Source organism: Lolium rigidum, chromosome 6 (genome assembly GCF_022539505.1).
Source record: "Lolium rigidum isolate FL_2022 chromosome 6, APGP_CSIRO_Lrig_0.1, whole genome shotgun sequence".
Classification (NCBI taxonomy): domain Eukaryota; kingdom Viridiplantae; phylum Streptophyta; class Magnoliopsida; order Poales; family Poaceae; genus Lolium; species Lolium rigidum.
Genome location: NC_061513.1, coordinates 327982059 through 328054147, shown reverse-complemented (window position 1 = coordinate 328054147; position 72089 = coordinate 327982059). Strand labels below are relative to the sequence as shown.

Genomic DNA, 72089 nt, shown 5'->3' with positions numbered 1-72089 from the left:
CTCTTATTAAGTTGCTTGTTGTGCGATAACCATGTTTCTGGGGACGCCATCAACTATTCTTTGTTGAATATCATGTGAGTTGCTATGCATGTCCGTCTTGTCTGAAGTAAGGGAGATCTACCACTTTAATGGTTAGAGCATGCATATTGTTAGAGAAGAACATTGGGCCGCTAACTAAAGCCATGAATCATGGTGGAAGTTTCAGTTTTGGATATATATCCTCAATCTCATATGAGAATACTAATTGTTGCTACATGCTTATGCATTAAAGAGGAGTCCATTATCTCGTTGTCCATGTTGTCCCGGTATGGATGTCTAAGTTGAGAATAATCAAAAGCGAGAAATCCAAAATGCGAGCTTTCTCCTTAGACCTTTGTACAGGCGGCATGGAGGTACCCCTTTGTGACACTTGGTTAAAACATGTGTATTGCGATGATCCCGTAGTCCAAGCTAATTAGGACAAGGTGCGGGCACTATTAGTATACTATGCATGAGGCTTGCAACTTGTAAAATATAATTTACATAATACATGTGCTTTATTACTACCGTTGACAAAATTGTTTCTTGTTTTCAAAATAAAAGCTCTAGCACAAATATAGAAATCGATGCTTTTCCTCTGCGAAGGACCTTTCTTTTACTTTTATGTTGAGTCAGTTCACCTATTTCTCTCCACCTCAAGAAGCAAACACTTGTGTGAACTGTGCATTGATTCCTACATACTTGCATATTGCACTTGTTATATTACTCTATGTTGACAATTATCCATGAGATATACATGTTATAAGTTGAAAGCAACCGCTGAAACTTAATCTTCCTTTGTGTTGCTTCAATACCTTTACTTTGATTTATTGCTTTATGAGTTAACTCTTATGCAAGACTTATTGATGCTTGTCTTTAAGTACTATTCATGAAAAGTCTTTGCTTTATGATTCAGTTGTTTACTCATGTCATTACCATTGTTTTGATCGCTGCATTCATTACATATGCTTACAATAGTATGATCAAGGTTATGATGGCATGTCACTCCAGAAATTATCTTTGTTATCGCTTACTGCTCGGGACGAGCAGAGAACTAAGCTTAGGGATGCCGATACGTCTCCGACGTATCGATAATTTCTTATGTTCCATGCCACATTATTGATGATATCTACATGTTTTATACACATTATATGTCGTATTTATGCATTTTCCGGCACTAACCTATTAACGAGATGCCGAAGAGCCGCTTGTCGTTTTCTGCTGTTTTTGGTTTCGTAAATCCTACAAAGGAAATATTCTCGGAATTGGACGAAATCAACGCCTGTGGGCCTATTTTGCCACGAAGCTTCCGGAAGACCGAGGAGAAGACGAAGTGGGGCCACGGGGCGCCGCCACACTAGGGCGGCGCGGCCCGGGAGGGGCCCGCGCGGCCCGTCGTGTGGGGCCCCCGTGACCCCTCCGACTCCGCCCTTCCGCCTACTTAAGGTCTTCGTCGCGAAACCCCCAGTACCGAGAGCCACGATACGGAAAACCTTACTGAGACGCCGCCGCTGCCAATCCCATCTCGGGGGATTCTGGAGATCACCTCCGACACCCTGCCGGAGAGGGGATTCATCTCTCGGAGGACTCTTCACCGCCATGGTCGCCTCCGGAGTGATGAGTGAGTAGTTCACCCATGGACTATGGGTCCATAGCAGTAGCTAGATGGTTGTCTTCTCCTCATGTGCTTCATTGTCGGATCTTGTGAGCTGCCTAACATGATCAAGATCATCTATCCGTAATTCTATATGTTGTGTTTGTCGGGATCCGATGGATAGAGAATACTATGTTATGTTGATTATCAATCTATTACCTATGTGTTGTTTATGATCTTGCATGCTCTCCGTTATTAGTAGAGGCTCTGGCCAAGTTTTTGCTAGTAACTCCAAGAGGGGGTATTTATGCTCGATAGTGGGTTCATGTCTCCGTGAATCTGGGGGAGTGACAGAAACCTCTAAGGTTATGGATGTATTGTTGCCACTAGGGATAAAACATTGATGCTATGTCCGAGGATGTAGTTATTGATTACATTACACACCATACTTAATGCAATTGTCTGTTGTTATGCAACTTAATACTGGAAGGGGTTCGGATGATAACTCGAAGGTGGACTTTTTAGGCATAGATGCATGTTGGATAGCGGTCTATGTACTTTGTCGTAATGCCCAATTAAATCTCACAATATTCATCATGTCATGTATGTGCATTGTTATGCCCTCTCTATTTGTCAATTGCCCGACTGTAATTTGTTCACCCAACATGCTATCTTATGGGAGAGACACCTCTAGTGAACTGTGGACCCCGGTCCATTCTTTACATCTGAAATACAAATCTGCTGCTATTGTTCTTTACTGTTTTTTGCAAACAATCATCATCCACACTATACATCTAATCCTTTGTTACAGCAAGCCGGTGAGATTGACAACCTCACTGTTTCGTTGGGGCAAAGTACTTTAGTTGTGTTGTGCAGGTTCCACGTTGGCGCCGGAATCCCTGGTGTTGCGCCGCACTACATCCCGCCGCCATCAACGTTCAACGTGCTTCTTGGCTCCTCCTGGTTCGACAAACCTTGGTTTCTTTCTGAGGGAAAACTTGCTACTGTGTGCATCATACCTTCCTCTTGGGGTTCCCAACGGACGTGTGCTGTACACGCCATCAACCGCCATTGCATACCCTAGCTAGGGAGGGTTCTGAAGCTCTTCTCGTCACCCTATTGCAGGGGAAATCATCGCCGGAGGCATCCACATCTCCATGCCCGCCTCCGAAGTGATGCGTAAGTAGTTCTTCCCTGGACTATGGGTCCATAGCAGTAGCTAGATGGTTATCTTCTCCAATTTTTGCCTCATGTTTAGATCTTGTGAGCTGCCCTTTATGATCAAGATCATCTTTATGTAATTATACATGTTGTGTTTGCTGGGATCCGATGAATATTGTATACTATGTTGAGGTCGATTATATATTCATGTCATATGTTATATGTGATCTTGCATGCTCTCCGTTGCTAGTAGATACTCTGGCCAAGTAGATGCTTGTGACTCCAAGAGGGGGCATTTATGCTGGATAGTAGGTTCATGCCTCTAGTTTTCTCGGAAGAGTGACAATAACTTCTAAGATTGTAGATGTGTTGTTGCTACTAGGGAGAAAACGATAATGTTTTATACACGTTTAATTCTATTGTTTACTTTACACACATTGCTTAATGCGATAATCTATTGCTTGCAACTTAATACTGGAAGGGATTCAGATGATAACCGGAAGTTGGATTATTATTCATAGACGCAGCTTGGATTACGGTCTATGTGTTATGTTGGAATTCCCAAACGAATCTTATACTAATTATCTTGTCATGTATGGTCGATATTCTGTCAATTGACCTGCTGTAATTTTTTCATCCAGCATGTTATTTATCTTTATGGAGAGACACCTCTAGTGAACTGTGGATCCCAGTCCTTTCCTTTACACTGATAAATTCATCAACCGCAATCCTGCTCTGTTTACTTACTGTAAGCTCTATTCTCTTTAATTATTGCAAACATCTTTTTCCACTCGATACGTCTAATCCTTTGTGTTCAGCAAACCGGTGATTTTGACAACCTCACTGTAAGTTGGGGCAAAGTATTGTGGTTGTGTTGTGTGGAGGTTCTACGTTGTTGCCGACGCCGGTAGTGCGCCCTACCACTAGTCGGATAGCAACACGTTCGTAAGTCACACCTCTCTCCTACTCGGTCGATTAAACCTTAGTTTCTTACCGAGGGAAAACTTGTTGTTGTGCTCATCACACCTTCCTCTTGGGGTTTCCCAACCTCTTCCACAACAACCGCCACCAAGATTGTCCAGCGCCATCACCGGAGCAACATCACGGACCCATCACAGCATTTTCTTAATTTGACAACTACAATTGCATCCTAATATAATCGACTCGTTGAGTTGGCGGCTTAATGGAAACCCGAGAATTTACAAAAATTGATTAACTTTGTGAAGAGAAGTGTCATGGTGATTTAAGATCCAACAAACATGGTTGATTCACAAGTACACTACATGCCTTCACACACGGCTGAAATGTCCCGTCAAACACGGTTTACGACACCATCACTGGGTGATGGCTATGAAAATATCCATAATTCTCCATGTTTAACACACATTTTAAGTCAAGGAAATGACTAAAAATCTCACTATCCTTGTTGGTATTGACTAATTATTGGAAAGATATGCAATCTTTTGTCCTAATCTGTGTTGTGCAGAAAATCACAATTTTGAGGTGAAATTAGGAGAAATTATGGAAGAATATCATGTTGCCTACACAACAATGCAAGTTTGGGTCGAATCGATGGTTCCAGAGAGTTTAACGACCTGCGGTACGGGAGAAGCCCGCTCGTACCGTCCACCCGTACCATGTTGCATCGGCTCCGCAATGTCAAACGCAACAACTTTTGTGAATCGACCTATATATTTCGGACTCTACCCACCGCGTAGAGAGCCGCCATTCTCGGATTTAATCACAACACACCCAAAAATAGATCCACAACTTCACGATCGCCATTGTTTATCCTCTCCAAAGCCATAGCCATAGCTATCATCTTGTACTTGAGATCTCCTTGTGATTTGGCGACCATTGTAAGAATATTTGATTTCAATCTAAGTATTTTGCATAATGTTTTCTATTCTTGATCTTATTGTTATGAATGAGCAGGTCCTCATAGCCTGCGGGTTGAGTTGAAACCTCCCAGCGATTATGTGCATCTATTACATGGGAATATTGTGTGCTGATTCAATAGAAACTATATATTATTTCTTGTCTCAATCCATGGACTTGTAGGTACCAAGATCCCGGGGACCGATAAAGGTGAGAGGTGAGATGAGCTCGGCGACCTCATGGGAAACCTAGTGACAACAACATGAGCACGGTCTTCATTCAAGGATCCACTTGGGAGTAATAGCGACATCACCATATTTAAGGCTTTGATCTGTACTTTACTTAATAATTTTATAACCCGGTACTTCGTGGTATAATAAATGGATCAAAATACTATTGATATGCATGTGACTCGCATGGGTTTTTTTGTTTATGGATGTGCTGCCAACAATCATATCTATATTAGATTATATCCCACATGAATGTGCTTATTATTATATTTATACAATCGCACCAGTGCCTCCGGTGAAGGGGAAATCAACACCACCATCATCACCACTCTTCCTTGACGTAAGGGGATGCATTTCCATCAACATATCCACCAGCACCACCGTCTTTGAGATCAACTTCATCACCCTCATAGTTTGTGTTTCATTGATCCCCAGATATTGTTTGGTGGAGGGTTGGAAGGGACCGAATGACAGAAATTGTTTTCCAATACTTTGAATTAGAGGGTTTTATGTCGGGGACCCATGAACTAATTTAATTGATGGGGCATTTATGTCTTAATGATTCATATACTTGCTCATGAAAATGGCTCTAGGACCCATCATAAGGGGTGTATTTTCTCATATATATGGCTGCACCTAATTTAGGCTTCGCCTCTAAGAGAATGAAACTTGAAAATATATTTACCTAATTTAGAAGTCTAAATATAATGCTAGTAAATCCATGCCGCCCTCAGGACCACTTGTCACATATAAGTTCACACACACTAAGCTTGTCCTCTTTCTGCATAGAGGATTGGGCTTTCTCTCATTGAGATCATTTACTTATTGTCATTTACTTTCAGTACTTTATTTCATTGCAAACTATACACCTAAAACACCAAAACTATTGCATCCTTTTTAATGTTTGCTTGTCAAAATTGCTAACCAATACGTTCAACTCCTCGTGGGTGCAACAACCTTTTTTATTGAAAAGTACTACAATTGATATCTTGCACTTGGGAGTCATCAGGACACTTTTCTGGCGCCGTTGCCGGGGAGTGTAGCGTTTTGTGTAAGTGGTATCGTAAGGAATTTTTTATTGTTTTTACTTTTTACTATTTTCCTCATCATGGATCTCTCATGACGTGAAGCTGCGCGCTTAACTCTATATGAATATGTTTGATCTGTCAAATATAAGGTTGAGAAACCCCCTGAACTGAAAGTGGTGTATCAAATTCCTATTGGTATTGCCAAAACAGCTATAAAACTAACCATTTCCGGGGATAAAAAGTCAAACTGTTATGGGACATCAAGAAACTTTACTGTCACAAGCGATTAATACTCGAACCAGTGTATGTGTTCAAGTCGGATGGCACACATTTGTTTCGCCAAACTTGATGCTTTTTTGCATACACCAGTGGCATTTTATCTATGAAATAACAAGTAATAACCCATATTTAGCCAGCAATCCGTAACTTAGCATTGCATGCAAATACATTTGTAAAACTCATTGCTATTTGACTGTACATTTCATACACCACGTGTATGTATTTTTATATAGATTCAGTTTTTAGATATACAAATGAGACCATGCCCTGCACTTTTTCTTCGGCACATGGATTTTGAGGCACACATCGTCTCATAGACATCCCCGCACGTGGTCTTCGAGGAGAGAATTAAAGGAGGTGTACACAACACGATGATTGTGGCCTACTCTTTGCGCCAATTTGTGATAGTACCTGCACCAATAATTGCTCCAACCATCATCCATTCTTGCTTTCAATGGAGCTCCTCCAAATAATAAAGATCCAACAAAAAATCCAAAGTCTTTCGGTCAGTGTCAATAGATGGGATGGAGTCGGACGACACTTCATGGGAGAGAGGGAAGGCCGAGGAGGTGTCGGGCGCATCGGGATCAAGCGGCGAGAGGAAGGGGCTCTTGTTTACCCGTGATCATCTAGGAGGCACAATTGCATTCACCCCTTCCACCTCTGTTGGTGCTAGATAGGGAGTGCCGATGTGGTCAGTTTGCTCGAGTAAGGACACTCATCGGGGACCATGGAGTGGCGGCAGGGCACATCATTTGTAAATGTGGGTTTTTTGGGAATTGTCGCCGCCACTCGTTGTATTTATACATGCGCTGGGGAAGGCAAGAAAGTGGCAAAACAATAGGAACAACAGGCAGGAAGATGAAACCTTACTGAACCATGTTCATAGTTCACACTGAACACTGAACGCACACGTTTACTGAACCATGTTCATAATACATAGACTGTAATCCAACTGCGTCTATGAGTAATAATCCACCTTCAGGTTAGCATCCGCACCCCTTCTAGTATAAAGTTGCAAGCAACATACTATCACATTAAGCAATGTGTGTAATGTAAACAATAGAGTTACCCTTGGATAAAACATTGTTGGGTTATCCCTAGTAGCAACAACACATCTACAACCTTAGAAGTTATAAAGTCACTCTCCTAGGAAACTAGAGGCATGCACCTACTATCGAGCATAAATACCCCTCTTGGAGTCACAAGTATCCACTTGGCCAGAGTTGCTACTAGCAATGGAGAGCATGCAAGAACAAAAATAACATATGAAATGAATATATAATCAATCTTAACATAGTACACAATATTCATCGGATCCTGCAAACCAAACATAGAGGATTACATAAAGATGATCTTGATCATGTAGGGCAGCTCACAAGATCGATACATGAAGCACAAGGTGTAGAAGACAACAATCTAGCTACTGCTATGGACCCATAGTCCAGGGATTAACTACTCACGCATCACTTCGAAGGCGGGCATGGCGATGTAGATGCCTCCGGCGATGATTTCCCCCTTCGGCAGGGTGCCCGGAAGAGCTTCAGAACCCCCCGAGATGGGTTCGGCGATAGCGGCCGCGGCGGAACTTTTCCTGGAAGGAGGCTCAGGTATCCAAGGTTTTCCCGAGAAGATGTATAAATAGGCGGAGGATTCAGGTCGTTCGGGCACCTATGGGCCCCACACCTGCCCTAGGCGCGGGCCAGCCCTAGGTCGTGCCTAGGGGTGGTGTGGGCGCCTCGGTGCACCTCTTCGTCCCCCTCCGAACTTCTTCTTGGTTTCGGTAAAATATTGACTTCGGCTTTTGTTTCGTCCAATTCCAAGAATATTTCTTGTACAAATTTTACGAAATACAAAAACAGCAAAAAATAGGTAACTCGTCATCGTGGCATCTTGTTAATAGGTTAGTGCCGGAAATCGTGTAAAAGTGCAACAAAGTGTAAACAGAACACATATGAACTGGTGGAAAAAGCGTGGAGCATAAAAAATTATAGATACGTTTGAGACGTATCAGTGATTAACACCATGTTTAGCACTTGTGAGTAGTTCCCCATGTTCTTGAGGCAACGATTCTATATGATGTGCAACGAGTATTACATCATGTTTTTATTTTTTATTTTGTCCTGTGATGGTTTTATACGAACGTCAACCGGATATTATTTCACATATATGGGCTCATAGGGATGCACTTTAATGCAATGATGAGGGTTGGAAGGGACGGAATGATAGAAATTGTTTTCCAATAATTTGAATTAGAGGGTTTTATGTCGGGGAACCATGAACTAATTGCTATGATGGGGCATTTATGTTTTCATGATTCATATACTTGCTCATGAAAATGGCTCTAGGACCCATCATAAGGGGCGTATTTTCTCATATCTATAGCTGCACCTAATTTAGGCTATGGCCCTAAGGGAATGAAACTTTAAAAGATATTTACCATGTTGTGTAGAAGTCTAAATGCTAGTAAATCATTGCCACCCTCGGGACCACTTGTCACATATTAGTTCACACACACCGAGCTTGCCCTCTTCTCGCATATAGGATTGGGCTTTCTTTCATTGAGATCATTTACTTATTTCTATTTACTTTCAGTACTTTATTTCATTGCAAACTAACCACATAAAACACCAAAACTATTGCATCCTTTTTAATGTTTACTTGTCAAAATTGCTAACCAATACCTTCAGCTCCTCGTGGGTTCGACAACTTTTTTTATTGAAAAGTACTAAAATTGATATCCTGCACTTGGGAGCCATCAAGACACTTTTCTAGCGTAGTTACCGGGGAGCGTAGCGCTATTGGTAAATGGTTTCGTAATGACGTTTTTATTGTTTTTTGCTTTTCACTATTTCGCTCGTCGTGGATCTCTCAAGACGTGAAGATACACGCTTAACTCTATATGAATATGTATGATTTGTTAAGGATAAGGTCGAGAAACCCCCTGAACCGAAAGTGGTGTATCAAATTCCTATTGGTATTGCCAAAAGAGCTATGGAACTAACCATTTCAGGGGATAAAAGTCAAACTATTATGGGACATCAACAATTTTACTGTCACAAATGACTAAGATTGAACCAGGTGTATGTGTTCAACTCAGATGGCACACATTTTTTTTGCCAAATTTTATGCTTTTTTGCATACATCGGTGGCATTTTATCTATGCAATAACAAGTAACAACCCAGATGTGCTAGCAACCCGCAACTTAACATTGCATGCAAATACATTTGTAAAACTCATTGCTATTTGATTGTACATTTCATACACCGCATGTATGTATTTTTATATAGAATCAATTTTAAGATATACAAATGAGACCATGCCCCGCACTTTTTCTTTGGCACATGGATTTTGAGGCAAACATCGTCGCATGTGGTCTTCGGGGAGAGAATTAAAGGAGGTGTACACAACACGATGATTGTGGCCTACTCTTCGCGGCATATTTGTGATTGAATCTGCACCAACAATGGCTCCAACCATCTTCCATTCTTGCTTCCGTTGGAGCTCCTCCCGATAGTAAAGATCCAACAAAAAATCGAAAGTCTTTCAGTAAGTGTCTATAGATGGGATGGAGTCATACGACACTTCATGGGAGAGAGGGAAGGCGAAGGAGGTGTTGGGCGCATCGGGACCAAGCGGCGAGAGGAAGGGGCTCTTGTTTACACATGATCATCTAGGCACTATTGCATGCACCCCTTCCACCTCTGTTGGTGCTAGCTAGGGAGTGCCGATGTGGTCAGTTTGCTCGAGTAAGGACTCTCATCGGGGACCATGAAGTGGCGGCAGGGCACATCGTTTGTAAATATGGGTTTTTCGGAACTGTCGCCGCCACTCATAGTATTTATACATACGCTGGGGAAGGCAAGAAAGTTGCAAAACGATAAGAACAACAAGCATGAAGATGAAACATTACTGAACCATGTTCATAGTTCACATTGAACACACACATTTACTAAAACCTAAATGCGTGTAGTATATCTTACATGGTTGTATTATACAAATCGTGTGTGATTTCCTCGATTCCATGGATCACCCGCATCCGATTCTTTCCATGATCAAAAGTGGTCTTTTGCAAAGCACATGGATCAGCCCATCCGTGTGAGATTGGAGAGGGGGCTGAAAAAGCCCGGTATGTACTAGTGTCTCAAACAATGAAGTATGGATTAACGACTCGGATTGAAATTAAAATAGCTACATGCATGATTCCCATCCAATTGTATGTTTCATCTCTTATTTTCCTGGCAAATTAAGGCCTGTAACATGAACATCGAAATTAATCAAACACACAACAATGGAGACATGCTCATACATATACAACTTTAAAATTTTATTTTCTCCTTGTCTCCAGCAAGCTAGATTGCCCTTAGATTATGGCGTTCTTCTTGTTCATCACCTCCTGAATCATAGTCCCGAGAGTCTCGATTTTCATTGGTTTGTCCACAAACACATCGGCACCAGCACTCATGAATGCCTCCATGGCATTCTCATCAGTCGACACCCCAACAATCATCACATCAGTTTCTCCCAGAGCACGGATCTTCTTAACTGCCTATCAGGTACAAGATGTTTTTCTAAGGTGACCAGTAATATTCAGGCAAAAAGATACATATTATTCATACGTAAATAAATAAATGGGAAACTAGTTAAAATACCTCAGGTCCAGACATTATGGGCATGTTCTTATCACACAAAACAATGTCAAACTTCTTCCCTTCAAGGAAAAAATCCAGGAGCTTCTTTCCCATTATTAGCCACAACAATCTCGCAGCTTAAACATGCGTAACATCGCAGAGAGAACGAAGGCACAAACTCGAATGTCCTCAACAATCAATGCCTTCACGGGAGATCCCTGGGCGTTGGATACCATGTTCGCACCAACGAACTGCAAACAGAGCAAAGATATTAGCTATTTCGTATTTATGCCTAATGTTTGCAGACGATTGTTACCGATATTTGAAAGAAGAATAAATAATTAAACCATAATATCAATTAATAAATCATAGATTATGAGAAATAATGATTACAAATAATCTGTTTCGTTAAAGTATGACAAATTTATTTTTGCAAAATCATGCACAATAAACTCAAATCATGAGATTTATATATTGAATGATGTACACATTGTTATTATTTAATCCGGATCTACTAATTTATCATAAGGTTCGTCACAACAAGAAAAAATTAAGCTTACATATACGGGGATAAAAGAGCATAAAAATAGATGGAAAACACACACAAACAATAATGTACTTGGGCTAACAATTATTGTAAAGATTGTGCTACACATGGATAATTCCCCATGTTATTTACTTCAACAAGTAGCACCCAAACAACATGAAGATAACCACAACATAAAAAAATAATAACATGAAAATGGCTGCCAAAAACAGCAAAAACTATGTGATGCAAAGATACAAATGCACTAGGTCCATCAAACACATGTATGGAAACTCAAAGCCTGGAGGGACCGAAAATACTACATGATGATACAAAACAAGGCCTAAAAAGAAAGAATAGTGACCTTAAAACTAGCTAAATATCTTGGTCGAGAAGGATGTAGCTCTCTTGATGCTTGAAGCTTTGGGGTTGTGTCCCTTGAATTCACTCTATGCAAGGTATTTATAAGGAACCCAGGGGAGGCGTGTCCCCAAAGCTCCCGATCTCCACCATCCATTCATGAAACTATGGGTTCACAATTTCACATATGCAAATATCTGCACCGCCGCACACCAACATACAAAATTGGGAGATCAATACGGATATATTGTTTGTAGTATTGTGATTAATGTTCCATATATATCCATCTTCTATAGATTGGAAGGAACCGATTTTTACAAGAGGATATGTGTGCCAAAAGATATATATGGCTTCAAGGATTGCCGATTATAGCCGCTAGTTCACAATATCTATCTATATCAATGGGGCGGCATATCTAGATACCACAACAGTGGTCACAATTCATTTATTTATTTCCATTAACAACACCAGGTTCATCTCGTATTAGGTGATATAGTGGCGATTATTTTAATTATGGCGGGAAAATCATATAATGAACTTGGCCAAGATAGACATCAGCGTTTAATGAAGATTATTTATATCCGGTACATTGCTGCATCGATACATCTCAAACGTATCTATAATTTTTGATGCTCCATGCTTGTTTTACACCAATTCATATATGTTTTGCTCAAACTTCGTTGCACTTTTATACATTTTCCGGCACTAACCTATTAACAAGATGCCACAGTGTCAGTCCCTGTTTTCTGCTGTTTTTGTATTTCAGAAAAGTTGTACAGGAAATATTCTCGGAATTGGATGAAACAAAAGCCGAAGTCAATATTTTACCGTAACGAAGACATAGTTCAGAGGGGAGTCGAAGGGGGCAGCAGGGCGGCAACGCAAACCCTAGGCGTGGCCTAGCCCCGGCCCGCACCTAGGGGTGGTGTGGGCCACCCCGGCCTCTACCGACATCTCCTCTCCTCCTATTTATTCACGATCTCGGAAAACCCTGGATACGCGAGCCTCCATCCACGAAAAGTTCCATCGTGGCCGCCATTGCATACCCTAGCTAGGGAGGGTTCCGAAGCTCTTCTCGTCACCCCGTTGCGGTGGAAATCATCGCCGGAGGCATCTACATCGCCATGCCCGCCTCCGAAGTGATGCGTAAGTAGTTCATCCCTGGACTATGGGTCCATAGCAGAGACTGGATGGTTATCTTCTCCAATTTGTGCCTCATGTTTAGATCTTGTGAGTTGCCCTTTATGATCAAGATCATCTTTATGTAATTATACATGTTGTGTTTGCTGGGATCCGATGAATATTGTATACTATGTTGAGGTCGATTATATATTCATGTCATATGTTATATGTGATCTTGCATGCTCTCCGTTGCTAGTAGATACTCTGGCCAAGTAGATGCTTGTGACTCCAAGAGGGAGCATTTATGTTGGATAGTAGGTTCATGCCTCTAGTTTTCTGGAAGAGTGACAATAACTTCTAAGATTGTAGATGTGTTGTTGCTACTAGGGAGAAAACGGCAATGTTTTATCCACGTTTAATTCTATTGTTTACTTTACACACATTTCTTAATGCGATAATCTATTGCTTGCAACTTAATACTCGGAAGGGATTCGGACGATAACCGGAAGTTGGATTATTATTCATAGACGCAGTTGGATTACGGTCTATGTGTTATGTTGGAATTCCCAAACGAATCTTATACTAATTATCTTGTCATGTATGGTCGATATTCTGTCAATTGACCTCGCTGTAATTTTTTCACCCAAAGATGTTATTTATCTTTATGGAGAGACACCTCTAGTGAACTGTGGATCCCAGTCCTTTCATTTACACTGATAAATTCATCAACCGCAATCCTGCTTTGTTTACTTACTATAAGCTCTATTCTCTTTAATTATTGCAAACATCTTTTTCCACTCGATATGTCTAATCCTTTGTGTTCATCAAACCAGGTGATTTTGACAACCTCGTCTGTAAGTTGGGGCAAAGTATTGTGGTTGTGTTGTGTGGAGGTTCCACGCTGTTGCTGACGCCGGCAGTGCGCCCTACCACTAGTCAGATAGCAACACGTTCAGAAGTCACACCTCTCTCCTACTGGTCGATTAAACCTTAGTTTCTTATTGAGGGAAAACTTGCTGTTGTGCTCATCACACCTAACTCTTGGGGTTTCCCAACCTCTTCCACAAAAACCGCCACCAAGATTGTCTAGTGCCATCACCGCAGCAACATCACGGATCCATCACAGATTTTCATAATTTGACAACTACAATTGCATCCTAATATAATAGACTCGTTGAGTTGTCGGCTTAATGGAAACCTGAGAATTTACAAAAACTGAATAACTTTGTGAAGAGAAGTGTCATGGTGATTTAAGATCCAACAAACATGGTTGATTCACAAGTACACTACATGCCTTCACACACGGCTGAAATGTCCCGTCAAACACGGTTTACCCAACCATCACTTGGGTGAGGGCTATGAAAATATCCATAATTCTCCATGTTTAACTCACATTTTAAGTCAAGGAAATGACTAAAAATCTCACTATCCTTGCTGGTAGTGACTAATTATTGGAAAGATATGCAATCTTTTGTCCTAATCTGTGTTGTGCAGAAAATTACAATTTTGAGGTGAAATTAGGAGAAATTATGGAAGAATATCACGTTGCCTACACAACAATGCAAGTTTGGGTCGAATAGATGGTTCCAAAGAGTTTAATGACCTGCGGTACGGAGAAGCCCGCTCGTACCGTCCACCCGTATCATGTTGTATCGGCTCCGCAAGGTCAAACGCAACAACTTTTGTGAATCGACCTATATATTTCGGACTCTACCCACCGCGTAGAGAGCCGCTATTCTCGGATTGCATCACAACACACCCAAAAATAGAACCACAACTTCACCATCGCCATTATTCATCCTCTCCAAAGCCATAGCCATAGCCATCATCTTGTACTTAAGATCTCCTTGTGATTTGGCGACCATTGTAAGAATATTTGATTTAAATCTAAGTATTTTGCATAATGCTTTCTATTCTTGATCTTATTGTTATGAATGAGCAGTCCTCATAGCCTGCGGGTTGAGTTGAAACCTCCCAACGATTATGTGCATCTATTACATGGGAATATTGTGTGCTGATTCAATAGAAACTATATATTATTTCTTGTCTCAATCCATGGACCAGGTACCCAAGATCCCAGGGACTGATAAAGGTGAGAGGTGAGATGAACTGGCGACCTCATGGGAAACCTAGTGACAAAAACATGAGCACGGTCTTCATTCAAGGATCCACTTGGGAGTAATAGCGACATCACCATATTTAAGGATTTGATCTCGTACTTTACTTAATAATTTTATAACCCGGTACTTCGTGGTATAATAGTTGGATCAAAATACTATTGATATGCATGTGACTCGCATGGGTTTTTGTGTTTATGGATGTGTTGCCTAAAATCATATCTATGTTAGATTATATCCCACATGAATGTGCTTATTATTATATTTATTCAATCGCACCGGTGCCTCCGGTGAAGGGGAAATCAACACCACCATCATCACCACTCTTCCTTGACGTAAGGGGAGGCATTTCCATCAACATATCCACCAGCACCACCGTCTTTGAGATCAACTTCATCACCCTCATAGTTTGTGTTTCATTGATCCCCAGATATTGCTTTAAAGGCTAGTTGCATGTTTGTGATTGGTACTTTGTATTTATTTGGTGGAGAGACTATATTTTAAGATTGTGTTGTAATCCATTATGCCTTTGATCGACACCATGTTTAGCACTTGTGTGTAGTTCCCCATGTTCTTGAGGGAATAGGATTACCTGGCTATCATTCTATATGATGTGCCATGAGTATTACGTCAAGTTTTTATCTTTTATGTTGTCCTATGATGGTTTTATATGAACGTTGACTGGATATTATTTCACCTATATGGGCTCATAGGGATGCACTTTAATGCAACGATGATGGTTGGAAGAGACGGAATGACAGAAACCGTTTTCCAATACTTTGAATTAGAGGGTTTTATGTCGGGGACCCATGAACTAATTTAATTGATGGGGCATTTATGTCTTAATGATTCATATACTTTCTCATGAAAATGGCTCTACTACCCATCATAAGGGGTGTATTTTCTCATATCTATGGCTGCACCTAATTTAGGCTATGCCCCTAAGGGAATGAAACTTGAAAACATATTTACCTAATTTAGAAGTCTAAATATAATGCTAGTAAATCCATGCCGCCCTCAGGACCACTTGTCACATATAAGTTCACACACACTGAGCTTGTCCTCTTTCTGCATAGAGGATTGGGATTTCTATCATTGAGATCATTTACTTATTGTTATTTACTTTCAGTACTTTATTTCATTGCAAACTATACACCTAAAACACCAAAACTATTGCATCCTTTTTAATGTTTACTTGTCAAAATTGCTAACCAATACCTTTAGCTCCTCGTGGATTCAACAAACTTTTTTATTGAAAAGTACTACAATTGATATCTTGCACTTGGGAGCCATCAGAACACTTTTCTGGCGCTGTTGCCGGGGACTGTAGCGCCATGTGTAAGTGGTACCGTAAGGATTTTTTATTGTTTTTACTTTTTACTATTTGCCTCATCATGGATCTCTCAAGACGTGAAGCTACACGCTTAACTCTATATGAATATGTATGATCTGTCAAATATAAGGTTGAGAAACCCCCTGAACTGAAAGTGGTGTATAAAATTCCTATTGGTATTGCCAAAACATCTATAAAACTAACCATTTCCGGGGATAAAAAGTCAAACTGTTATGGGACATCAACAAATTTTACTGTCGCAAACGATTAATACTGAACTATGTGTATGTGTTCAAGTCAGATGGCACACGTTTGTTTCGCCAAACTTGATGCTTTTTTTGCATACAGTAGTGCCATTTTATGTATGAAATAACAAGTAATAACCCATATTTAGCCAGCAATCCGTAACTTAATATTGCATGCAAATACATTTGTAAAACTCATTGCAATTTGACTGTACATTTCATACACCACATGTATGTATTTTTATATAGATTCAATTTTTAGATATACAAATGAGACCATGCCCTGCACTTTTTCTTTGGCACATGGATTTTGAGGCAAACATCGTGTCATAGACATCCCCGCACGTGGTCTTCGAGGAGAGAATTAAAGGAGGTGTACACAACACGATGATTGTGGCCTACTCTTTGCGCCACATTTGTGATAGTACCTGCACCAATAATTGCTCCAATCATCATCCATTCTTGCTTTCTATGGAGCTTGATGGCGCGTGATGCACACGTCCGTTGGGAACCCCAAGAGGAAGGTGTGATGCGCACAGCAGCAAGTTTTCCCTCAGAAAGAAAGCAAGGTTATCGAACCAGTAGGAGATGAAGGCCACGTGAAGGTTGTTGGTGGAGGAGTGTAGTGCGGCGCAACACCAGGGATTCCGGCGCCAACGTGGAACCTGCACAACACAATCAAAATACTTTGCCCCAACTTAAAAGTGAGGTTGTCAATCTCACCGGCTTGCTGTAAACAAAGGATTAAACGTACGGTGTGGAGAATGATGTTTGCTTGCGAGGAACAACAGAGAACAGAGATTGCAGTAGACTGTATTTCAGATGTAAAAGAATGGACCGGGGTCCACAGTTCAGTAGTGGTGTCTCTCCAATAAGATAAATAGCATGTTGGGTGAACAAATTACAGTTGGGCAATTGACAAATAGAGAGAGCATAACAATGCACATACATATCATGATGACTAATATGAGATTTACTTAGGGCATTACGACAAATAACATAGACCGCTATCCAAACATGCATCTATGCCTAAAAGTCCACCTTCGGGTTAGCATCCGCACCCCTTCCAAGTATTAAGTTGCAAACAACGTGACAATTGCATTAAGTACCGTGCGTAATGTAATCAACACAAATATCCTTAGACAAAGCATTGATGTTTTATCCCTAGTGGCAACAAGCACATCCATAACCTTAGAACTTTCCGTCACCGTCCCGCATTCAATGGAGGCATGAACCCACTATCGAGCATAAATACTCCCTCTTGGAGTTACAAGTATCAACTTGGCCGAGCCTCTACTAGCAACGGAGAGCATGCAAGATCATAAACAACACATATATGATAGATCAATAATCAACTTGGCATAGTATTCCATATTCATCGGATCCCAACAAACACAACATGTAGCATTACAAATACACGATCTTGATCATGATAGGCAGCTCACAAGATCTAAACATGATAGCACAAGAGGAGAAGACAACCATCTAGCTACTTCTATGGACCCATAGTCCAAGGATGAAGTACTCACGCATCAATCCGGAGGCGGGCATGGTGATGTAGAGCTCTCCGGTGATGATTCCCCTCTCCGGCAGGGTGCCGGAGGCGATCTCCTGAATCCCCCGAGATGGGATTGGCGGCGACGGCGTCACGAGTAACTTTTCTCGTATCGTGGCTCTCGGTACTAGGTGTTCCGCGACAGAGAGAATAAATAGGCGAAGGGGCGCAGTCGAGGGGCGGCCGAGGGGCCCACCCCATAGGGCGGCGCGGCCAAGGGTGGGGCCGCGCCCCCTAGGGTGTGGCCGCCTCGCGTCCCTCTTTGTCTCCTCTTTGGACTTCGGAAGGCTGCGTGGAAAATAAGACCGTGGGCTTTTGTTTCGTCCAATTCCGAGAATATTTCCGTGTAAGATTTCTGAAACCAAAAACAGCGCAAAACGAGAACCGGCGCTTCGGCATCTCGTTAATAGGTTAGTGCCGAAAAATGCATCAAAATGATGTAAAGTGTATATAAAACATGTGAGTATTGTCATAAAACTAGCATGGAACATAAGAAAATATAGATACTTATGAGACGTATCAAGCATCCCCAAGCTTAGTTCCTACTCGCCCTCGAATAGGTAAAAGATAACAAGGATAATTTCTGAAGTGACATGCTACCATCATAATCTTGATCAATACTGTTGTAAAGCATATGAGATGAATGAAGTGATTCAAAGCAATGGTAAAGATAATGACTAAACAACTGAATCATATAGCAAAGACTTTTCATGAATAGTACTTTCAAGACAAGCATCAATAAGTCTTGCATAAGAGTTAACTCATAAAGCAATAGATTCTTAATAGAAGGTTTTGAAGCAACACAAAGGAAGATATAAGTTTCAGCAAGTTGCTTTCAACTTCAACATGTATATCCCATCGAAAATTGTCAACACAAAGTAATATGATGAATGCAAATAAGCAAGTATGTAAGAATCAATGCACACACGCTTGACACAAGTGTTTGCTTCTAAGATAGAAAGAAGTAGGTAAACCGACTCAACATAAAGTAAAAGAAAGGCCCTTCGCAGAGGGAAGCAGGTATTACTCATGTACTAGAGCTTTTTATTTTGAAAACATGGAAACAATTTTGTCAACGGTAGTAATAATTCATATGTGTTATGCATAAAACATCCTATAAGTTGCAAGCCTCATGCATCGAATACCAATAGTGCTCGCACCTTGTCCTAATTAGCTCGGATTTCCATGGATTATCATTGCATTACATATGTTTCAACCAAGTGTCACAAAGGGGTACCTCTATGCCACCTCGTACAAAGGTCCAAGGAGATAGATCGCATTTGATTTCTCGTTTTTGATAAATCTCAACTTGAGGACATCCATACCGGGACAACATAGAAAACAGATAATGGACTCCTCTTTAATGCTTAAGCATTCAACAACAGATAATATTCTCATAAGAGATTGAGGATTAATATATGTCCAAACAGAAACTTCCACCATGATACATGGCTTTGGTTGGCGGCCCAATGTTCTTCTCTAACAATATGCATACTCAAACCATTTAATCATGACAAATGACCCTTACTTCAGACAAGACGAACATGCATAGCAACTCACATGATATTCAACAAAGGTGTAACAGTTGATGGTGTCCCCATAAACATGGTTACCGCTCAACAAGCAACTTATAAGAAATAAGATACATAAGCAACATATTCAATACCACAATAGTTTTTAAGCTATTTTCCCATGAGCTATGTATTGCAAAGACAAGGAATGAAATTTTTAAAGGTAGCACGTAAGCAATTTACTTGGAATGGCAGAGAAATACCACGTAGTAGGTAGTTATGGTGGACACAAATGGCATAAGTTTTGGCTCAAGGTTTTGGATGCACGAGAAGCATTCCCTCTTAGTACAAGGCTTTGGCTTAGCAAGGTTATTTGAAGCAAACACAAGTATGAACCGGTACAGCAAAACTTACATAAGAACATATTGCAAGCATTATAAGACTCTACACTGTCTCCTTGTTGTTCAAACACTTTTACCAGAAAATATCTAGACTTTAGAGAGACCAATCATGCAAACCAAATTTCAACAAGCTCTATGGTAGTTCTTCATTAATAGGTTCAAACTACATGATGCAAGAGCTTAAACATGATCTATTTGAGAACTCAAAACAATTGCCAAGTATCAAATTATTCAAGACCATATACCAATTACCACATGAAGCATTTTCTATTTCCAACCAAATAGCAATGAACGAAGCGGTTTTCAACCTTCGCCATGAACATTGAAAGTAAAGCTAAGAACACCGGTGTTCATATGAAACAGCGGAGCGTGTCTTTCTCCCACACAAGGAATGCTAGGATCCGAATTTATTCAAACAAAAACAAAAATAAAAGCATACAGACGCTCCAAGTAAAGCAAATAAGATGTGACGGAATAAAAATATAGTTTCACTAGAGGTGACCTGATAAGTTGTCGATGAAGAAGGGGATGCCTTGGGCATCCCCAAGCTTAGATGCTTGAGTCTTCTTGAAATATGCAGGGATGAACCACGGGGCATCCCCAAGCTTAGACTTTTCACTCTTCTTGATCATATTATATCATCCTCCTCTCTTGACCCTTGAAAACTTCCTCCACACCAAACTCAAAACAAACTCATTAGAGGGTTAGTGCATAATCAAAAATTCACATGTTCAGAGAGGACACAATCATTCCTAACACTTCGGACATTGCCCAAGGCTACTGAAAGTTAATGGAGCAAAGAAATCCACTCAACACAGTAAAAGAGGCAATGTGAAATAAAAGGCAGAATCTGTCAAAACAGAACAATCCGTAAAGATGAATTTTTTAGAGGCACTTAACATGCTCAGATGAAGAAGCTCAAATTGAATGAAAGTTGCGTACATATCTGAGGATTACTCATGAAGTTTCGCAGATTTTTCTGAGTTTCCTACAGAGAGATCTACTCAAATTCGTGACAGCTAGAAATCTGTTTCTGCAGAGAAATCTAAATCTAGTATCAACCTTACTATCAAAGACTTTACTTGGCACAACAATGCAATAAAGTAAAGATAAGGAGAGGTTGCTACAGTAGTAACAACTTCCAAGGCACAAATATAAAACAAATATTGCAGAAATAAAATAATGGGTGTCTCCCATATGCGCTTTTCTTTAACGCCTTTCAGCTAGGCGCAGAAAGTGTAATTCAAGTATCATCTAGAGATGAAGCATCAACATCTTGATTTTCCTTAAAAACATGGATAGCACAAGTTTCTAAGACAGCAATTCTTTCATTAATTCCTCCTAGAGATTTATCAAGTTTATCAGTGTTATCAAGTAATATTCCCAATTTAGTCTCAACACATGGAAGATTTTTCTCTATGGCCTCCAACTTTTTCATGACATCTTCAAGAGAGATTTCAATTTTAGCTTCATTAACAGGTGGTATTCCAACTAGACTCTCAATAATGCAACTAGCTTCTAAAGCAGGAGTGCCTAGGAAATTACCTCCCGCAAGAGTATCAAGAACATACCTATTCCAGCTAGAGATACCAACATAAAATTCCTAAGGAGGATAATAGTGGAGTTTTTCTTAGTGCACCTATGATGAGCATCACTAATTCTATACCAAGCATCTTTAAAACTTTCTCCCCCTTGTTGCTTAAACGAACGAACTTCAACTTCAGGATTACCCATTTTAGCAATAATAAAAATAAAAAAACTAAGCAAAACCGAATTAAGTAAAGTAAACAAGTAACTAATTTTTTTTGTATTTTTGATATAAAGAAAGCAAACAAAACAGAAAATAAAATAAAATAAAGTAAAGCAAGACAATAAACAAAGTAAAGAGATTGGATGTGAGAGACTCCCCTTGCAGCGTGTCTTGATCGCGCCGACAACGGCGCCGAAAACAGTCTTGATGGCGTGTGATGCACACGTCCGTTGGGAACCCCAAGAGGAAGGTGTGATGCGCACGATGGCAAGTTTTCCTCGTAAAGAAACCAAGGTTATGTAACCAGTAGGAGATGAAGGCCACGTGAAGGTTGTTGGTGGAGGAGCGTAATGCGGCGCAACACCGTGGATTCCGGCGCCAACGTGGAACCTGCACAACACAATCAAAATACTTTGCCCCAACTTAACAGTGAGGTTGTCAATCTCACCGGCTTGCTGTAAACAAAGGATTAAACGTATGGTGTGGAGAATGATGTTTGCTTGCGAGGAACAATAGAGAACAGAGATTGCAGTAGATTGTATTTCAGATGTAAAAGAATGGACCGGGGTCCACAGTTTAGTAGTGGTGTCTCTCCAATAAGATAAATAGCATGTTGGGTGAACAAATTACAGTTGGGCAATTGACAAATAGAGAGAGCATAACAATGCACATACATATCATGATGACTAATATGAGATTTACTTAGGGCATTACGACAAATAACATAGACCGCTATCCAAGATGCATCTATGCCTAAAAGTCCACCTTCGGGTTAGCATCCGCACCCTTCCAGTATTAAGTTGCAAACAACAGACAATTGCATTAAGTATGCGTGCGTAATGCAATCAACACAAATATCCTTAGACAAAGCATTGATGTTTTATCCCTAGTGGCAACAACATATTGATACGTCTCAAACGTATCTATAATTTCTTATGTTCCATGCTACTTTTATGATGATACTCACATGTTTTATACACACTTTATGTCATTATTATGCATTTTCCGGCACTAACCTATTGACGAGATGCCGAAGAGCCAGTTGCTGTTTTCTGCTGTTTTGGTTTCAGAAATCCTACAAAGGAAATATTCTCGGAATCGGACGAAATCAACGCCCAGGGTCTTATTTTTCCACGAAGCTTCCAGAAGACCGAAGGGGATACGAAGTGGGGCCACGAGGGCCCGTACCCATAGGGCGGCGCGGCCAGCATTGGGCCTACGCCGCCCTATGGTCTGGCCCCCTCGTCAGCCCACCGATGCTGCCCTTCCGCCTACTTATAGCCTTCGTCGCGAAAACCCCAGTACCGAGAGCCACGATACGGAAAACCTTCCAGAGACGCCGCCGCCAATCCCATCTCGGGGGATTCAGGAGATCGCCTCCGGCACCCTGCCGGAGAGGGAATCATCTCCTGGAGGACTCTTCATCACCATGATCGCCTCCGGATTGATGTGTGAGTAGTTTACCCTCGGACTATGGGTCCGTAGCGGTAGCTAGATGGTTGTCTTCTCCTCATTGTGCTATCATGTTAGATCTTGTGAGCTGCCTATCATGATCAAGATCATCTATTTGTAATGCTACATGTTGTGTTTGTTGGGATCCGATGAATATGGAATACTATGTCAAGTTGATTATCAATCTATCATATATGTGTTGTTTATGTTCTTGCATGCTCTCCGTTGCTAGTAGAGGCTCGGCCAAGTTGATACTTGTAACTCCAAGAGGGAGTATTTATGCTCGATAGTGGGTTCATGCCTCCATTGAATCCGGGACAGTGACAGAAAGTTCTAAAGTTGTGGATGTGTTGTTGCCACTAGGGATAAAACATCAATGCTTTGTCTAAGGATATTTGTGTTGATTACATTACGCACCATACTTAATGCAATTGTCTGTTGTTTGCAACTTAATACTGGAATGGGTTCGGATGATAACCTGAAGGTGGACTTTTTAGGCATAGATGCATGCTGGATAGCGGTCTATGTACTTTGTCGTAATGCCCTGATTAAATCTCATAGTAGTCATCGTGATATGTATATGCATTGTTATGCCCTCTCTATTTGTCAATTGCCCAACTGTAATATGTTCACCCAACATGCTATTTATCTTATGGGAGAGACACCACTAGTGAACTGTGGACCCCGGTCCATTCTTTTACATCTGAAATACAATCTACTGCAATACTTGTTCTTTACTGTTCTTCACAAACAAACATCATCTTCCACACTATACTTTAATCCTTTGTTTACAGCAAGCCGGTGAGATTGACAACCTCATTGTTACGTTGGGGCAAAGTACCACGTTGGCGCCGGAATCCCTGGTGTTGCGCCGCACTACAGTCCGTCACCAACAACCTTCACGTGTTCCTTGACTCCTACTGGTTCGATAACCTTGGTTTCTTACTGAGGGAAAACTTGCTGCTGTACGCATCACACCTTCCTCTTGGGGTTCCCAACGGACGTGTGTTTTACGCGCCATCAAGCATTTTTTCTGGCGCCGTTGCCGGGGAACTGAAGAAAATCTACACCACAAAGATTTCTAACTCCCACGTCAACTACACGCCAGCATTTTTTCTGGCGCCGTTGCCGGGGAGATCAAGACACGCTACAAGGGGAGTCTCCCACATCCAATCTCTTTACTTTGTTTTTGTCTTGCTTTACTTTATTTTATTTACTGCTTTGTTTGTTCTCTATATCAAAAATACAAAAAAAATAGTTGCTAGATTTACTTTATTTACTGTCTTGTTTGCGTTCTCTATATTAAAAACACAAAAAAATTAGTTACTTGCATTTACTTTATTTAGTTTGTTTTATTTACTACTGCTAAAATGGGTACTCCTGAAAATACTAAGTTGTGTGACTTCACTAGCACAAATAATAATGATTTCCTATGCACACCTATTGCTCCACCCTGCTACTACAGTGAATTTTTTGAAATTAAACCTGCTTTACTAAATCTTGTTATGAGAGAGCAATTTTCTGGTGTTAGTTCTGATGATGCTGCTTCCCATCTTAATAATTTTGTTGAACTTTGTGAAATGCAAAAGTATAAGGATGTAGATGGTGATATTATAAAATTAAAATTGTTTCCTTTCTCCTTAAGAGGAAGAGCTAAAGATTGGTTGCTATCTTTGCCTAAAAATAGTATTGATTCATGGACTAAATGTAAGGATGCTTTCATTGGTAGATATTATCCTCCCGCTAAAATTATATCTTTGAGAAGTAGCATAATGAATTTTAAGCAATTGGATAATGAACATGTTGCCCAAGCATGGGAAAGAATGAAATCTTTGGTAAAGAATTGCCCTACTCATGGACTAACTACTTGGATGATCATCCAAACCTTTTATGCAGGACTGAATTTTTCTTCGAGGAACCTATTGGATTCAGCTGCTGGAGGTACTTTTATGTCCATCACCTTAGGCGTGGCAACAAAGCTTCTTGATAATATGATGATCAATTACTCTGAATGGCACACGGAAAGAGATCCACAAGGTAAGAAGGTAAATTCTGTTGAAAAAACCTCCTCCTTGAGTGATAAGATTGATGCTATTATGTCTATGCTTGTAAATGGTAGATCTAATGTTGATCCTAATAATGTTCCTTTAGCTTCATTGGTTGCTCAAGAAGAACATGTTGATGTGAACTTCATTAAAAATAATAATTTCGGCATGGGGATGTCAAAAGGAAAGGGATGGAGTTTTTCTCGCTTTTGGCGTAGCAGGCCTCCCTTTCTTTGGGAGGCCCGCGCGACGGGCTATTTCTCTCCGAGTTGGCTCGCCCATTAGCCTGGGACAATGCTTATACGAATAATTTTGGTAACAACTATAGGCCATATCCTTCTAATAATGGTAATGGTTATGGTAATTCTTACAACAATAATAGGAGTGTACCCCCTGGTCTTGAAGCCGTGCTTAAAGAATTTATTAGTACACAAACTGCTTTTAACAAATCTGTTGAAAAAAAGCTTGATAAAATTGATGTTCTTGCTTCTAAGGTTGATAGTCTTGCCTCTGATGTTGATCTTTTAAAATTGAAAGTTATGCCTAATGAAGATAACGATATTAAGTCATTTGCTACAGCAAACTCCATCCAAGTTCGAATTAATTAAAATATTAGATTGATGGCTGAATTGCATGCTAGGTGGGAAAGAGAAGAAAACGAAAAACTTGCTAAAGAGAATAATGTAGCTAAAGTTTGGACTATTACCACCACTAGTAATGTTAATGCTTCACATGTTGCTAAACCTCCTACTATCAATGGTAAAATAATTGGTGTTGGCAATGTTTCTACTCCTAGTGCAAAGCGTGCAAAACTGCCTGAAACTGCTGAAATTGCTAAAATTGCTGAAACTGTTTGTGATAAAACTGCTGAAATTTTTCAAAATATTGGGGACAATGATTCCATTGCTGTAGATCATAATGGTTTAGCTTTTGATGATTGTCACATCTCTGAAGTTATTAAGTTCTTACAAAAACTTGCTAGAAGTTCCAATGCTAGTGCTATAAATTTGGCCTTTACAAAACATATTACAAATGCTCTCATAAAAGCTAGAGAGGAGAAACTAAAACTTGAAACTTCTATTCCTAGGAAGTTAGAGGATGGTTGGGAGCCCATCATTAAGATGAGGGTCAATGATTTTGATTGCAATGCTTTATGTGATCTTGGTGCAAGTATTTCTGTTATGCCTAAGAAAATCTATGATATGCTTGACTTGCCAGCATTGAAAAATTGTTATTTGGATGTTAATCTTGCTGATAATGCTATAAATAAACCTTTGGGGAGGATTGATAATGTTTGCATTATGGTTAACAATAATTATGGAAGAATATCACGTTGCCTACACAACAATGCAAGTTTGGGTCGAATCGATGCTTCCAGAGAGTTTAACGACCTGCGGTACGGGAGAAGCCCGCTCATACCGTCCACCCGTACCATGTTGCATCGGCTCCGCAATGTCAAACGCAACAACTTTTGTGAATCGACCTATATATTTCGGACTCTACCCACCGCGTAGAGAGCCGCCATTCTCGGATTTAATCACAACACACCCAAAAATAGATCCACAACTTCATAGGGGTTATGCCGAGGCTTCCTCCGTTAAAAGTGAAGTGATGTGAATATGAGGTGAATGTACGACCCAAGCCCTGTGCAGTTCCCGGGTTGACAGTTGGTTTTCACCGGGAGGCCAAGCTCATGGGGAGAGGTGCCTATAATAGGGTATATAAGTGAAAGGTTAAGGTTGATGATCCGCGTACTCGAGTTACGATGATTCGGGGTTATCCTCGACGGATGTAATCAAAAGTTGTGGCACAAGAGTACAACCTCTGGAGAGTGTTAAACCTATTCGAATAGCCGTGTCCACGGTTACGGACGATTGGAAAGGCCATACTGTTCCGTTGTCAGAACTTTTGTCTTAAAAAGGAATGGTGAATTGAAAGGTGACTTGACTGAAATCACAATTGATTTGTGGGAATGACCCTAATGTTCCCACTTGAGTTAGTTAGCTAAAATGAGGAGTCTTTACTAAATTTTTGTGAACTAAACATGGCTTTACGCAAATAAACCTAGAGCTTAGCACCCCTTATTAAAGTTGTTAAGTATTACATTAGTATTAGTTTGCGAGTACTTTAAAGTACTCACGGCTGTGTCCCTGGCTATTCAAATGCCAGACTATGAAGAGGAGCCACAGTATCAAGAGAACGGACAACAGGACGTCTACGATAACTAGGAGCATCTTCTAACGTCAAGCGTTGCCTGTGGAATAGATAGTCCACTACTACTTCGCTTCCGCTACGTATTGTATTGTTGAACAATCTATTTGTGTAATATTGGATCATGCGATCCATTGTTGTAAGACATGTATGTGTTGTAATAAATGATGACTCTATGCTACTTAACTATTATGTCTCGCAAAAACAATCTTCCTGGGATTGCGATGTATGGCATAATAGGCATCTGGACTTAAAAATCCGGGTGTTGACAATTAGTTAAACGGATAGGAGTGCTTGCTCTGATTGTTAAAAGCTCATGATAACTAACTTTGTGTCCTTTCCCTTGTTTGCTTTGTAGGCAAATTTCAGCATGGACACAGAGTCGGATGTCATCAAGAATGCTTGCTGTGACATCCTAAAGAATGTGACAAAGATTACCAGGCGATGCTCATTTGGACTGAAGAAAACGATGATGGAGCTGTTTGGAGCTAGATCTGCTGGGAATTAGAGTGTTTTGTTGTGTGCTGGTTCTATGTCATTTGGTGTGAAAAACCTGGTCTTATGTCCTGCTGGGTTGGTGTTTTTGTGCACCATGTTGGTGAATCTTTGAACATGTGAATCTGGTCATTTTGATGAATCTGTGAACATGTTGTGATGCTGATGTGAATTATGTGCTGCTGTGAACAGATTTGCAATGTTGATTTTTGTATTTAGCTGCTGAATTTCATAATTTAAATGATGTGCAGGTGGGCTATTTGTTGTTTGTTAAAAGGCCAAGGCCCAAAGTAGCCTGGAAATATATGGGGTCTTAAAAGGCTACAACCCAGCAAAAAAATGATTAGTATGTATGCATTTCAGAAAAGTAGGAATTAAAAAATGCTGAAAAAGGCAAACGCCCGTAAAATAACTGGACCCTAAAAAGGCCAGAGAACAAAACCGAAATGGACACCAAACATGCCAAGGCCCAAAACTCTAATGGACCTCAAAAAGGCCAAGGCCGAATTCGACATGCTGCGAAAAACACATGGCCCGAAAACAATTGGTAAAAAATGAAATTAAAAATGAAAAAGTCCAATAAAAATTGGGCTCGTAACAGGCCATGGCCCAACAAAGGGGAAAAATTAACGTTACTGGGCTTGGCCCATACAACAAACTGAATGGACAAGATCGATACATAAAGATGATCTTGATCATGTAGGGCAGCTCACAAGATCGATACATGAAGCACAAGGTGGAGAAGACAACAATCTAGCTACTGCTATGGACCCATAGTCAAGGGATGAACTACCCACGCATCACTTCGAAGGCGGGCATGGCGATGTAGATGCCCCCGGTGATGATTTCCCCCTCCAGCAGGGTGCCAGGAAGAGCTTCAGAACCCCCCTGAGATGGGTTCGGCGATAGCGGCCGCGGCAGAACTTTTCATGGAAGGAGGCTCAGGTATCTAAGGTTTTCCCGAGAAGATGTATAAATAGGCGGATGATTCAGGTCGTTGGGGCACCTGTGGGCCCCACACCTACCCTAGGCGCGGGCCAGCCCTAGTTCATGCCTATGGGTGGTGTGGGCGCCCTTGTCACATATTAGTTCACACACACTGAGCGTGCCCTCTTTCTGCATATAGGATTGGGTTTTCTCTCATTGAGATCATTTACTTATTGCTATTTACTTTCAGTAAATCATTGCAAACTAACCACATAAAAACACCAAAACTATTGCATCCTTTTGAACGTTTACTTGTCAAAATTGCTAACCAATACCTTCAGCTCCTCGTGGGTTTGACAAATTTTTTTGTTGAAAAGTACTAAAATTGATATCCTACACTTGGGAGCCATCAAGACACTTTTCTAGCGTAGTTGCCGGGGAGCGTAGCGCTATTGGTAAATGGTTTCGTAAGGACGTTTTTATTATTTTTACTTTTTACTATTTATCTCGTCGTGGATCTCTCAATACGTGAAGCTACACGCTTAACTCTATATGAATATGTATGATTTGTTAAAGATAAGGTCGAGAAACCCCCTGAACCGAAAGTGGTGTATCAAATTCCTATTGGTATTGCCAAAAGAGCTATGAAACTAACCATTTCAGGGGATAAAAGTCAAATGTTATGGGACATCAACAATTTTACTGTCACAAATGACTAAGATTGAACCAGGTGTATGTGTTCAACTCAGATGGCACACGTTTTTTTTGCCAAATTTTATGCTTTTTTTGCATACATCGGTGGCATTTTATCTATGCAATAACAAGTAATAACCCAGATGTAGCCAGCAACCCGCAACTTAACATTGCATGCAAATACATTTGTAAAACTCATTGCTATTTGATTGTACATTTCATACACCACATGTATGTAGTTTTATATAGAATCAATTTTTAGATATACAAATGAGACCATGCCCTCCACATTTTCTTTGGCACATGGATTTTGAGGCAAACATCGTCTCATAGACATCCCCGCATGTGGTCTTCGGGGAGAGAATTAAAGAAGGTGTACACAACATGATGATTGTGGCCTACTCTTTGCGCCACATTTGTGATGGAATCTGCACCAACAATGGCTCCAACCATCTTCCATTCTTGCTTCCGTTGGAGCTCCTCCCGATAATAAAGATCCAACAAAAAATCGAATGTCTTTCAGTCAGTGTCTATAGATGGGATGGAGTCATACGACACTTCATGGGAGAGAGGGAAGGCGAAGGCGGTGTTGCACGCATCGGGACCAAGCGGCGAGAGGAAGGGGCTCTTATTTACACATGATCATCTAGGCACTATTGCATGCACCCCTTCCACCTCTGTTGGTGCTAGCTAGGGAGTGCCGATGTGGTCAGTTTGCTCGAGTAAGGAGTCTCATCGGGGACCATGAAGTGGCGGCAGGGCACATCGTTTGTAAATATGGGTTTTTCGGAACTGTCGCCGCCACTCATAGTATTTATACATGCGCTGGGGAAGGCAAGAAAGTTGCAAAACGATAAGAACAACAAGAAGGAAGATGAAACCTTACTGAACCATGTCCATAGTTTACACTGAACACACACATTTACTAAAACCTAAATGCGTGTAGTATATCTTACATGGTCGTATTATACGAATCGTGTGTGATTTTCTCGATTCCATGGATCATCTGCATCTGATTCTTTCCGTGATCAAAAGTGGTCTTTTGCAAAGCACATGGATCAGCCCATCTGTGTGAGATTGGGTAGGGGGGCTGAAAAATCCCGGTATGTACTAGTGTCTCACACAATGAAGTATGGATTAACGACGGGATTGAAATTAAAATAGCTACATGCATGATTCCCATCCAATTGTATGTTGCATCTCTTATTTTCCTGGCTAATTAAGGCCTGTAACATGAACCTCGAAATTAATCAAACCCACAACAATGGAGACATGCTCATACATATACAACTTTAAAATTTTATTTTCTCCTTGTCTCCAGACAAGCTAGATTGCCCTTAGATCATGGCGTTCTTCTTGTTCATCACCTCCTGAATCATAGTCCCGAGAGTCTCGATTTTCATTGGTTTGTCCACAAACACATCGGCACCAGCACTCATGAACGCCTCCATGGCATTCTCATCAGCTGACACCCCAACAATCATCACATCAGTTTCTCCCAGAGCACGGATCTTCTTAACTGCCTATAAGGTAGAAGATGTTTTTCTAAAGTGACCAGTAATATTCAGGCAAAAAGATACATATTATTCATACGAAAATAAATAAATGGGAAACTAGTTAAAATACCTCAGGTCCAGACATTATGGGCATGTTCTTATCACACAAAACAATGTCAAACTTCTTCCCTTCAAGGAAAAAATCCGAGCTTCTTTCCCATTATTAGCCACAACAATCTCGCAGTTAAACATGCGTAACATCGCAGAGAGAACGAAGGCACAAACTCGAATGTCCTCAACAATCAATGCCTTCACGGGAGATCCCTGGGCGTTGGATACCTGTTATCACCAGAATTTAACCGAGTCAGAGGTGGGCCGCAGTCAAGATGGGCTTAAGGAAATATACGTGGAGAATTATATGAATCGGCCTGTTGGGCTTAATTGCCCGTGTATCTGTAACATATTAGACCTATTTTAGTTTAGAGATAGAATCTTAGTCGTGCACGGTTTAGTGCATGCCCACATTAGAAAGTCCCCTGGACTATAAATATGTACCTAGGGTTTATGGAATAAACAACAACTCACGTTCAACCCCAAAAACAAACCAATCTCGGCGCATCGCCAACTCCTTCGTCTCGAGGGTTTCTATCAGGTAGCGACATGCCGCCTAGATCGCATCTTGCGATCTAGGCAGCACAAGCCCCACGTTGTTCATGCGTTGCTCGTGATCGAAGCGCTTTTGATGGCGAGCAACGTAGTTATCATTAGATGTGTTAGGGTTAGCATTGTTCTTCGTTTAAGCATGCTTACGTAGTGCAACCCTTGCATATCTAGCCGCCCTCACGCCTATCTCAGTGTGGGGGCGGCACCCGCTTGATCATTGTTTAGTAGATCTGATCCGTTACGATTGCTCCTTGTTCTACAAGGATTAGTTTAATATCCGCAATAGTTTGGCCTTACAATGGGGGGGAGGATCCGGTGGCACGTAGGGTGGCGTTCGCAAGTCCTAAACGGGATGTTCCTAGAATCAACTTCATGTTGGTTTTCTCGGCCTTGTTTAGGATCGGCTTACGAGCACCGTGCGTGGCCGCAAGGCCCAACCTCGGAGTAGGATGATCCGGTTATGCGGTGAAAACCCTAAATCGTCGTAGATCTCATTAGCTTCATCTTGATCAAGCAGGACCGCCAAGTATTCGTGCACCCCGTACGGATCATGGGTGGATCGGCTCTTTGAGCCGATTCACAGGATAACCTGAGAGCCGATCGAGGCTCGTATTTAATGTTTACATGTATTCCCTGCAGGAAACTAAGCGAGGCACCCTCATCACCTTCCTGACCAGGTATAGGTCAGGTGGCACGCCCTTGCACTTTGCAACGCCGCGTGTGACCAGAAGAGCATTGCGGGCCGTCGCTCGGAGGGGTCTCAGCCAGCCGCAGCTCTAGGCTCCCCCCGGCTCTACGGTGTTGACAAGGCCGCTGCCCGCCGGTGGGTTTTGGCAGTCAACACATTCTGGCACGCCCGGTGGGACGATCGTCTACATCAACCACATCGCCATCTACATCTGAGATGGCGGACGGCACGCCAGTCACCTACGAGGATCCGCTCGACGACCTCAAGAAGCAATACAACGAGATCAAGGCTACCCTCGAAGCCGACCTCATCGGCTCTTTTCGGAGAACCCGTTCCGGTGGCATCGGATGGAAGGGGTTCTCACCGAGAAGGTGCACTCGATGGGATAGACCTCTCTTCCCCGTCGGAGGAACGCACCGAGGGTCTGCGGCGAGGAGATCAACTACCTGGTGGCTCACTCGCTACACCGCCACTGCGAGAACTTGGTCAACGTGCTCGGAGCGTGTCGCTCGCGCGTGATCCGAGAGATCATGAGCCACCGGTACTCGCCGTCGGGACCAGCTCTCGGGACTCATCAAGGAGAGTTGCCTTTCCGAGTCCCGTCCACCGCTGCCGTTTGCGTTGGCAGCACCGGCTGAAGTGCCGACTACACCGGCATTCCTCGTCTGCGGAATTGGTGGCGACCCCGGTGACTACCGGTTCTTAATGGAGGCGCCTAAGGAGATCCCTCATGGATACGCGTGCATGTATGTGCCGGATTGTGGTGACTCGGGCACTCACAAACCGGGCCACAACATCGGGGACTCCGGCGAAGACAGGAGGAACGTCGGCGACGGAGCAGACGTGGCTAACTAAATACGCCACACCGACGAAACTCCCGAGCCCAGCTCCTGCAGCTGGCTCAGAGCTGGAAAAGCAAACATGGCAGGCCAAGTACGCCACCCCGGCAAATCTTCAGAGTGCAACTCCTACGGCCAGCACAGCGGATCAGATCAGTACCATACTGAGAGACCAGTTCGGCATGATGCCGAAGAGAAGGGCAGTCGGCTATTCCAAGCCGTACCCTGACGATTACGAGATGATCCCGCTGCCACCTAAATATCGGCTCCCCGACTTCTCCAAATTCAGTGGATCGGATGGCTCCAGCTCCATCGAGCACGTCGGCCGATATTTGGCTCAACTAGGACCGGCTTCGGTGTCGGATCAGCTACGCGTGAGGCTCTTTTCACGGTCCCTCACGGGATCGGCTTTTGGATGGTACACCTCTCTGCCGGCGAATTCCATCCGAGTCTTGGAAGCAATTGGAAGAACAGTTCCATATGCAATACCATTCGGAAGCTTCCGAGTCCGGCATTGCCGATCTAGCACAACTACGTCGAAGCGCGGGAAACGGTGACGAGAATACATCCGGCGCTTCGAGAATCTTAGGAACCGATGTTATTCGGTTCGTATAATCGAAAAGGAAGCGATCGAGTTGGCGTAGCAGGCCTTGCCACACAGCTCAAGGACATGGCCTCCCAAGCAGATTATCCCTCGCCGGCGCACATGGTTCGAAACTATCGGCATATGAACAGCGCCACCCCGACCCGTACCAAGACAAGTTCAAACGTGCAGTAGTTATGGTCGATACGGAAGAGGATGAAGTGCCTGCGGGAGGCCAAGAGATAGCAGTGGCTGAGTGGACTCGGGGGAACCCCGTGGCCTGCAAATGGGTAAAGCCACCAGGGCCGCCCGAGGATTTGATTTTGACATAACCAAGACCGAACAAATCTTCGACCTCCTGCTCAAGGAGAAACAGTTGACGATTCCTGAAGGTCTCAAGTTCCCCACGGCGAAAGAGCTAAACGGAAAGCCGTATTGCAAATTCCACAACTCGCTTTCCCATGCCACCAACGACTGCCGGGTGTGGCGTCAGCACATCCAAGCGGCGATAGAGAAGGGGCGACTAATTTTCAACCGATACGCCATGAAGGTCGACACCCAACCCTTCCCCGCCGTTAACATGGTGGAAATCCCCTACCCGAAGGTTGCCGGCCAGGTCCCTCGTTCAGCATCAACATGGTAGGACACGGGAAACCACTCGGCAAAGATGGAGATGAGGGCAGACTGCTCTCACAGCAAGGATACGAAGAGGCCGCTCCACGCGATCGGCTCCGTCATGATGGCAAGCGCTATGTCACGGAGGAGAGGTGAAGAATATAAGATATCGGCGACCCCTCTCGATCACCTCCTCAACAAATATGTTAGTCGAGTATGACCAACGCCGGCGACCCAATTACGATGATAGAGAAGATCGTTTGGCTAGAGAAGCCGGAAGATATCGTCGGCAGGATCGCGATGAGGAGGAGCATGAGCGCTATGCCACGGAAGCATCAAGGGAGCAAGACGACAACGCCGGGCATTGGGACCGCCCCTTCTTCGGTACACTGCTGGGATTCAGGAATGAGCCGATTGCCCACAATCGGCAATTGCCCAGAATGCAATCGGAAAAGAAGGAGGCAGCCAACGTGTCTGTGTTCGAGCGCCTAGGGCCTCTCCCGTCACAAAGCAAACGCGCTGAGTCACCTCGTTGGGCAGATCTTGAGGATTCAGAAGACGAGGGAGAAGTGGAAGAAGACAGGTACCACCGGCCAAGGTGGTGCCCCGACGGACTCAGCCCGTTCCCAAAAGCGCAGGGTTCAGCGATTGCGCGGCCTGGAGGAAGCCGAAAGGTTGTACCTGCATACGGTAAGGAAGGCACGGCCTGATCTGGCTGCAAAAGTTCAGCGAACCCTGGATGAAGAGGGTCGTCCTCGAAAAATGGAGTGGCGCCCCAAACAGAGGAAAGCCGATGATGAGACATCGGCTGGCACAAACATGGTACTCGTCTTGCCGACAGAGCTTAGCCCTCCACGACTCTACGGAGCACTCAAGGTGGACGACAGCAAGCGCATCAAGTCGAGAGGTTGGGTTGGTTTCATCCAGCTCGACCAAGTAGCAAGATCAAACCAATGAGCAAACCAGGAGAGGCTGATCCTTGTGATCGGCCCCAAAAAATTTACGAAGGGAACTTACAAGACCTTCAACGAACAAGCAACGTGGAGGCCGATTCCAGTAATCGGCCAAAATTATCCTCACCTACCTTTCTGCCTGGGTTCAACATGTTATCCAACAGAGCCGATACCATCAATTTTCTTGACAGAATCGGCTCGGGGGGGCACCCAGGTATATGAAAATACGAGGATATGCAACAGAAGCATCTCATCTTTTGTTGACGGGTATTGAAATATGGGGGCCGATGCACAGGTCGGCCGTAAAAATAAAAAAGTGAAAATTCGAAAATTTTCGAGCACAGCCGATGCAGCAGACATCGACTTCAGAATCAAGTAAGAGCCATCGACTCTAGTTGTGCGAGGATTATCAAGCCTTCACCAAATCCAGGATTTCCAATCTGTGGGGCTAGTGCAGCTGAAACGAAAGATTATCGGCTGTCAGAGGAAGAAAGAGGATCGGCTGTGGCACATTCTCGCCTCGAGTAAGAGCTCGGGGGGCAGCTCACCTTGAAGGCTTTCCGCTCGGAGAAGCCGATTTGTGTTCAAATCGGCTGACGCTGCATAAGGAACTTCCCCACACACGATCGGGCCCGGTCTCACACGGTTCATGCGCGTATCCTCGTCTCCGTTTTGCATTGGCTGAGACTCGGGGGCAACGGGCCCGGTAGATTGCTCTGTTGAAGGACCGATACGTTGTTATCGGCTCATTACACATTGGCGAAGAGGGCAAATCGGCAAGGTCGAGTAGGAGAGGCAAATCGGCTCAATCAAACTCGAAGAAATCGGCAAACTTGAATTAGGGAACAGTTCTTCATTGATAGGCGAGATTTCTTACATAAAGAGCTAATTGCCCTCAAAAGGAAATACTAGGGGATACATTGCCCCAATCTGCTACTACTGACCCTATGCTAGAGGTCCTATCTACGGGCCATCACTGCCCTCATCATCAGAGCTTTCATCGGCACTGCTGCCGATGGGCTCCTCGTCGCTACTCCCATAGCCCTCCACCGGGGCTTCGTCTCCATCTTCGTCGTCGCTGCTGTCGTCGTCCCACCACATGCGAAGGCGCTTCGCTGGTGGGTAGCCCTCGAGGGAGTCATCGTCGTCGTCGTCTTCCTCCTCCTCTTCTTCCTCCACCACCCCCTCGGAGGAGGTGAAGTCGTCCCAGGAGAAGCGATCGTCATCGCTCTCCTCCTCCGATTTCCCGTCGGCGAGGAAACGAAGGTCGCTCTCCCCGTCCGTCGAGGACTGGTCGTCCTCGGACCAGATGGAGAAGTCATGGTCTGACTCCTCCCCGGCCGCAATGGCACGGCGGGTGTTGGCCGCATGGGCCGCCGCCGGGTTATGCTCCGGCGTCGGCTCGCGGGATATGGAGGACTGGCTGGAAGGGTCCGATAGGGCAGAGGAGGAAGAAGACATGATGGCGCTGGGGGATTTTTGGACTGCTAATGCGAGGAGGATGCAGAGCAGAACTGTTCATAGCGGTTAAATAGAAGGGGAGATGATGAGAATTCAATGCCACAGCAGTTTCCGAGGAAGTGGTGTTTGAAAGAAAGAGAAAAGACTGCCAAATCACGCGGAGAAGTTGAGAAGGCAAGTCATCATGGTAACGGATACTGCGACGGTTCTGCCACGACATGACCCGACGAAAGGAAGCGTAATGATTTTGGAAATACCATTTCCAAAACCAGGGGGGCATGTGTTATCACCAGAATTTAACCGAGTCAGAGGTGGGCCGCAGATCAAGATGGGCTTAAGGAAATATACGTGGAGAATTATATGAATCGGCTCGTTGGGCTTAATTGCCCGTGTATCCGTAACATATTAGACCTATTTTAGTTTAGAGATAGAATCTTAGTCGTGCACGGTTTAGTGCATGCCCACATTAGAAAGTCCCCCGGACTATAAATATGTACCTAGGGTTTATGGAATAAACAACAACTCACGTTCAACCCCAAAAACAAACCAATCTCGGCGCATCGCCAACTCCTTCGTCTCGAGGGTTTCTATCGGGTAGCGACATGCTGCCTAGATCGCATCTTGCGATCTAGGCAGCACAAGCCCCACGTTGTTCATGCGTTGCTCGTATCGAAGCGCTTTTGATGGCGAGCAACGTAGTTATCATTAGATGTGTTAGGGTTAGCATTGTTCTTCGTTTAAGCATGCTTACGTAGTGCAACCCTTGCATATCTAGCCGCCCTCACGCCTATCTCGGTGTGGGGGCGGCACCCGCTTGATCATTGTTTAGTAGATCTGATCCGTTACGATTGCTCCTTGTTCTACAAGGATTAGTTTAATATCTGCAATAGTTTGGCCTTACAATGGGGGGAGGATCCAGGTGGCACGTAGGGTGGCGTTCGCAAGTCCTAAACGGGATGTTCCTAGAATCAACTTCATGTTGGTTTTCTCGGCCTTGTTTAGGATCGGCTTACGAGCACCGTGCGTGGCCGCAAGGCCCAACCTCGGAGTAGGATGATCCGGTTATGCGGTGAAAACCCTAAATCGTCGTAGATCTCATTAGCTTCATCTTGATCAAGCAGGACCGCCAAGTATTCGTGCACCCCGTACGGATCATGGGTGGATCGGCTCTTTGAGCCGATTCACGGGATAACCCGAGAGCCGATCGAGGCTCGTATTTAATGTTTACATGTATGCCCTGCAGGAAACTAAGCGAGGCACCCTCATCACCTTCCTGACCAGGTATAGGTCCGGTGGCACGCCCTTGCACTTCGCAACGCCGCGTGTGACCAGAAGAGCATTGCGGGCCGTCGCTCGGAGGGGTCTCAGCCAGCCGCAGCTCTAGGCTCCCCCCGGCTCTACAGTGTTGACAAGGCCGCTGCCCGCCGGTTGGTTTTGGCAGTCAACAATACCATGTTCGCACAAACGAACTGCAAACAGAGCAAAGAGATTAGCTATTTCGTATTTATGCCTAATGTTTGCAGACGATTGTTACCAGCATTTGAAAGAAGAATAAATAATTAAACCATAATATCAATTAATAAATCATAGATTATGACAAATAATGATTACAAATAATCTGTTTTGTTAAAGTATGACAAATTTATTTTTGCAAAATCATGCACAATAAACTCAAATCATGAGATGTATATATTGAATGATGTACACATTGTTATTATTTAATCTGTATCTACTAATTTATCCTAAGGTTCGTCACAACAAGAAAAAATTAAGCTTACATATACGGGGATAAAAGAGCATAAAAAATAGATGGAAAACACACACAAACAATAATATACTTGGGCTAACAATTATTGTAAAGATTGTGCTACACATGGATAATTCCCCATGTTATTTACTTCAACAAGTAGCACCCAAACAACATGAAGATAACTACAACATAAAAAAATAATAACATGAAAATGGCAACACATACGCAAATATGGCTGCCAAAAACAACAAAAACTATGTGATGCAAAGATACGAATGCACTAGGTCCATCAAACACATGTATGGAAACTCCAAGCCTGAAGGGACAGAAAATACTACATGATGATACAAAACAAGGCCTAAAAAGAAAGAATAGTGACCTTAAAACTAGCTAAATATCTTGGTCGAGAAGGATGTAGCTCTCTTGATGCTTGAAGCTTTGGGGTTGTGTCCCTTGAATTCACTCTATGCAAGGTATTTATAAGGAACCCAGGGAGGCGTGTCCCCAAAGCTCCCGATCTCCACCATCCATTCATGAAACTATGGGTTCACAATTTCACATATGCAAATATCTGCACCGCCGCACACCAACATACAAAATTGGGAGATCAATACTGATATATTGTTTGTAGTATTGTGATTAATGTTCCATATATATCCATCTTCTAGAGATTGTAAGGAACCAATTTTTACAAGAGGATATGTGTGCCAAAAGATATATATGGCTTCAAGGATTGCCTATTATAGCCGCAAGTTCACGATATCTATCTATATCAATGTGGCGGCATATCTAGATACCACAACAGGGTCACAATTCATTTATTTATTTCCATTAACAACACCAGTTGGCAGTTCATCTGTATTAGGTGATATAGTGGCGATTATTTTAATTATGGCGGGAAAATCATATAATGAAATTGGCCAAGATAGACATCAGCGTTTAATGAAGATTATTTTGCATCCGGTACATTACTGATCGATACATCTCAAACGTATCTATAATTTTTGATGCTCCATGCTTGTTTTCCACCAATTCATATATGTTTTGCTCAAACTTCGTTGCACTTTTATACATTTTCCGGCTCTAACGTATTAACAAGATGCCACAGTGCCAGTCCCTGTTTTCTGCTGTTTTCGTATTTCAGAAAAGTTGTACAGGAAATATTCTCGGAATTGGATGAAACAAAATCCGAAGTCAATATTTTACCGTAACGAAGACAGAGTTCAGAGGGGAGTCGAAGGGGAGCAGAAGGGCGGCAACGCCAACCCTAGGCGTGGCCTAGCCTTGGCCCGCACCTAGGGGTGGTGTGGGCCACCTTGGCCTCTACCGACATCGCCTCTCCTCCTATTTATTCACGATCTCGGGAAAACCCTGGATACGCGAGCCTCCATCCACGAAAAGTTCCATCGCGACCGCTGATACGTCTCCGACGTATCGATAATTTCTTATGTTCCATGCCACATTATTGATGATATCTACATGTTTTATACACATTATATGTCGTATTTATGCATTTTCCAGCACTAACCTATTAACGAGATGCCGAAGAGCCAGTTGTTGTTTTCTACTGTTTTTGGTTTCAGAAATCCTACAAAGGAAATATTCTCGGAATTGGACGAAATCAACGCCCAGGGGCCTATTTTGCCACGAAGCTTCCAGAAGACCGAAGAGAAGACGAAGTGGGGCCACGGGGCGCCGCCACACTAGGGCGGCGCGGCCCGAGAAGGGCCCGCGCTGCCTCGCGTGTGGGGCCCTCGTGACCCCTCCGACTCCGCCCTTCCGCCTACTTAAGGTCTTCGTCGCGAAACCCCCGTACCGAGAGTCACGATACGGAAAACCTTGCCGAGACGCCGCCGCCAATCCCATCTCGGGGATTACGGAGATCACCTCCGGCACCCTGCGCGAGAGGGGATTCATCTCCCGGAGGACTCTTCACCGCCATGGTCGCCTCCGGAGTGATGAGTGAGTAGTTCACCCCTGGACTATGGGTCCATAGCAGTAGCTAGATGGTTGTCTTCTCCTCATGTGCTTCATTGTCGGATCTTGTGAGCTGCCTAACATGATCAAGATCATCTATCTGTAATTCTATATGTTGTGTTTGTCGGGATCCGATGGATAGAGAATACTATGTTATGTTGATTATCAATCTATTACCTATGTGTTGTTTATGACCTTGCATGCTCTCCGTTATTAGTAGAGGCTCTGGCCAAGTTTTTGCTAGTAACTCCAAGAGGGGGTATTTATGCTCGATAGTGGGTTCATGTCTCCAGTGAATGGGGGGAGTGACATAAACCTCTAAGGTTATGGATGTACTGTTGCCACTAGGGATAAAACATTGATGCTATGTCCGAGGATGTAATTATTGATTACATTACGCACCATACTTAATGCAATTGTATGTTGTTATGCAACTTAATACTGGAAGGGGTTCGGATGATAACCTGAAGGTGGACTTTTTAGGCATAGATGCATGCTGGATAGCGGTCTATGTACTTTGTCGTAATGCCCAATTAAATCTCACAATATTCATCATGTCATGTATGTGCATTGTTATGCCCTCTCTATTTTTCAATTGCCCGACTGCAATTTGTTCACCCAACATGCTATCTTATGGGAGAGACACCTCTAGTGAACTGTGGACCCCGGTCCATTCTTTACATCTGAAATACAAATCTGCTGCTATTGTTCTTTACTGTTTTTTGCAAACAATCATCATCCACACTATACATCTAATCCTTTGTTACAGCAAGCCGGTGAGATTGAAAACCTCACTCGTTTCGTTGGGGCAAAGTACTTTGGTTGTGTTGTGCAGGTTCCACGTTGGCGCCGGAATCCCTGGTGTTGCGTCGCACTACATCCCGCCGCCATCAACCTTCAACGTGCTTCTTGGCTCCTCCTGGTTCGATAAACCTTGGTTTCTTTCTGAGGGAAAACTTGCTACTGTGCGCATCATACCTTCCTCTTGGGGTTCCCAACGGACGTGTGCTGGTACACGCCATCAAGCATATTTTCTGGCGCCGTTGCTCGGGGAGATCAAGACACGCTGCAAGGGAGTCTCCACAATCCAATCTCTTTACTTTGTTTTTGTCTTCCTTTATTTTATTTACTACTTTGTTTGCTGCATTATATCAAAACACAAAAAAATTAGTTGCTAGCTTTACTTTATTTACTTGTCTTGCACTCTATATCAAAAACACAAAAAAATTAGTTACTTGCATTTACTTTATCTAGTTTGCTTTATTTACTACTGCTAAAATGAGTAATCCTGAAGTTGAAGTTCGTTCGTTTAAGCAACAAGGGGAGAATGTTTAAAAGATGCTTGGTATAGAATTAGTGATGCTCATAATAGGTGCACTAAGAAACACTCCACCACTATCCTACTCAGGAATTTTTATGTTGGTATCTCTAGCTCGGAATAGGTATGTTCTTGATTGTCTCGCAGGAGGTAACTTCCTAGGCGCTCCTGCTTTAGAAGCTAGTTGCATTATTGAGAGTTTATTTGGAACACCACCTGTTAATGAAGTTAAAATTGAAACCTCTCTTGAAGATGTCATGAAGAAATTGGAAACCATAGAGAAAAAATTTCCAAGTGTTGAAACTAAATTGGAAATGTTACTTGATAGCAATGATAAACTTGATAAATCTCTAGGTGGAATGAATGAGAGAATCACCATCTTAGAATCTTGTGCTAACCATGATAATCAAACCCAAAGGATTAGTGAACTTGAAAAAGCTATGGGAACCTTGGGTTCAACTTTTTCTTCTCTTAAATATAAGGAGAAAGCTTATGTGGGTAAGGAGCAAAAGTTTATGTATGTCTCTAAAGTGCCTAAACCAAAAAATATTATTATAGGCCTAAAATTGACAAAGCCCTTAGTACCACTACGGATGGGGGAGCTTATGATGCTCCACCTCTTGATAATACTTGATATACACTTTCGCGCCTAGCTGAAAGGCGTTAAAGAAAGCGCTTATGGGAGACAACCCATGTTTTTACTACAGTGTTTTTGTTTTATATTTGAGTCTTGGAAGTTGTTTACTACTGTAGCAACCTCTCCTTATCTTAGTTTTGTGCATTGTTGTGCCAAGTAAAGTCGTTGATAGTAAGGTTCATACTAGATTTGGATTACTGCGCAGTTACAGATTTCTTTGCTGTCACGAATTTCGACTTGCCCCTCTGTAGGTAGCTCATAAAAATATGCCAATTTACGTGCGTGATCCACAGATATGTACGCAACTTTCATTCAATTTGGGCATTTTCATTTGAGCAAGTCTGGTGCCTCAATAAAATCCATCTTTACGGACTGTTCTGTTTTGACAGATTCTGCCTTTTTATTTCGCATTGCCTCTTTTGCTATGTTGGATGAATTTCTTTGATCCATTAATGTCCAGTAGCTTTATGAAATGTCCAGAAGTGTTAAGAATGATTGTGTCACCTCTGAACATGTTAATTTTTATTGTGCACTAACCCTCTAATGAGTTGTTTCGAGTTTGGTGTGGAGGAAGTTTTCAAGGATGAAGAGAGAAAATGATGCAATATGATCAAGGAGAGTGAAAGCTCTAAGCTTGGGGATGCCCCGGTGGTTCACCCCTGCATATTTTAAGAAGACTCAAGCGTCTAAGCTTGGGGATTCCCAAGGCATCCCCTTCTTCATCGACAACATTATCGAGTTCCTCCCCGAAACTATATTTTTATTCCGTCACATCTTATGTACTTTGCTTGGAGCGTCGGTTTGTTTTTGTTTTTGTTTTGTTTGAATAAAATGGATCCTAGCATTCATTGTGTGGGAGAGAGACACGCTCCGCTGTTGCATATGGACAAGTATGTCCTTAGGCTTTACTCATAGTATTCATGGCGAAGGTTTAATCTTCTTCGTTAAATTGTTATATGGTTGGAATCGGGAAATGCTACATGTAGTAATTCTAAAATGTCTTGAATAATTTGATACTTGGCAATTGTTGTGCTCATGTTTAAGCTCTTGCATCATATACTTTGCACCCATTAATGAAAAAACACCTAGAGCTTGCTAAATTTGGTTTGCATATTTGGTCTCTCTAAAGTCTAGATAATTTCTAGTATTGAGTTTGAACAACAAGGAAGACGGTGTAGAGTCTTATAATGTTTACAATATGTCTTTTATGTGAGTTTTGCTGCACCGGTTCATCCTTGTGTTTGTTTCAAATAACCTTGCTAGCCTAAACCTTGTATCGAGAGGGAATACTTCTCATGCATCCAAATCCTTGAGCCAACCACTATGCCATTTGTGTCCACCATACCTACCTACTACATGGTATTTCTCCGCCATTCCAAAGTAAATTGCTTGAGTGCTACCTTTAAAATTTCCATTCTCTACCTTTACAATATATAGCTCATGGGACAAATAGCTTAAAAACTATTGTGGTATTGAATATGTACTTATGCACTTTATCTCTTATTAAGTTGCTTGTTGTGCGATAACCATGTTTACGGGGACGCCATCAACTATTCTTTGTTGAATATCATGTGAGTTGCTATGCATGTCCGTCTTGTCTGAAGTAAGGGAGATCTACCACTTTAATGGTTAGAGCATGCATATTGTTAGAGAAGAACATTGGGCCGCTAACTAAAGCCATGAATCATGGTGGAAGTTTCAGTTTTGGATATATATCCTCAATCTCATATGAGAATACTAATTGTTGCTACATGCTTATGCATTAAAGAGGAGTCCATTATCTGTTGTCCATGTTGTGCCGGTATGGATGTCTAAGTTGAGAATAATCAAAAGCGAGAAATCCAAAATGCGAGCTTTCTCCTTAGACCTTTGTACAGGCGGCATGGAGGTACCCCTTTGTGACACTTGGTTAAAACATGTGTATTGCGATGATCCCGGTAGTCCAAGCTAATTAGGACAAGGTGCGGGCACTATTAGTATACTATGCATGAGGCTTGCAACTTGTAAAATATAATTTACATAATACATGTGCTTTATTACTACCGTTGACAAAATTGTTTCTTGTTTTCAAAATAAAAGCTCTAGCACAAATATAGAAATCGATGCTTTTCCTCTGCGAAGGACCTTTCTTTTACTTTTATGTTGAGTCAGTTCACCTATTTCTCTCCACCTCAAGAAGCAAACACTTGTGTGAACTGTGCATTGATTCCTACATACTTGCATATTGCACTTGTTATATTACTCTATGTTGACAATTATCCATGAGATATACATGTTATAAGTTGAAAGCAACCGCTGAAACTTAATCTTCCTTTGTGTTGCTTCAATACCTTTACTTTGATTTATTGCTTTATGAGTTAACTCTTATGCAAGACTTATTGATGCTTGTCTTTAAGTACTATTCATGAAAAGTCTTTGCTTTATGATTCAGTTGTTTACTCATGTCATTACCATTGTTTTGATCGCTGCATTCATTACATATGCTTACAATAGTATGATCAAGGTTATGATGGCATGTCACTCCAGAAATTATCTTTGTTATCGTTTACCTGCTCGGGACGAGCAGGAACTAAGCTTGGGGATGCTGATACGTCTCCGACGTATCGATAATTTCTTATGTTCCATGCCACATTATTGATGATATCTACATGTTTTATACACATTATATGTCGTATTTATGCATTTTCCGGCACTAACCTATTAACGAGATGCCGAAGAGCCGATTCTTGTTTTCTGCTGTTTTTGGTTTCAGAAATCCTACAAAGGAAATATTCTCGGAATTGGACGAAATCAACGCCCAGGGGCCTATTTTGCCACGAAGCTTCCAGAAGACCGAGGAGAAGACGAAGTGGGGCCACGGGGCGCCGCCACACTAGGGCGGCGCGGCCCAGGAGGGGCCCGCGCGGCCTTGCTGTGTGGGGCCCCCGTGACCCCTCCGACTCCGCCCTTCCGCCTACTTAAGGTCTTCGTCGCGAAACCCCCAGTACCGAGAGCCACGATACGGAAAACCTTACTGAGACGCCGCCGCCGCCAATCCCATCTCGGGGGATTCTGGAGATCACCTCCGACACCCTGCCGGAGAGGGGATTCATCTCTCGGAGGACTCTTCACCGCCATGGTCGCCTCCGGAGTGATGAGTGAGTAGTTCACCCATGGACTATGGGTCCATAGCAGTAGCTAGATGGTTGTCTTCTCCTCATGTGCTTCATTGTCGGATCTTGTGAGCTGCCTAACATGATCAAGATCATCTATCTGTAATTCTATATGTTGTGTTTGTCGGGATCCGATGGATAGAGAATACTATGTTATGTTGATTATCAATCTATTACCTATGTGTTGTTTATGATCTTGCATGCTCTCCGTTATTAGTAGAGGCTCTGGCCAAGTTTTTGCTAGTAACTCCAAGAGGGGGTATTTATGCTCGATAGTGGGTTCATGTCTCCGTGAATGCGGGGAGTGACGAAACCTCTAAGGTTATGGATGTATTGTTGCCACTAGGGATAAAACATTGATGCTATGTCCGAGGATGTAGTTATTGATTACATTACACACCATACTTAATGCAATTGTCTGTTGTTATGCAACTTAATACTGGAAGGGGTTCGGATGATAACTCGAAGGTGGACTTTTTAGGCATAGATGCATGTTGGATAGCGGTCTATGTACTTTGTCGTAATGCCCAATTAAATCTCACAATATTCATCATGTCATGTATGTGCATTGTTATGCCCTCTCTATTTGTCAATTGCCCGACTGTAATTTGTTCACCCAACATGCTATCTTATGGGAGAGACACCTCTAGTGAACTGTGGACCCCGGTCCATTCTTTACATCTGAAATACAAATCTGTTGCTATTGTTCTTTACTTGTTTTTTGCAAACAATCATCATCCACACTATACATCTAATCCTTTGTTACAGCAAGCCGGTGAGATTGACAACCTCACTGTTTCGTTGGGGCAAAGTACTTTAGTTGTGTTGTGCAGGTTCCACGTTGGCGCCGGAATCCCTGGTGTTGCGCCGCACTACATCCCGCCGCCATCAACGTTCAACGTGCTTCTTGGCTCCTCCTGGTTCGACAAACCTTGGTTTCTTTCTGAGGGAAAACTTGCTACTGTGCGCATCATACCTTCCTCTTGGGGTTCCCAACGGACGTGTGCTGTACACGCCATCAACCGCCATTGCATACCCTAGCTAGGGAGGGTTCTGAAGCTCTTCTCGTCACCCTATTGCAGGGGAAATCATCGCCGGAGGCATCCACATCTCCATGCCCGCCTCCGAAGTGATGCGTAAGTAGTTCTTCCCTGGACTATGGGTCCATAGCAGTAGCTAGATGGTTATCTTCTCCAATTTTTTCCTCATGTTGAGATCTTGTGATCTGCCCTTTATGATCAAGATCATCTTTATGTAATTATACATGTTGTGTTTGCTGGGATCCGATGAATATTGTATACTATGTTGAGGTCGATTATATATTCATGTCATATGTTATATGTGATCTTGCATGCTCTCCGTTGCTAGTAGATACTCTGGCCAAGTAGATGCTTGTGACTCCAAGAGGGGGCATTTATGCTGGATAGTAGGTTCATGCCTCTAGTTTTCTGGAAGAGTGACAATAACTTCTAAGATTGTAGATGTGTTGTTGCTACTAGGGAGAAAACGATAATGTTTTATACACGTTTAATTCTATTGTTTACTTTACACACATTGCTTAATGCGATAATCTATTGCTTGCAACTTAATACTGGAAGGGATTCAGATGATAACCGGAAGTTGGATTATTATTCATAGACGCAGTTGGATTACGGTCTATGTGTTATGTTGGAATTCCCAAACGAATCTTATACTAATTATCTTGTCATGTATGGTCGATATTCTGTCAATTGACCTGCTGTAATTTTTTCATCCAGCATGTTATTTATCTTTATGGAGAGACACCTCTAGTGAACTGTGGATCCCAGTCCTTTCCTTTACACTGATAAATTCATCAACCGCAATCCTGCTCTGTTTACTTACTGTAAGCTCTATTCTCTTTAATTATTGCAAACATCTTTTTCCACTCGATACGTCTAATCCTTTGTGTTCAGCAAACCGGTGATTTTGACAACCTCACTGTAAGTTGGGGCAAAGTATTGTGGTTGTGTTGTGTGGAGGTTCTACGTTGTTGCTGACGCCGGTAGTGCGCCCTACCACTAGTCAGATAGCAACACGTTCAGAAGTCACACCTCTCTCCTACTGGTCGATTAAACCTTAGTTTCTTACTGAGGGAAAACTTGTTGTTGTGCTCATCACACCTTCCTCTTGGGGTTTCCCAACCTCTTCCACAACAACCGCCACCAAGATTGTCTGGCGCCATCACCGGAGCAACATCACGGACCCATCACAGATTTTCTTAATTTGACAACTACAATTGCGTCCTAATATAATCGACTCGTTGAGCTGGCGGCTTAATGGAAACCTGAGAATTTACAAAAATTGATTAACTTTGTGAAGAGAAGTGTCATGGTGATTTAAGATCCAACAAACATGGTTGATTCACAAGTACACTACATGCCTTCACACACGGCTGAAATGTCCCGTCAAACACGGTTTACCACACCATCACTGGGTGATGGCTATGAAAATATCCATAATTCTCCATGTTTAACACACAATTTAAGTCAAGGAAATGACTAAAAATCTCACTATCCTTGTTGGTATGGACTAATTATTGGAAAGATATGCAATCTTTTGTCCTAATCTGTGTTGTGCAGAAAATCACAATTTTGAGGTGAAATTAGGAGAAATTATGGAAGAATATCATGTTGCCTACACAACAATGCAAGTTTGGGTCGAATCGATGGTTCCGGAGAGTTTAACGACCTCGCGGTACGGAGAAGCCCGCTCGTACCGTCCACCCGTACCATGTTGCATCGGCTCCGCAATGTCAAACGCAACAACTTTTGTGAATCGACCTATATATTTCGGACTCTACCCACCGCGTAGAGAGCCGCCATTCTCGGATGTAATCACAACACACCCAAAAATAGATCCACAACTTCACGATCGCCATTGTTTATCCTCTCCAAAGCCATAGCCATAGCTATCATCTTGTACTTGAGATCTCCTTGTGATTTGGCGACCATTGTAAGAATATTTGATTTCAATCTAAGTATTTTGCATAATGTTTTCTATTCTTGATCTTATTGTTATGAATGAGCAGTCCTCATAGCCTGCGGGTTGAGTTGAAACCTCCCAGCGATTATGTGCATCTATTACATGGGAATATTGTGTGCTGATTCAATAGAAACTATATATTATTTCTTGTCTCAATCCATGGACTTGTAGGTACCAAGATCCCAGGGACTGATAAAGGTGAGAGGTGAGATGAACTGGCGACCTCATGGGAAACCTAGTGACAACAACATGAGCACGGTCTTCATTCAAGGATCCACTTGGGAGTAATAGCGACATCACCATATTTAAGGCTTTGATATGTACTTTACTTAATAATTTTATAACCCGGTACTTCGTGGTATAATAAATGGATCAAAATACTATTGATATGCATGTGACTCGCATGGGTTTTTTTTGTTTATGGATGTGCTGCCAACAATCATATCTATATTAGATTATATCCCACATGAATGTGCTTATTATTATATTTATACAATCGCACCAGTGCCTCCGGTGAAGGGGAAATCAACACCACCATCATCACCACTCTTCCTTGACGTAAGGGGATGCATTTCCATCAACATATCCACCAGCACCACCGTCTTTGAGATCAACTTCATCACCCTCATAGTTTGTGTTTCATTGATCCCCAGATATTGTTTGGTGGAGGGTTGGAAGGGACCGAATGACAGAAATTGTTTTCCAATACTTTGAATTAGAGGGTTTTATGTCGGGGACCCATGAACTAATTTAATTGATGGGGCATTTATGTCTTAATGATTCATATACTTGCTCATGAAAATGGCTCTAGGACCCATCATAAGGGGTGTATTTTCTCATATCTATGGCTGCACCTAATTTAGGCTCTGCCCCTAAGGGAATGAAACTTGAAAATATATTTACCTAATTTAGAAGTCTAAATATAATGCTAGTAAATCCATGCCGCCCTCAGGACCACTTGTCACATATAAGTTCACACACACTAAGCTTGTCCTCTTTCTGCATAGAGGATTGGGCTTTCTCTCATTGAGATCATTTACTTATTGTCATTTACTTTCAGTACTTTATTTCATTGCAAACTATACACCTAAAACACCAAAACTATTGCATCCTTTTTAATGTTTGCTTGTCAAAATTGCTAACCAATACGTTCAACTCCTCGTGGGTGCAACAACCTTTTTTATTGAAAAGTACTACAATTGATATCTTGCACTTGGGAGTCATCAGGACACTTTTCTGGCGCCGTTGCCGGGGGTGTAGCGTTTTGTGTAAGTGGTATCGTAAGGAATTTTTTATTGTTTTTACTTTTTACTATTTTCCTCATCATGGATCTCTCATGACGTGAAGCTGCGCGCTTAACTCTATATGAATATGTTTGATCTGTCAAATATAAGGTTGAGAAACCCCCGAACCGAAAGTGGTGTATCAAATTCCTATTGGTATTGCCAAAACAGCTATAAAACTAACCATTTCCGGGGATAAAAAGTCAAACTGTTATGGGACATCAAGAAACTTTACTGTCACAAGCGATTAATACTGAACCAGGTGTATGTGTTCAAGTCAGATGGCACACATTTGTTTCGCCAAACTTGATGCTTTTTTGCATACACCAGTGGCATTTTATCTATGAAATAACAAGTAATAACCCATATTTAGCCAGCAATCCGTAACTTAGCATTGCATGCAAATACATTTGTAAAACTCATTGCTATTTGACTGTACATTTCATACACCACGTGTATGTATTTTTATATAGATTCAGTTTTTAGATATACAAATGAGACCATGCCCTGCACTTTTTCTTCGGCACATGGATTTTGAGGCACACATCGTCTCATAGACATCCCCGCACGTGGTCTTCGAGGAGAGAATTAAAGGAGGTGTACACAACACGATGATTGTGGCCTACTCTTTGCGCCAATTTGTGATAGTACCGCACCAATAATTGCTCCAACCATCATCCATTCTTGCTTTCAATGGAGCTCCTCCAAATAATAAAGATCCAACAAAAAATCCAAAGTCTTTCGATCGGTGTCAATAGATGGGATGGAGTCGGACGACACTTCATGGGAGAGAGGGAAGGCCGAGGAGGTGTCGGGCGCATCGGGATCAAGCGGCGAGAGGAAGGGGCTCTTGTTTACCCGTGATCATCTAGGAGGCACTATTGCATGCACCCCTTCCACCTCTGTTGGTGCTAGATAGGGAGTGCCGATGTGGTCAGTTTGCTCGAGTAAGGACACTCATCGGGGACCATGGAGTGGCGGCAGGGCACATCATTTGTAAATGTGGGTTTTTTGGGAATTGTCGCCGCCACTCGTTGTATTTATACATGCGCTGGGGAAGGCAAGAAAGTGGCAAAACAATAGGAACAACAGGCAGGAAGATGAAACCTTACTGAACCATGTTCATAGTTCACACTGAACACTGAACGCACACGTTTACTGAACCATGTTCATAATACATAGACTGTAATCCAACTGCGTCTATGAGTAATAATCCACCTTCAGGTTAGCATCCGCACCCCTTCTAGTATAAAGTTGCAAGCAACATACTATCACATTAAGCAATGTGTGTAATGTAAACAATAGAGTTACCCTTGGATAAAACATTGTTGGGTTATCCCTAGTAGCAACAACACATCTACAACCTTAGAAGTTATAAAGTCACTCTCCTAGGAAACTAGAGGCATGCACCTACTATCGAGCATAAATACCCCTCTTGGAGTCACAAGTATCCACTTGGCCAGAGTTGCTACTAGCAATGGAGAGCATGCAAGAACAAAAATAACATATGAAATGAATATATAATCAATCTTAACATAGTACACAATATTCATCGGATCCTGCAAACCAAACATAGAGGATTACATAAAGATGATCTTGATCATGTAGGGCAGCTCACAAGATCGATACATGAAGCACAAGGTGTAGAAGACAACAATCTAGCTACTGCTATGGACCCATAGTCCAGGGATTAACTACTCACGCATCACTTCGAAGGCGGGCATGGCGATGTAGATGCCTCCGGCGATGATTTCCCCCTTCGGCAGGGTGCCCGGAAGAGCTTCAGAACCCCCCGAGATGGGTTCGGCGATAGCGGCCGCGGCGGAACTTTTCCTGGAAGGAGGCTCAGGTATCCAAGGTTTTCCCGAGAAGATGTATAAATAGGCGGAGGATTCAGGTCGTTCGGGCACCTATGGGCCCCACACCTGCCCTAGGCGCGGGCCAGCCCTAGGTCGTGCCTAGGGGTGGTGTGGGCGCCCTGGTGCACCTCTTCGTCCCCCCTCCGAACTTCTTCTTGGTTTCGGTAAAATATTGACTTCGGCTTTTGTTTCGTCCAATTCCAAGAATATTTCTTGTACAAATTTTCTGAAATACAAAAACAGCAAAAAATAGGTAACTGTCACTGTGGCATCTTGTTAATAGGTTAGTGCCGGAAATCGTGTAAAAGTGCAACAAAGTGTAAACAAAACACATATGAACTGGTGGAAAAAGCGTGGAGCATAAAAAATTATAGATACGTTTGAGACGTATCAGTGATTAACACCATGTTTAGCACTTGTGAGTAGTTCCCCATGTTCTTGAGGCAACGATTCTATATGATGTGCAACGAGTATTACATCATGTTTTTATTTTTTATTTTGTCCTGTGATGGTTTTATACGAACGTCAACTGGATATTATTTCACATATATGGGCTCATAGGGATGCACTTTAATGCAATGATGAGGGTTGGAAGGGACGGAATGATAGAAATTGTTTTCCAATAATTTGAATTAGAGGGTTTTATGTCGGGGAACCATGAACTAATTGCTATGATGGGGCATTTATGTTTTCATGATTCATATACTTGCTCATGAAAATGGCTCTAGGACCCATCATAAGGGGCGTATTTTCTCATATCTATAGCTGCACCTAATTTAGGCTATGGCCCTAAGGGAATGAAACTTTAAAAGATATTTACCATGTTGTGTAGAAGTCTAAATGCTAGTAAATCATTGCCACCCTCAGGACCACTTGTCACATATTAGTTCACACACACTGAGCTTGCCCTCTTTCTGCATATAGGATTGGGCTTTCTTTCATTGAGATCATTTACTTATTTCTATTTACTTTCAGTACTTTATTTCATTGCAAACTAACCACATAAAACACCAAAACTATTGCATCCTTTTTAATGTTTACTTGTCAAAATTGCTAACCAATACCTTCAGCTCCTCGTGGGTTCGACAACTTTTTTTATTGAAAAGTACTAAAATTGATATCCTGCACTTGGGAGCCATCAAGACACTTTTCTAGCGTAGTTACCGGGGAGCGTAGCGCTATTGGTAAATGGTTTCGTAATGACGTTTTTATTGTTTTTTGCTTTTCACTATTTCGCTCGTCGTGGATCTCTCAAGACGTGAAGATACACGCTTAACTCTATATGAATATGTATGATTTGTTAAGGATAAGGTCGAGAAACCCCCTGAACCGAAAGTGGTGTATCAAATTCCTATTGGTATTGCCAAAAGAGCTATGGAACTAACCATTTCAGGGGATAAAAGTCAAACTATTATGGGACATCAACAATTTTACTGTCACAAATGACTAAGATTGAACCAGGTGTATGTGTTCAACTCAGATGGCACACATTTTTTTTGCCAAATTTTATGCTTTTTTGCATACATCGGTGGCATTTTATCTATGCAATAACAAGTAACAACCCAGATGTGCTAGCAACCCGCAACTTAACATTGCATGCAAATACATTTGTAAAACTCATTGCTATTTGATTGTACATTTCATACACCGCATGTATGTATTTTTATATAGAATCAATTTTAAGATATACAAATGAGACCATGCCCTGCACTTTTTCTTTGGCACATGGATTTTGAGGCAAACATCGTCGCATGTGGTCTTCGGGGAGAGAATTAAAGGAGGTGTACACAACACGATGATTGTGGCCTACTCTTCGCGGCATATTTGTGATTGAATCTGCACCAACAATGGCTCCAACCATCTTCCATTCTTGCTTCCGTTGGAGCTCCTCCCGATAGTAAAGATCCAACAAAAAATCGAAAGTCTTTCAGTAAGTGTCTATAGATGGGATGGAGTCATACGACACTTCATGGGAGAGAGGGAAGGCGAAGGAGGTGTTGGGCGCATCGGGACCAAGCGGCGAGAGGAAGGGGCTCTTGTTTACACATGATCATCTAGGCACTATTGCATGCACCCCTTCCACCTCTGTTGGTGCTAGCTAGGGAGTGCCGATGTGGTCAGTTTGCTCGAGTAAGGACTCTCATCGGGGACCATGAAGTGGCGGCAGGGCACATCGTTTGTAAATATGGGTTTTTCGGAACTGTCGCCGCCACTCATAGTATTTATACATACGCTGGGGAAGGCAAGAAAGTTGCAAAACGATAAGAACAACAAGCATGAAGATGAAACATTACTGAACCATGTTCATAGTTCACATTGAACACACACATTTACTAAAACCTAAATGCGTGTAGTATATCTTACATGGTTGTATTATACAAATCGTGTGTGATTTCCTCGATTCCATGGATCACCTGCATCTGATTCTTTCCATGATCAAAAGTGGTCTTTTGCAAAGCACATGGATCAGCCCATCTGTGTGAGATTGGAGAGGGGGGCTGAAAAAGCCCGGTATGTACTAGTGTCTCAAACAATGAAGTATGGATTAACGACTGGATTGAAATTAAAATAGCTACATGCATGATTCCCATCCAATTGTATGTTTCATCTCTTATTTTCCTGGCAAATTAAGGCCTGTAACATGAACATCGAAATTAATCAAACACACAACAATGGAGACATGCTCATACATATACAACTTTAAAATTTTATTTTCTCCTTGTCTCCAAGCAAGCTAGATTGCCCTTAGATTATGGCGTTCTTCTTGTTCATCACCTCCTGAATCATAGTCCCGAGAGTCTCGATTTTCATTGGTTTGTCCACAAACACATCGGCACCAGCACTCATGAATGCCTCCATGGCATTCTCATCAGCTGACACCCCAACAATCATCACATCAGTTTCTCCCAGAGCACGGATCTTCTTAACTGCCTATCAGGTACAAGATGTTTTTCTAAGGTGACCAGTAATATTCAGGCAAAAAGATACATATTATTCATACGTAAATAAATAAATGGGAAACTAGTTAAAATACCTCAGGTCCAGACATTATGGGCATGTTCTTATCACACAAAACAATGTCAAACTTCTTCCCTTCAAGGAAAAAATCCAGAGCTTCTTTCCCATTATTAGCCACAACAATCTCGCAGTTAAACATGCGTAACATCGCAGAGAGAACGAAGGCACAAACTCGAATGTCCTCAACAATCAATGCCTTCACGGGAGATCCCTGGGCGTTGGATACCATGTTCGCACCAACGAACTGCAAACAGAGCAAAGATATTAGCTATTTCGTATTTATGCCTAATGTTTGCGGACGATTGTTACCGAGTATTTGAAAGAAGAATAAATAATTAAACCATAATATCAATTAATAAATCATAGATTATGAGAAATAATGATTACAAATAATCTGTTTCGTTAAAGTATGACAAATTTATTTTTGCAAAATCATGCACAATAAACTCAAATCATGAGATTTATATATTGAATGATGTACACATTGTTATTATTTAATCCGGATCTACTAATTTATCATAAGGTTCGTCACAACAAGAAAAAATTAAGCTTACATATACGGGGATAAAAGAGCATAAAAATAGATGGAAAACACACACAAACAATAATGTACTTGGGCTAACAATTATTGTAAAGATTGTGCTACACATGGATAATTCCCCATGTTATTTACTTCAACAAGTAGCACCCAAACAACATGAAGATAACCACAACATAAAAAAATAATAACATGAAAATGGCTGCCAAAAACAGCAAAAACTATGTGATGCAAAGATACAAATGCACTAGGTCCATCAAACACATGTATGGAAACTCAAAGCCTGGAGGGACCGAAAATACTACATGATGATACAAAACAAGGCCTAAAAAGAAAGAATAGTGACCTTAAAACTAGCTAAATATCTTGGTCGAGAAGGATGTAGCTCTCTTGATGCTTGAAGCTTTGGGGTTGTGTCCCTTGAATTCACTCTATGCAAGGTATTTATAAGGAACCCGGGGAGGCGTGTCCCCAAAGCTCCCGATCTCCACCATCCATTCATGAAACTATGGGTTCACAATTTCACATATGCAAATATCTGCACCGCCGCACACCAACATACAAAATTGGGAGATCAATACGGATATATTGTTTGTAGTATTGTGATTAATGTTCCATATATATCCATCTTCTATAGATTGGAAGGAACCGATTTTTACAAGAGGATATGTGTGCCAAAAGATATATATGGCTTCAAGGATTGCCGATTATAGCCGCTAGTTCACAATATCTATCTATATCAATGGGGCGGCATATCTAGATACCACAACAGGGTCACAATTCATTTATTTATTTCCATTAACAACACCAGGTTCATCTGTATTAGGTGATATAGTGGCGATTATTTTAATTATGGCGGGAAAATCATATAATGAACTTGGCCAAGATAGACATCAGCGTTTAATGAAGATTATTTATATCCGGTACATTACAGACTGATACATCTCAAACGTATCTATAATTTTTGATGCTCCATGCTTGTTTTACACCAATTCATATATGTTTTGCTCAAACTTCGTTGCACTTTTATACATTTTCCGGCACTAACCTATTAACAAGATGCCACAGTGTCAGTCCTCGTTTTCTGCTGTTTTTGTATTTCAGAAAAGTTGTACAGAAATATTCTCGGAATTGGATGAAACAAAAGCCGAAGTCAATATTTTACCGTAACGAAGACATAGTTCAGAGGGGAGTCGAAGGGGGCAGCAGGGCGGCAACGCAAACCCTAGGCGTGGCCTAGCCCTGGCCCGCACCTAGGGGTGGTGTGGGCCACCCTGGCCTCTACCGACATCTCCTCTCCTCCTATTTATTCACGATCTCAGGAAAACCCTGGATACGCGAGCCTCCATCCACGAAAAGTTCCATCGTGGCCGCCATTGCATACCCTAGCTAGGGAGGGTTCTGAAGCTCTTCTCGTCACCCTGTTGCAGGGGAAATCATCGCCGGAGGCATCTACATCGCCATGCCCGCCTCCGAAGTGATGCGTAAGTAGTTCATCCCTGGACTATGGGTCCATAGCAGTAGCTGGATGGTTATCTTCTCCAATTTGTGCCTCATGTTTAGATCTTGTGAGTTGCCCTTTATGATCAAGATCATCTTTATGTAATTATACATGTTGTGTTTGCTGGGATCCGATGAATATTGTATACTATGTTGAGGTCGATTATATATTCATGTCATATGTTATATGTGATCTTGCATGCTCTCCGTTGCTAGTAGATACTCTGGCCAAGTAGATGCTTGTGACTCCAAGAGGGGGCATTTATGTTGGATAGTAGGTTCATGCCTCTAGTTTTCTGGAAGAGTGACAATAACTTCTAAGATTGTAGATGTGTTGTTGCTACTAGGGAGAAAACGGCAATGTTTTATCCACGTTTAATTCTATTGTTTACTTTACACACATTTCTTAATGCGATAATCTATTGCTTGCAACTTAATACTGGAAGGGATTCAGACGATAACCGGAAGTTGGATTATTATTCATAGACGCAGTTGGATTACGGTCTATGTGTTATGTTGGAATTCCCAAACGAATCTTATACTAATTATCTTGTCATGTATGGTCGATATTCTGTCAATTGACCTGCTGTAATTTTTTCACCCAGCATGTTATTTATCTTTATGGAGAGACACCTCTAGTGAACTGTGGATCCCAGTCCTTTCATTTACACTGATAAATTCATCAACCGCAATCCTGCTCTGTTTACTTACTATAAGCTCTATTCTCTTTAATTATTGCAAACATCTTTTTCCACTCGATATGTCTAATCCTTTGTGTTCATCAAACCGGTGATTTTGACAACCTCGCTGTAAGTTGGGGCAAAGTATTGTGGTTGTGTTGTGTGGAGGTTCCACGCTGTTGCTGACGCCGGTAGTGCGCCCTACCACTAGTCAGATAGCAACACGTTCAGAAGTCACACCTCTCTCCTACTGGTCGATTAAACCTTAGTTTCTTACTGAGGAAAAACTTGCTGTTGTGCTCATCACACCTAACTCTTGGGGTTTCCCAACCTCTTCCACAAAAACCGCCACCAAGATTGTCTAGTGCCATCACCGCAGCAACATCACGGATCCATCACAGATTTTCATAATTTGACAACTACAATTGCATCCTAATATAATCGACTCGTTGAGTTGTCGGCTTAATGGAAACCTGAGAATTTACAAAAACTGAATAACTTTGTGAAGAGAAGTGTCATGGTGATTTAAGATCCAACAAACATGGTTGATTCACAAGTACACTACATGCCTTCACACACGGCTGAAATGTCCCGTCAAACACGGTTTACCCAACCATCACTGGGTGAGGGCTATGAAAATATCCATAATTCTCCATGTTTAACTCACATTTTAAGTCAAGGAAATGACTAAAAATCTCACTATCCTTGCTGGTAGTGACTAATTATTGGAAAGATATGCAATCTTTTGTCCTAATCTGTGTTGTGCAGAAAATTACAATTTTGAGGTGAAATTAGGAGAAATTATGGAAGAATATCACGTTGCCTACACAACAATGCAAGTTTGGGTCGAATAGATGGTTCCAAAGAGTTTAATGACCTGCGGTACGGGAGAAGCCCGCTCGTACCGTCCACCCGTATCATGTTGTATCGGCTCCGCAAGGTCAAACGCAACAACTTTTGTGAATCGACCTATATATTTCGGACTCTACCCACCGCGTAGAGAGCCGCTATTCTCGGATTGCATCACAACACACCCAAAAATAGAACCACAACTTCACCATCGCCATTATTCATCCTCTCCAAAGCCATAGCCATAGCCATCATCTTGTACTTAAGATCTCCTTGTGATTTGGCGACCATTGTAAGAATATTTGATTTAAATCTAAGTATTTTGCATAATGCTTTCTATTCTTGATCTTATTGTTATGAATGAGCAGTCCTCATAGCCTGCGGGTTGAGTTGAAACCTCCCAACGATTATGTGCATCTATTACATGGGAATATTGTGTGCTGATTCAATAGAAACTATATATTATTTCTTGTCTCAATCCATGGACCAGGTACCCAAGATCCCAGGGACTGATAAAGGTGAGAGGTGAGATGAACTGGCGACCTCATGGGAAACCTAGTGACAAAAACATGAGCACGGTCTTCATTCAAGGATCCACTTGGGAGTAATAGCGACATCACCATATTTAAGGATTTGATCTGTACTTTACTTAATAATTTTATAACCCGGTACTTCGTGGTATAATAGTTGGATCAAAATACTATTGATATGCATGTGACTCGCATGGGTTTTTGTGTTTATGGATGTGTTGCCTAAAATCATATCTATGTTAGATTATATCCCACATGAATGTGCTTATTATTATATTTATTCAATCGCACCGGTGCCTCCGGTGAAGGGGAAATCAACACCACCATCATCACCACTCTTCCTTGACGTAAGGGGAGGCATTTCCATCAACATATCCACCAGCACCACCGTCTTTGAGATCAACTTCATCACCCTCATAGTTTGTGTTTCATTGATCCCCAGATATTGCTTTAAAGGCTAGTTGCATGTTTGTGATTGGTACTTTGTATTTATTTGGTGGAGAGACTATATTTTAAGATTGTGTTGTAATCCATTATGCCTTTGATCGACACCATGTTTAGCACTTGTGTGTAGTTCCCCATGTTCTTGAGGGAATAGGATTACCTGGCTATCATTCTATATGATGTGCCATGAGTATTACGTCAAGTTTTTATCTTTTATGTTGTCCTATGATGGTTTTATATGAACGTTGACTGGATATTATTTCACCTATATGGGCTCATAGGGATGCACTTTAATGCAACGATGATGGTTGGAAGAGACGGAATGACGAAACCGTTTTCCAATACTTTGAATTAGAGGGTTTTATGTCGGGGACCCATGAACTAATTTAATTTATGGGGCATTTATGTCTTAATGATTCATATACTTTCTCATGAAAATGGCTCTACTACCCATCATAAGGGATGTATTTTCTCATATCTATGGCTGCACCTAATTTAGGCTCTGCCCCTAAGGGAATGAAACTTGAAAACATATTTACCTAATTTAGAAGTCTAAATATAATGCTAGTAAATCCATGCCGCCCTCGGGACCACTTGTCACATATAAGTTCACACACACTGAGCTTGTCCTCTTTCTGCATAGAGGATTGGGATTTCTATCATTGAGATCATTTACTTATTGTTATTTACTTTCAGTACTTTATTTCATTGCAAACTATACACCTAAAACACCAAAACTATTGCATCCTTTTTAATGTTTACTTGTCAAAATTGCTAACCAATACCTTTAGCTCCTCGTGGGTTCAACAAACTTTTTTATTGAAAAGTACTACAATTGATATCTTGCACTTGGGAGCCATCAGAACACTTTTCTGGCGCCGTTGCCGGGGACTGTAGCGCCATGTGTAAGTGGTACCGTAAGGATTTTTTATTGTTTTTACTTTTTACTATTTGCCTCATCATGGATCTCTCAAGACGTGAAGCTACGCGCTTAACTCTATATGAATATGTATGATCTGTCAAATATAAGGTTGAGAAACCCCCTGAACTGAAAGTGGTGTATAAAATTCTTATTGGTATTGCCAAAACATCTATAAAACTAACCATTTCCGGGGATAAAAAGTCAAACTGTTATGGGACATCAACAAATTTTACTGTCACAAACGATTAATACTGAACTATGTGTATGTGTTCAAGTCAGATGGCACTCGTTTGTTTCGCCAAACTTGATGCTTTTTTTGCATACACTAGTGCCATTTTATGTATGAAATAACAAGTAATAACCCATATTTAGCCAGCAATCCGTAACTTAATATTGCATGCAAATACATTTGTAAAACTCATTGCAATTTGACTGTACATTTCATACACCACATGTATGTATTTTTATATAGATTCAATTTTTAGATATACAAATGAGACCATGCCCTGCACTTTTTCTTCGGCACATGGATTTTGAGGCAAACATCGTCTCATAGACATGCCCGCACGTGGTCTTCGAGGAGAGAATTAAAGGAGGTGTACACAACACGATGATTGTGGCCTACTCTTTGCGCCACATTTGTGATAGTACCTGCACCAATAATTGCTCCAATCATCATCCCTTCTTGCTTTCTATGGAGCTTGATGGCGCGTGATGCACACGTCCGTTGGGAACCCCAAGAGGAAGGTGTGATGCGCACAGCAGCAAGTTTTCCCTCAGAAAGAAAGCAAGGTTATCGAACCAGTAGGAGATGAAGGCCACGTGAAGGTTGTTGGTGGAGGAGTGTAGTGCGGCGCAACACCAGGGATTCCGGCGCCAACGTCGAACCTGCACAACACAATCAAAATACTTTGCCCCAACTTAACAGTGAGGTTGTCAATCTCACCGGCTTGCTGTAAACAAAGGATTAAACGTACGGTGTGGAGAATGATGTTTGCTTGCGAGGAACAACGAGAGAACGAGATTGCGGTAGACTCGTATTTCAGATGTAAAAGAATGGACCGGGGTCCACGGTTCGATAGTGGTGTCTCTCCAATAAGATAAATAGCATGTTGGGTGAACAAATTACAGTTGGGCAATTGACAAATAGAGAGAGCATAACAATGCACATACATATCATGATGACTAATATGAGATTTACTTAGGGCATTACGACAAATAACATAGACCGCTATCCAGCATGCATCTATGCCTAAAAGTCCACCTCCGGGTTAGCATCCGCACCCCTTCCGAGTATTAAGTTGCAAACAACGAGACAATTGCATTAAGTACTGTGCGTAATGTAATCAACACAAATATCCTTAGACAAAGCATTGATGTTTTATCCCTAGTGGCAACAAGCACATCCATAACCTTAGAACTTTTTGTCACTGTCCCAGATTCAATGGAGGCATGAACCCACTATCGAGCATAAATACTCCCTCTTGGAGTTACAAGTATCAACTTGGCCAGAGCCTCTACTAGCAACGGAGAGCATGCAAGATCATAAACAACACATATATGATAGATCAATAATCAACTTGGCATAGTATTCCATATTCATCGGATCCCAACAAACACAACATGTAGCATTACAAATACACGATCTTGATCATGATAGGCAGCTCACAAGATCTAAACATGATAGCACAAGAGGAGAAGACAACCATCTAGCTACTTCTATGGACCCATAGTCCAAGGATGAAGTACTCACGCATCAATCCGGAGGAGGGCATGGTGATGTAGAGCTCTCCGGTGATGATTCCCCTCTCCGGCAGGGTGCCGGAGGCGATCTCCTGAATCCCCCGAGATGGGATTGGCGGCGACGGCGTCACAGTAACTTTTCTCGTATCGTGGCTCTCGGTACTAGGTGTTCCGCGACAGAGAGAATAAATAGGCGAAGGGGCAGAGTCGAGGGGCGGCCGAGGGGCCCACCCCATAGGGCGGCGCGGCCAAGGGTGGGGCCGCGCCCCCCTAGGGTGTGGCCGCCTCGCGTCCCCTCTTTGTCTCCTCTTTGGACTTCTGGAAGGCTGCGTGGAAAATAAGACCGTGGGCTTTTGTTTCGTCCAATTCCGAGAATATTTCCTGTGTAAGATTTCTGAAACCAAAAACAGCAGAAAACAGGAACTGGCGCTTCGGCATCTCGTTAATAGGTTAGTGCCGAAAAATGCATCAAAATGATGTAAAGTGTATATAAAACATGTGAGTATTGTCATAAAACTAGCATGGAACATAAGAAAATATAGATACTTATGAGACGTATCAAGCATCCCCAAGCTTAGTTCCTACTCGCCCTCGAGTAGGTAAACGATAACAAGGATAATTTCTGAAGTGACATGCTACCATCATAATCTTGATCAATACTGTTGTAAAGCATATGAGATGAATGAAGTGATTCAAAGCAATGGTAAAGATAATGACTAAACAACTGAATCATATAGCAAAGACTTTTCATGAATAGTACTTTCAAGACAAGCATCAATAAGTCTTGCATAAGAGTTAACTCATAAAGCAATAGATTCTTAATAGAAGGTTTTGAAGCAACACAAAGGAAGATATAAGTTTCAGCAGTTGCTTTCAACTTCAACATGTATATCCCATCGAAAATTGTCAACACAAAGTAATATGATGAATGCAAATAAGCAAGTATGTAAGAATCAATGCACACAATTGACACAAGTGTTTGCTTCTAAGATAGAAAGAAGTAGGTAAACTGACTCAACATAAAGTAAAAGAAAGGCCCTTCGCAGAGGGAAGCAGGTATTACTCATGTACTAGAGCTTTTTATTTTGAAAACATGGAAACAATTTTGTCAACGGTAGTAATAATTCATATGTGTTATGCATAAAACATCCTATAAGTTGCAAGCCTCATGCATCGAATACCAATAGTGCTCGCACCTTGTCCTAATTAGCTCGGATTTCCATGGATTATCATTGCATTACATATGTTTCAACCAAGTGTCACAAAGGGGTACCTCTATGCCACCTGTACAAAGGTCCAAGGAGATAGATCGCATTTGATTTCTCGTTTTTGATAAATCTCAACTTGAGGACATCCATACCGGGACAACATAGACAAGGAATGGAGGGCAATCAAATAGTGTAAGAGATAAAGAGTTACTCTCATTAGAAGGTTGAAGTGGGTAGCTAATCCATTCTTCCTCCTTTTGTTTGTCGCTCTCCTCTTCTTTTTCATCCAATGAGCTTTCAGGTTCATCAATTCCTTCTTCCACAGGTTCCTGCCAAATTGTGAGTGCATTCTTGTGCATTAATGTGTCTCTCTTTATAATCAAGGATATAAGGATTCCTACTTGTAGCATTCTATGCAAGAATTAAGGATAGTAGAGACATAATCTTTAAGGCCCTTACAAACAACACAAGTTTCATAATTCTCAACCATGAAGGATTCTATCTCGGAGGCTCCCATAAATAAGAAAAATTGTTCTACCTCTTCGAACCCATAATGAATATAGCAATTCCGATTATAGTTCTTAATTAAAAATTCCTCACTAAAGCCACATTGAAATTTAAGATGTTTAGTATCCTGTTGAGAGCAACGAGTTTATATCATGGCGTTCAAGCAAGATTTTAGCAATTGTATTCAATTTTTCTATCATAGCACTCATTATTTTACCGAGTTCTTGATTCTCTATAACAATTATAACATTCTATAAGCTCCAAGTAGGTTGTTGGTTCTCCCATAACATCAGTTTTTAATTTTTTGGTTTTTCAAATTTTTATGGATTTTTGGGTATGTGAGGAAAGTAAAACAAAACTGAAATAAACTAGACAAAAGTAAACTAAGCAAACTAATACTAGACAGAAATAAACTAAGCACAAATAAACTAGACAAAAGTAAACTAAGCAAAACAAAATAAAGTAAAACAAAATAGCGAGAGAGGTAGAGTGTACTCCCCGGAGTGAACTTATGAGTAGAGCTATGCCTCCCGAGCAACGGCGCGAGAAAAGTGCTTGATGTCTACGGGAGCTTCTATTCTTGTAGACGGTGTTGGGCCTCCAAGAGCGAGAGGTTTGTAGAACAGCGGCAAGTTTCCCTTAAGTGGATTACCCAAGGTTTATCGAACTCGGGGAGGAAGAGGTCAAAGATATCCCTCTCATGCAACCACTGCAACCACAAAGCAAGAAGTCTCTTGTGCCCCCAACACACCTAATAGGTGCACTAGTTCGGCGAAGAGATAGTGAAATACAGGTGGTATGAATAAGCAGTAGCAACGGCAACGACACCAGGAAAAGTGCTTTGCCCGGGACGAGTAAACAAGCAGTAGTAATGTAGCAGTAGTAACGCGAGTAAAACGAGTAAACAAGCAGCGATAGCGATATTTAGGAACAAGGCCTAGGGAATAGACTTTCACTAGTGGACACTCTCAACATTGATCACATAACGAGAATAGATAAATGCATACTCTACACTTTTGTTGGATGATGAACACATTGCGTAGGATTACACGAACCCTCAATGCCTGGAGTTAACAAGCTCCACAATAATGCTCATATTTTAGTAACCTTTAGTGTAAGATAGATCAAAAGACTAAACCAAGTACTAGCATAGCATGCACACTGTCACCTTCATGCATATGTAGGAGGAATAGATCACATCGATATTATCATAGCAATAGTTAACTTCGCAATCTACAAGAGATCATGATCATAGCATAAACCAAGTACTAACACGGTGCACACCATTGTCACATTTGCACACGTGCGGGAGGAATAAAACTACTTTAATAACACATCACTAGAGTAGCACATAGATAAATTGTGATACAAACACATTGCAATCATAAAGAGATATAAATAAGCACCTCACTATGCCATTCAACGGTGAATAAGTATTCTGTGAAATATGGCCTAAGAGACCCACACGAGTGCACACACTTGTCACCTTTACACACGTGGGACAAGGAGTCTCCAGGAGATCACATAGGTAAAACTCACTTGACTAGCATAATGACATCTAGATTACAAGCATCATCATATGAATCTCAATCATGTAAGGCAGCTCATGAGATTATTGTATTGAAGCACATAGGAGAGAGATGAACCACATAGCTACCGGTACAGCCCCGAGCCTCGATGGAGAACTACTCCCTCCTCATGGGAGCGGCGAGCGGTGATGAAGATGGCGGTGGAGATGGCAGCGGTGTCGATGGAGAAGCCTTCCGGGGCACTTCCCCGCTCCGGCGGGGTGCGGGAACGAGACTCTGTCCCCCGGATCTTGGCTTCGCGATGGCGGCGGCTGCGGAAGGTTTACGTGGTTTTCGTCGAACGCCCCGAGGTTTTTAGGTCGGGGGCTTTATATAGGCGGAGAGGCGGCGCGGGGAGGGCTTCAGGGGCCCACACCCTAGGCCGGCGCGGCCTAGGCCCGGCCCGCGCCGCCATGTGGTGTGGTGGCCCCCGGCCCCTCTCCGACTCTTCTTCGGTGTTCGGAGCCTTCCGGAGAAAATAGGAGGTTTGGCGTTGATTTCGTCCAATTCCGAGAATATTGCCGGAACGACCTTTACGGAACCAAAAACGGCAGAAAACGAGGACGGCACCGTGGCATCTTGTTAATAGGTTAGTTCCGGAAAATGCATGAAAACATCATAAAGTGCAAGCAAAACATGTAAGTATTGTCATAAAACAAGCATGGAACGACGAAATTATGGATACGTCGGGGACGTATCAGCATCCCCAAGCTTAGTTCCTGCTCGTCCCGAGCGAGTAAACGATAAAAAGAATAATTTACGTAGTGACATGCTACTTACATAACCTTGATCATACTATTACAAAGCATATGAAATGAATGAAGTGACTCAAGGCAATGATCTATAGTTGCTAAAAAGTAGATAACATATAGCAAAACTTTTCATGAAGAGTACTTTCAAGACAAGCATCAAAATTCTTGCATAAGAGTTAACTCATAAAGCAATAGATTCAAAGTAAAGGCATCGAAGCAACACAAAGGAAGATATAAGTTTCAGCGGATGCTTTCAACTTTCAACATGTATATCTCATGGATATTGTCAACACAAAGTAATATGATGAATGCAAATATGCAAGTATGTAAGAATCAATGCACGATTAACACAAGTGTTTGCTTCTTAGGTGGGAGGAAGTAGGTAGCTGACTCAACATAAAAGTAAAAGAATGGTCCTTCAAAGAGGAAAGCATCGATTGCTATATTTGTGCTAGAGCTTTGGTTTTGAAAACATAAAGAGAGCATAAAAAGTAAAATTTTGAGAGGTGTTTGTTGTTGTCAACGAATGGTAATGGGTACACTAACCCCCTTGCCAAACAAACCTTCAAAGAGCGGCTCCCATGAATTATTTTTATTTTTGGGTGGCACTCCTTCCAACCTTTCTTTCACAAACCATGGCTAACCGAATCCTCGGGTGCACCGCCAACAATCTCATACCATGAAGGAGTGCCTTTTTATTTTAGTTTTATTATGATGACACTCCTCCCAACCTTTGCTTACACAAGCCATGGCTAACCGAATCCTTCGGGTGCCGTCCAACAATCACATACCATGGAGGAGTGTCTATTTTGGTTAATTAATTTGGGACTGGGAATCCCATTGCCGGCTCTTTTTGCAAAATTATTGGATAAGCGGATGAAGCCACTAGTCCGTTGGTGAAAGTTGCCCAACAAGAATGAAAGATAAACACCACATACTTCCTCATGAGCTATAAAACATTAACACAAATTGAGAAGCATTTTGAATTGTTTAAAGGTAGCACTCAAGCAATTTACTTTGGAATGGCGGGAAGTACCACATAGTAGGTAGGTATGGTGGACACAAATGGCATAGTGGTTGGCTCAAGGATTTTGGATGCATGAGAAGTAATCCCTCTCGATACAAGGCTTAGGCTAGCAAGGTTGTTTGAAGCAAACACAAGTATGAACCGGTACAGACAAACCTTACATAAGAACATATCGCGAGCATTATAATACTCTACATTGTCTTCCTTGTTGCTCAAACACTTTACCGGAAAATATCTAGACCTTAAGAGAGATCAATTATGCAAACCAATTTTAACAAGCTTTACGGTAGTTCTCCACTAATAGGTTTAAACTACATGCAAAAACTTATGATCTACTTGAGAGCTCAAAACAATTGCCAAGTGTCAAATTATCCACAACATATGAGGCATTTTCTTTTCCCAACCAAATAACCAATAAGTATTGTAGCTTCCAACTTTTATCATTGAACATTAAAAGTAAAACGAAGAACACATGTGTTCATATGAAAAAGCGGAGCGTGTCTCTCTCCCAAACAAGGATAGCTAGGATCCGATCTTATTCAAACAAAACAAAATGAAAATAAACACACAGACGCTCCAAGTAAAGCACATATGATGTGACCGAATAAAAATATAGTTTCAGGGGAGGAACCTGATAAGTTGATGAAGAAGGGGATGCCTTGGGCATCCCCAAGCTTAGATGCTTGAGTCTTCTTGAAATATGCAGGGATGAACCACGGGGGCATCCCCAAGCTTAGACTTTTCACTCTTCTTGATCATATATCATCCTCCTCTCTTGACCCTTGAAAACTTCCTTCACACCAAACTTCTCACAAACTTCATTAGAGGGGTTAGTACTTCAAAAAATTTGAATCCACCTTGGTCCTGTAGTGGCACATTGCAAGAACTCAATAAAACATTAGCTACAGCTCTCTACGTCTAGAAAACCTCGCTTAAAGTCCACAAGAGACAATGCAAAAAACGAGAGACAGAATGCTGCAAAAGCAGAACAGCCGGTAAAGACGAATTTTAATAAAATACTTCCGTTGCTCAAATCAGAAAACTCAAAACTAATGAAAGTTGCGTACATATCTGAGGAACACGCACGTAAATTGGCATATTTTTCTGAGTTACCTACAGAGAATTAGACCCAGATTCGTGACAGCAAAGAAATCTGTTTCTGCGCAGTAATCCAAATCTAGTATCAACCTTCGATTAGAGGCTCCACTTGGCACAACAAAACACAAAACTAAGATAAGGAGAGGTTGCTACAGTAGTAAACAACTTCCAAGACACAAATATAAAACAAAGTACTGTAGCAAAATAACACATGGGTTATCTCCCAAGAAGTTGCTTTCTTTATAGCCATTAAGATGGGCTCGGCAGTTTTAATGATGCACTCGCAAGAAATAGTATTTGAAGCAAAAGAGAGCATCAAGAGGCAAATTCAAAACACATTTAAGTCTCACATGCTTCCTATGCATAGGAATCTTGTAAATAAACAAGTTCATGAAAAGCAAAGTAACAAGCATAAGAAGATAAAACAAGAATAACTTCAAAAATTTCAGCATATAGAGAGGTGTATTAGTACCATGAAAATTTCTACAACCATATTTTCCTCTCTCATAATAATTTTCAGTAGCTTCATGAACAAACTCAACAATATAACTATCACATGCAGCATACTTTTCATGATTTCCAAACACATAATTTTTATCAAGTTCAAGAATAGTGGAATTAAAACTTTCAAACTTACTTTTATTATTAATAATATAACAAGGTAGTTGATCAATCTCAAGAGATATGGGACTCATAGAATAAGTCAAGAACTCTCCAATCCCATTTTCATTAGTAGTACAATTAATATTATCAAGTAACATAGGACCATCATCTAGAGCTTTATCATAGACATTTGCCAAACAAAATTCTTTAGTACCATGCATTTCGACATCGAGGCACAAACAAAGCATTATCATAAGATTTATCAAAGTAGCATGGATTATCATATATAACAGTAGCATAATAATTCTCACAAGTATTACTCATAGGTACTTTTTCAAGAGAATCCACAGGAACATAACATTCAACCTCTTCCGGTAAGCATGGAGGGCAATCAAATAGTGTAAGAGATAAAGAGTTACTCTCATTAGAAGGTTGAAGTGGGTAGCTAATCCATTCTTCCTCCTTTTGTTTGTCGCTCTCCTCTTCTTTTTCATCCAATGAGCTTTCAGGTTCATCAATTCCTTCTTCCACAGGTTCCTGCAAATTGTGAGTGCATTCTTGTGCATTAATGTGTCTCTCTTTATAATCAAGGATATAAGGATTCCTCTTTGTAGCATTCTATGCAAGAATTAAGGATAGTAGAGACATAATCTTTAAGGCCCTTACAAACAACACAAGTTTCATAATTCTCAACAATGAAGGATTCTATCTCGGAGGCTCCCATAAATAAGACAAATTGTTCTACCTCTTCGAACCCATAATGAATATAGCAATTCCGATTATAGTTCTTAATTAAAAATTCCTCACTAAAGCCACATTGAAATTTAAGATGTTTAGTATCTGTTGAGAGCAACGAGTTTATATCATGGCGTTCAAGCAAGATTTTAGCAATTGTATTCAATTTTTCTATCATAGCACTCATTATTTTACCAGTTCTTGATTCTCTATAACAATTATAACATTCTATAAGCTCCAAGTAGGTTGTTGGTTCTCCCATAACAGTGCAGTTTTTAATTTTTTGGTTTTTCAAATTTTTATGGATTTTTGGGTATATGAGGAAAGTAAAACAAAACTGAAATAAACTAGACAAAAGTAAACTAAGCAAACTAATACTAGACAGAAATAAACTAAGCACAAATAAACTAGACAAAAGTAAACTAAGCAAAACAAAATAAAGTAAAACAAAATAGCGAGAGAGGTAGAGTGTACTCCCCAGGTGAACTTATGAGTAGAGCTATGCCTCCCCGGCAACGGCGCCAGAAAAGTGCTTGATGTCTACGGGAGCTTCTATTCTTGTAGACAGTGTTGGGCCTCCAAGAGCAGAGGTTTGTAGAACAGCAGCAAGTTTCCCTTAAGTGGATTACCCAAGGTTTATCGAACTCGGGGAGGAAGAGGTCAAAGATATCCCTCTCATGCAACCCTGCAACCACAAAGCAAGAAGTCTCTTGTGTCCCCAACACACCTAATAGGTGCACTAGTTCGGCGAAGAGATAGTGAAATACGGGTGGTATGAATAAGCGATAGCAACGGCAACGACACCGAGAAAAGTGCTTTGCCCGGGACGATAAACAAGCAGTAGTAATGTAGCGGTAGTAACGCGATAAAACGAGTAAACAAGCAGCGATAGCGATATTTAGGAACAAGGCCTAGGGAATAGACTTTCACTAGTGGACACTCTCAACATTGATCACATAACAGAATAGATAAATGCATACTCTACACTTTTGTTGGATGATGAACACATTGCGTAGGATTACACGAACCCTCAATGCCGGAGTTAACAAGCTCCACAATAATGCTCATATTTTAGTAACCTTTAGTGTAAGATAGATCAAAAGACTAAACCAAGTACTAGCATAGCATGCACACTGTCACCTTCATGCATATGTAGGAGGAATAGATCACATCGATATTATCATAGCAATAGTTAACTTCGCAATCTACAAGAGATCATGATCATAGCATAAACCAAGTACTAACACGGTGCACACACTTGTCACCTTTGCACACGTGCGGGAGGAATAAAACTACTTTAATAACACATCACTAGAGTAGCACATAGATAAATTGTGATACAAACACATTGCAATCATAAAGAGATATAAATAAGCACCTCACTATGCCATTCAACGGTGAATAAGTATTCCGTGAAATATGGCCTAAGAGACCCACACGGTGCACACACTCGTCACCTTTACACACGTGGGACAAGGAGTCTCCGGAGATCACATAGGTAAAACTCACTTGACTAGCATAATGACATCTAGATTACAAGCATCATCATATGAATCTCAATCATGTAAGGCAGCTCATGAGATTATTGTATTGAAGCACATAGGAGAGAGATGAACCACATAGCTACCGGTACAACCCCGAGCCTCGATGGAGAACTACTCCCTCCTCATGGGAGCAGCAGCGGTGATGAAGATGGCGGTGGAGATGGCAGCGGTGTCGATGGAGAAGCCTTCCGGGGGCACTTCCCCGCTCCGGCAGGGTGCCGGAACAGAGACTCCTGTCCCCCAGATCTTGGCTTCGCGATGGCGGCGGCTCTGGAAGGTTTCTGTGGTTTTCGTCGAACGCCCCGAGGTTTTTAGGTCAGGGGCTTTATATAGGCGGAGAGGCGGCGCAGGAGGGCTTCCGGGGGGCCCACACCCTAGGCCGGCGCGGCCTAGGCCTGGCCCGCGCCGCCATGTGGTGTGGTGGCCCCCTGGCCCCTCTCCGACTCTTCTTCGGTGTTCTGGAGCCTTCCGGAGAAAATAGGAGGTTTGGCGTTGATTTCGTCCAATTCCGAGAATATTGCCAGAACAGCCTTTCGGAACCAAAAACAGCGAGAAAACGAGAGCTGCACTTGTGGCATCTTGTTAATAGGTTAGTTCCGGAAAATGCATGAAAACATCATAAAGTGCAAGCAAAACATGTAAGTATTGTCATAAAACAAGCATGGAACGACAGAAATTATGGATACGTCGGGGACGTATCAAGCATCCGCACCCCTTCCAGTATTAAGTTGCAAACAACAGACAATTGCATTAAGTACTGTGCGTAATGCAATCAACACAAATATCCTTAGACAAAGCATTGATGTTTTATCCCTAGTGGCAACAGCATATTGATACGTCTCAAACGTATCTATAATTTCTTATGTTCCATGCTACTTTTATGATGATACTCACATGTTTTATACACACTTTATGTCATTATTATGCATTTTCCGGCACTAACCTATTGACGAGATGCCGAAGAGCCGATTGTCTGTTTTCTG

The 72089-nt window shown here is 41.9% G+C and overlaps 1 protein-coding gene and 2 pseudogenes across 1 annotated transcript; all 3 read right to left on the bottom strand.

The window, feature by feature from the left end:
• Window positions 1–10552: 10552 nt before the first annotated feature.
• Window positions 10553–11056, bottom strand: LOC124659622 (annotated as a pseudogene).
• Window positions 11057–30900: 19844 nt separating this feature from the next.
• LOC124664754 lies at window positions 30901–49327 on the bottom strand (annotated as a pseudogene).
• A 5258-nt stretch (window positions 49328–54585) lies between these two features.
• Window positions 54586–55087, bottom strand: LOC124659996 (two-component response regulator ORR42-like). Its single transcript, XM_047197797.1, has 2 exons — window positions 54875–55087; window positions 54586–54771 (listed from the first exon to the last, which is right to left on the bottom strand). The coding sequence occupies exons 1-2, from the start codon at window positions 55085–55087 to the stop codon at window positions 54586–54588; spliced, it is 399 nt and encodes a 132-aa protein (XP_047053753.1).
• Between the last annotated feature and the right edge of the window lie 17002 nt (window positions 55088–72089).

Bases quoted from the DNA above. Each gene is read 5' to 3' on its own strand.
- LOC124659996 (XM_047197797.1), bottom strand. From the start codon at position 55,087: ATGGTATCCAACGCCCAGGGATCTCCCGTGAAGGCATTGATTGTTGAG. The intron at 54,772-54,874 runs GTATTTTAACTA...TGTACCTGATAG, and splicing joins CCATAATGTCTGGACCTGAG to GCAGTTAAGAAGATCCGTGC.